Here is a 69877-nt window from a genome sequence, read left to right as displayed (position 1 = left end):
TGTATTCTTGATATAGTAACTTATGTGCTCTCCCTTTTGATTATGTTACACGTTTTTATGTACTCATGTTTGGTGTTTTATGTTTATATTAACAGTGGTTATGCTATGCTGACAAGACCTCTCATGAACCAAGGATGAGATTAAAGTATGCTCTTTGGCTTCATTCCGATTATTTTTACCGCAAATAGAAGTGCCCTTTAAACCTTCTTAATTGTTTCCATTCCATTTATCTTTTACCTTCTTTAGGGCTTTCTTTGGCTCATTATATAAATGCTTAGCCAGAGGTGCAAGAGCAGTTTTACAAATCTATGCTGAAAATATGGACCAGAGTGAGATGATCATGACATATGCAATGCGTGCTGGGTTTTCTGGTGGTGTGGTAGTTGACTGGCCCCACAGGTAAAAATTATTTTTTTCCAATTTATTGGTTTATGTTTTATAAAGTATACCTTAGATCAATAAAGCCATGCTGTTTTATTTTGTTTCCTTTCTGCTTGGTGAGGTGTACTTATTGCATGCAATTGTCTGTTAATGAATAGCTCAAAAGCAAGGAAAGCGTACCTTGTTCTGACATGTGGTCCTGCTTCATTGCAAACATCTCTTCCAAAGGCCAAGGGTGAAGATGGGGAGATGTGCAGTGACGAGGACGGCAGTGGTGATGATGAAAATCAAACTGTAAGCTCTTGTCATCATCTTGCATTATATTTTTACATTAGCTTTGTTTGTTTACTCCTCATCTGCAAATGCCTCAAAGGTTAATATTGTTCCATCTTCAATTGATTATATGATTTTAAAAAAGAAATTTCTCTTTGATCAATAGTTATAATTTCAAATTTGGATAGCACATGGATTCACATTTAAATAAAATTGCATGGATTTTTTTTTTATGACATTTATGCTGCTTTGCTAGTGTTCATAATAGTTCATAATACTCTATTTGACTTTTCTTCCCACTTTGACAAAAAATTGTTGTTTATTTAAGGTTGGTGTCTACGAGCGGAATCGACCGAGGAAGAAGTTGAAAGTGAACAAGAAAGGGAAAAGTAAAGGGAAGCAATGGGTTTTGAAAAAGAAAGAACAAATGCGAAAAAAAGGGAATGAGGTGCCTCCAGATTCTAAATACACGGCCCGGAAACGAAAAGCATATTTCTAACTTACATAGCTGTGAGTGCTGTAATGGGTATTTATATGGGAGATTTCCCTGCCAAAGTTTTGTTTACTAGTCTTTGTATCTTTCTAATGACAACACTGTTTATCTGTGATTTGTAGTTGAGGGGTTATAATACCTTTGTTATAATTTTTTAATCCTCGTTAACTGTGGTTCGCCAAAAGGAAATTGGATGTGCGTTCTTCTTGGTGTTAGATTAGTTGGTGTGTTATATTATATACGAAAATATTAGTTTGTTTTGTAGCAAAATGACTGTTCCATTGAGGTTATCTGATTAAAAATTGTAGCGATATCAGAATTGGAGGGTCAAATAGTCACGTGAACACCATTGCTAGGAAGCAAATTTATGGCTTTGTGAGGAATCGAAAGCAATATATTCACTCCGTATTGCATGCTCTATAATTCCAAGTAGAAATAATCTCGAACTACTAGTCTACAACCAGGGAGCCCAAAGCCTATTTATGCCTGAAATGGTTGGATCCGTTAATAACCCAAATAATACCAGAGCCGAATCAAGCAATTCCGGCTTCATGCAGCCCACGATCATATGCAGCGCAGTTTTAATCATATAGTCCGTGCGCTGTATGAAGCCAAATTGCTCTGTTAAAATTTACTTCCATGGCTTCTCTCTGCACTGCGGCGGCGCTCTCTCTCCGTCCGCTGAGAATCAAAGCAAACGAATTCACCTCCGCTTCTAGTCTTCTCAGCTTTTCTCGTCTCAGAAAGAGGCAAGCGAGAGCGAACACAACCGTGTGCTTCAGCATTAAACCCAAAAACCGGGAAGAGGGAGAAGAAGAAGAAGAAGAAGAAGGTAGCGAATATACTCTCGCCGATGCTCTCCTCTCTTCTGTCAGGGTACTAAATCTACGGATGTTGCTTTTCTCATTGTTTTAGTTACCAATGGCAATAGAGCTTAGTTAAAGGTTCTTTTAAGGTATACTGGTGGACTTTTGTTTAATCAGCTAGTTCTGTAATTTTAGTGCAATTTAATTTTGCAAATTTAAGCCTGGGAAAAAGAATAAATCAAGTTAATTGCCACATTTAGAGAAAATTTTGGACATCAATAAGTATTATAGAAGCATATATTGGAAAGCCAAGTGGATCACTGAGTACAATTGAAATAAAAACTGGAACAAAATATGAATCTTCTTTCTTTTTTTTTTCCTTAAAGCATCAATCACTTATTTCATTTAATACAATCCGATCATTCATCCTTTGTATTTATTGAATAGAATGATTCGGAGTATTTGTGGAAAGTGGCTGCTGGATCTGTCGGTGGTGCATCAGCCATAAAATATGGAAGCATTCTATTGCCTGACATAACAAGGCCAAACTTAATTCAAGGTCTATTAATGGTGTCTCTTCCAGTGGCTGTTGCTGTTCTCATCTTACTCAAAGAGAGTTTACTGGGAAGCCAAGATGAGGACCAAATTTAATATATTGAATTGTAAAGTTCTTAATGTCTACATTTCATTTCTTCAAATTTCATCATACATTTTTCTTCATTTATATACTGTTTCTTTTTTTGGTTTTCTGTTCAACTTGCTTCTGCTGACTTGATAAGATTTTCTAATCTGAGCACTGATTTGTTTGTTAAGCTGCAAATCTGTCAAATAGACATTCTGTCTGGGTATCCATCTCCTGTAGAGATGTCTGGTTGGTTTTTGTACCTCAGTTCAATCCAATGTGGCAGTGGTACCATACCAGTCAGTTCAGATACTGGTTGTAGTCCAGTTGGAATGAAGGTATATATTTATTTTTAATTTTACTGGATACAAATAGTTATCATGATTCATGATTTCCCACTGATTTAGTAAGTTTTATTAAACATTAATGTTAATTTAAAATTACTTTGTTGAAGTGTTCTATGTTGGGTCCAGACTTCACATGCAGTGTTATTAAAACCGAACCAGACCAGACCGACTGGTCTGACCGGAATAAATCGGACCCGGAGGCATTACCGGTTCAGTTTGATGAGAAGACCATATCTGTAAAAGGACCGGTCAAAATCCGGTTTATTGGCCGTTTAATTTGAAAAAACACTGAACCGTCCAACGTAGACCCGAGTTTTAAATACATAACTTTACATTTTCCATCTTTTTTTCCAAATTAATTTCTTTCAGTCTCCTTCCCATCTCTTCTATAGTTAGATTGAAAACTTGTCAAAATTTGAAGATATTTATGGAAATAGAAGAAATTGTGTTGGTTTTCAATTTATGAATCATCTCACGTACAGTAAAATTAAGCTCATTCACAAGTAAGAGAAGCTTATCCAACTCATTTTTGTAGTAATTAGAATTTATTGTCAAAAACAAATACTACAAGTATCTAAAATAATTCATGACATTTGAGTTTGTAAAAGACACTTGGAAGAATAATATTTGATCCCATTAGTGTAATAGCTCAATGCCCTCAATGTGTTCGATAAATTGCTCAAATCAAATTTTGAGTTCAGATTTATGAAATAATGGGTTTTCTTTTGCATTTGATTATAAGTTGAATATGCTCGAGATTTTCTTTTACAGTTACGATGTTACTGTATTGAATTTATAAAGCTTCTTTTACAAAGTCTTGGATAAAAGAACATATCTATTCGTGTTGCCATTTGTCAACACCTATGGTAAAAGAATATATCTTCCCGGTGTTTAATGTCCTTGAAGCTTCTCTTACAAAGTCTTGGATAAAAGAATATATATATTCATGTTGCCACTTGCCAACACCTATGGTAAAAGAATATATCTTCCCGGTGTTTTCTTGGACATTAAACTGGAGATTTTAGTAAAGAGTTATATATTTGTCCTAGTACATAGTACCAGTTTGACTGAATATGATTTGGTTTATGTATCAAGTTTTAATTCAAAACATTTAATGGCCATGCCTACTTGCCTAGTGTGTACAATTACTTTTGAATTTAGGTGCATCTATCTCTGATATCATTGACGTGAATTGGTATATCTAATTGTCATTGTAAGGATTTGTATGTAAATTTTCTGAACTTAGAATACTTATTTTGTAAAATGTGACACTATTCTTACAAAGGACTTAGATGTAAAAAAGTAAATAACACTCAGGTCATAAGTTGTAATTTTTTTTTTTTTTTTAAAAAAAACACAGTAGTTGAACCGGTTGAACCACCGGTCTGACCAGTAAACCATTGACCCGAAGCTTTACCGATTCAATGTCTGGTTCGGTTCTGATAACATTGTTCACATGGCTAACCAACAAGGTCTTCAGCGCATTTTAAACTTTGAAGCATCTCTGTTTAGTGAGATAATAATTTTTCAAGGATGCGAGCTCGAATCACATAGATTAACTATTTAGATCCAAATTGTTCTTCTCTTCGTTCAATCTAATAATTTGAAGAGTTAATTTTCTGTTTACCCTTTAGAATTTCTTCAATTTTCTATTTGACCATGGAGTTAATTATTCACAATAGAATATTATCTAATTTATTTGTTTCCCATCATGCCCTCACCTTTCATTTCCCTCTTCTAATGTATCATGCAAACAAAAACCACCTAGAAGAGAGCAGACCACAACTCTTCAAATTAGACAATTGTTTTGCAAGAATTATATATGTATGGGTTCCATCAATCATCTGCTTAAGAAACCCCAACTCCAAATTGTCGGTTTACTTCTTGTGTATACAGCTCAAATTTCTAAATCTTGACATGACAATAAAGACCTCAAAATACACCTGGCCATCTCAAAATACCTATCTCAGAGCAAGTTTGTACCGAGATAATGCTTCCTCATACTTTCTGGTACCGAATAGCTTGTTCCCTCGTGCTTTTACACCATTAGCTTGGTCTTTTAAAAGGAAAGTCGAAAACGAGATAAGATCAAGTTATTATGGTACCAGTAAACAGTACCAACAAAATTCTGTTATGTCTTCTTATGGGGTTTTAGAAACTATATATTTGAGCTAATCATTAGCTGTCTCCAAATTCACACAAAATTAATCAGATTCAAACAATGAACCAAATAAAATAATCAAACAAAATTAACAAAGGGGTAATCACTAATCAGTAATCAGATATCAAGTAGTTGCTCATCGGTCAAGACACCCCTCAAAACATTCATCAATGCTTCTGGAGCCTCTTCCTCAGCGATTGCTGGGGGTACTATTAAATATGCCAAAGACTCCTTCAGTGGAGGTCACCACAAGAAAAACATGAGCAGAGCGGAAAAAGATAAATAATAGAATAAAATAAGAAAGGGTATTATTGACTTTTATTATTTTAACTAGGGATTTAACTATGGTTAATTTCATAGTTATTGTGTAATGGATAAGATAGAAAGAGTTTTTAGAGTTGAGGGATAAATTAGATAAATTAAAGTGTATAGGAGTAAATAAAAAAATTTAAAAAGTCAAAAAATTAACCCTAATTTGGATGAAGCTGTGTTTCTATTATATATCCTGTCTCTCTGTCTCTGTTTCCGTTACTAAAATCATTGTCAATTAAATGAGTAATTAATTCTCTTGGACATCTACCGATGGACACGTGTCATGTTACCCGGCCGCAAGCACCATTCCCGCTTGTGTTTTAACTTGTTTGGGACTTGGGATGGGGTCATGGGGACAGATCCCCAATCAGTTATTATGTACTAATTAAGTAGTAGGCTTAGTTTAAGCCTCAAGTCAAGGGTCAAACAACATGAGTTTAGACTTTATAGTTTATTTTTTAATATAATAATCCTACAATTTGTAGTTGGTAAAAGTGATTTGTGAGCGTCTAGATACCTACCGATTTAGACGGAGCAACGGATTGGATTAATATCAACCAATATAATATATCACCATCTTACTTTAAATCCAGAAACTAGTGTTTTTCTTTTTCTGATCCGATCCGACCCTTGTGGATTTAACCGAACCTGAGATTATTTATCTAATCCAATCCAATCCAATCCAATCACAACCAACCCGTTATGTTATCTAAGTAACACTTAGAAAAATGTTAATATATTTTCCTAAAAGTAAAACAAGTTATTGACAAAGATTAGGGGTGTCAATGGTACCTTTTTAGCCGTTTATCCGACCCGTATCGTATTCGATAAGGCGGGTATGGGTAAGGTTTTTTTTTCGTTAGCTTATTGGGTATGGGTATGGGTAAGAATTTTTTTTCGTTAGATAAATGGATAAGGGTATGGGTAATGACTATTTTGTACCCGTTACCCTATAGGGTAATTATAAAATTAAAATATATATTCAATTCAATTTCCAACCCACTTAAATGTATATTCGTGTTTTTGAATTTTTATTCTTTATAAAAAATAATTTAGTTGGAATTGATTGCACATTTATTTTATTTTTTATTAGAAATGCACTTATATATGTGTTAAAATGAATGAGTTTTTGATGTTTAATTTGTAAAATATAATAAAACTAATTATTATACTAGTATTATCTGTTATTCACCCGCTACCGTTTCGTTACCCGATAATATTAACGGGTAAGGGTAGGGTAGGGTAAGATCAATTTTTAAAGGGTATGGGTAAGGTCAATTTTAATGGGTATGGGTATGAAAATGTCTTCACCCGACCCGTACCGTACCCATTGACACCCCTAACAAAGATAAGCAATTGAAGAATCCGATTAACTCCTAGTTCTTAATTACCAGATAATCTGGGCGATTGCGGTTTTGGATCAAATAATTCCGGGTCTCTGTACCCGATTTAGCATGTGGGTTTTGGATCTAGCCCGTTATTAAAAACGCGGTTATACAACGCGCTTTGTACCTTTCCAACTTCAGTACTTCCATCATTCGTTTTAAAGGCTAAAATCATTCCATCACAACACTCGCGCTTCTTTTCTCTAAATTGCCCCCATATATATTTTTAAATAATTATTTTTCCTAAACACAACTCTAAAGTAATTTCTCTCGCCACTCTTTCATTCATGGAAGCGTCTCTTTGGTTTGCGATATTTTTCATATGTGGTTTGATCAATACCTACCTCTTCTTCTTCTTCTCAACTAAAAAGTTCTCTTCTTGGTTTTCCTCTCTCACTCCTCTCGCCTTCACACAAAAGAAGGAACAACAACAGGCTGCAGTGGAATCAGAGAGAAACCTTGATCCAGAGACGCTCTTCTCAGTTTTGGATCGAGATGGAGATGGATACATCACTTCAAAAGAACTGGAGACGTCCTTTACGGAACTCGGGCTCTTTGCAAACACCAAAGAAGCACTAAGTGAGATTCGCAAGGTCGACACAAATAATGATGGCCTAATAGACCTCGAGGAATTTCGCAATCTCTACCACTTGTTGGTTGGTGTTGGTTGTGATGAAGCAAGGGATATACCTATTGAAAAGGTTGAAGAAGGACAGGAAGAAGATGAAGAAAGAGAATTAAAGGGGGCTTTTGAGATATTTGACAAGAATGGAGATGGTATGATAAGTGCCGAGGAGTTGTGTGAGATATTGACGTCGCTCGGGTTGAAGAAAGGGGAGAGAATTGAAGATTGCATTGATATGATAAACAAGGTGGACATGAATGGAGATGGCATGGTTAATTTTGAGGAATTCAAGAGAATGATGGCATTCAAAAATGGCAAAAATGGGTTCAGTAAAGAATCTAACGGTGTTGGTTCGATGTTAACAAGTTAATTTTTTCTGTGTTATTAGGGTTCTAGATTGCTGGGTTTTTTTTTGTGTGTGTTCTTGTTTTAATTTGAAGTAGGTAGTTTGACTGATGTAAATATTTCATTTTTAGTTTGTCAATCAAGCATTAAACACATCTAGAAATGCTAAACTTCTTTTGTTCCTTTTTTTTTTTTCTTTTGTTCTTTGTTTTTTGTAGGGGTGATAAAATTATTTTTTTATAAATATATAAGTCAAAATCATGTAACCTAAAGCAAAACAACATAATACAAACAAAATCAGGAAGGAACATGTACTATTAGTATAGGAATTTTTTTTTTCTTCTTCTTTTTCCTGGCCTTTGATTGCGTCTTTAGAAATCTTTGATAGATTCTGATTTCTGAGACAACAGATGGCAATTATTAAATCCGTTGCTTCAACTTTGAGCAGTTATTCTTAAAGTGTCAATCGCCATTTCGCATCAATAGGAATTTGGAAAGATGAAGCAAAGAAAGAATATAATACCCACCTGTGTCTTAAAATATTCTTTTAGAGTGAGAAACTGAGAAAGAATAAAATAGTATAATATACCCTTCTTACAGCTTGGTAGCTTGCATTGTACGGGTCAAGATAAGGAAAATCACCACAACAAAAGCAGGTACAGTAATAATAAAAGACAACTGTTGCTTTAGATGAACATTGTTTAGGTTTAAGATGATTTGTTTAAGCAAAAGGAGGTACTGGTACAATGTCTGGGAGATGTTTCAGTGTTTCATAACAGTAGTAAGTGATTTTTTTATTGTTACATGGCTCCCATTTTCTTTTCCTTTTTTTTAATTTTCAACTGGTCCTTGACGGAAGAGGGGGCTGTCCGATGGCTATCGGACCACTTTTGTGTTCGATGGGTTCTCTCACCGTCAGATCTGCTTTAGGATTCATGTGTACGGATTTTAAAGCAGATGCGAAATTGCGGACGCAAATTCTAAAGCAGATCTGACGGTGAAGAGAACTCATCGAACACAAAAGTGGTCCGATGGGCGTCAGACGTCCCCCTCTCCCGTCCTTGACTATGATCTCTGCTAGAAGCTAAGAATTGATCTAGTCTCCCTCAAACCTCCAGAGGCCAATTGAATGATAGAAATCTGTTGCTTTTCTTTTGAGAAAGCATAAATCTGTTTTCCCCATTCAACAATTCAAGTTTTCTCATGCACGAATTTCGGTAAAGATTAATGGTTGGATGAGAAAATGCAGGTTCTTGCTTTTTTCAAAAGAAAAACAGCAGATTTCATTCCCAATATATGTAGTATTGGTATGAATTTTATTTTTATTATATCTTCCCGTTCTTTTAATAAATCGTGGGAAAAAAATTAATTCAATCCAACTTCGTGTTTTTTGCAGAAATTTTTATAAATAACATACAAAATAAATAAATAAAATAAAATAAAATAATATCACTTTTCTGAAATTTCTAGAAATAACACTTCCGCTGGATAATCCAACGGAATTATCTTAGTTACGAATGAATTGAATAAAATTGCAGAAGTAGAATCCAATTCCGCTGGATTATCTAGCAAAATCGCAATTCCAGCTCCAATTCCATTGGATTATCCAGCGAACGTGTTATTTTATTTATTTATTTTGTATGTTATTTATAAAAAAAATTAGGTGTTTTTTTGTTTCCAAATGTTTGTCTTTCGCTCTTCCCCTCTTTGTCTTATTAATTTGATACTGATAATGAACTATGTATAATTATTAGCTTGAGCAATTTCTAAATATGTCCATAAGTTTGATTGTTACCTAGCTCTCATTTTTTTTTTTTTAATTTTCAACTGTTCCTTGACTACGATGTAGAACCAAGATAATTTTGTTGGGCCTAACTAATTTCAAGGGTAGAAATAGAATTCTCCTACAATTACTCGTCAAGAGCTTTCTTTAATTTATCATCTCTGCTAGAAGCTAAGAATTGATCTAGTCTCTCTCAAACCTCTAGAGGTCAATTGAATGGTACAAGTTTGGTAATCGAAGTCATTAAATAAATTCAAACGGTAACCAGATATTATTTTTTTTACTTCTCTCCTTTATGGTTTTCTTCTAAATAGTAACTCTGTATAATATTTTATTAGAAAATTGGTAACTGTTTTTCTCAATCAACTGTAAGCATGGTGGAAAAAAAAATCATGGTTTGCAAAAGTGGTTTATTTTTTTCTAATATTCCAGACTATACTCCATAAGAACAGTATCCAACAGTGAAGGCATGCATTCGGACTTAAATCTGGACGCATAAATTCAAATCTTCCATTTTTAACGAGATTCTAGATCACCCATGTATCTAGAAACGTTAGAGAGAGAGAAAAAATTAATCATGCTTTTCGCATATGAAGACTATTTATTTATTTATTTATTTTTCTTTGATTCTAGTCAGTTAATAAAAAAAAAAAACTTACCAACTTACCAAAAATTATTATTTGAAAGTACTTAACAATTTACTCAAGAGTCACAATTGGAATTTCCAGTCTTAAAAATGAATTTAAAAAAATTAAATTTATACTTATATTATTTGACATACAGATAGTCTAACAATTAAATTTGATACAATTCAAGTATTATTTGCTGACATTAAGAACCATTGAAATATCAAAGTCACTTTGATATATCATAAAATATGCAACAAATCTAATAATATTTTATAAACATAATATGTGATTAATATAGATTATGTTCATAATATTATATTTAAAATTTAAGCTTTAATTTTTAGAATTGTCAAATAAAATATTGTTAAGTGATCTCCATCTGTAATCAAATTACTATTATGTAAAAGAAAACTCCCTCTCGCTCTCACTTTGAAAGAAAGATGAAGACCTAGTCTTTCAAATTTCAAATTTCAAATTTCAATTCCACAAAGGACTTGCTCTTAGCTCAACTGGGACCTGGCAACGGTTGCCTTCTCTTTCTGACTCTTTCTCAACACGGGAGCTGAAGGGGGATTGGCTATTGGAGGAACCACGTATTTCTCTTTTTAAACTTTTTTGACCCACAAGGCCCACTATTAATGTACCACAGGGACCCTCTTATGGTTAGGGAACAGAAAATTACAATTTTTCTTACAAATTACCAAAAGATGTTGCTATCATTAATGGACAACCGAATGAGAACATTGATGGGGTTTCAAGCTGCATTTTAGCAGATTGAAGCAGCTAGACATTCATGGTGCTTTGCTGATGTTAAACTACACAAAATTTTACAGATATACAGATATCCCTCAAATAACAGCAAGAATAAATCGCAACGTATGAAAGAATATCTTGCTACCTCTCAGTCAGTTCTTTTCTTCATTTAGCTTTTCCGCTTGACTTCTCCCCATACATGTACAACAATAGTTGTAAAAAGCATTAACGCAAAAATTAAAATCTTATGACCAATGAGGTATGAGGATAAATGAATTTAAAGGTTATCTTTTAGCCACTTGAGTGCTCCGTTTGCAACGGACCTGCAATTTTAAGATCTCCAAATAAGAAAAATTACCAGCCAAATAAACCAAGAAAATAATCAGTCATAGATGTTTCGTAGGTACAACAATAGAACTAACTTTGTACAGGGCCTGGTAATATAAGTTAACATGTGTTAGACTATGATCCTGTTGACATGGTGTATAAGAAAAAATAAATATTAAGATGGTATCTAGCAATATTTAAAAGATACCCAGCAAATCCCTTTATTTGCTCCCATATGTCATTTTGCTCAGCAGAACTATCGGTGTCTTCAGGCTTGGCACTTTTTGGGCTATCGTTTTTTTTTGCTGCAGCTAGCAAAAATATAACAACAATAACCACATTCATTATCAATATAGCTGAATCAATACAGAAACATTCTAACCAGTATAAGATGGATCAATTCCAGCAAAGTTCTAACCAGTATAGAGGTGGGTACTTCCAGTACAGGTTGAGCAGTCAATGTTTTATTTTTCCCAATTAATGTGATCCAGGGATATATTATTAAGTTAGAGCGAAAGTTAATACAGACACAACTGCATAGGTGGGGTAAATTGATGCCTTGACTGACAAATAAGACTTAATTGAGGCATAATGCATAGCTTTTGAGGAAACCTTACAATAAACTTTGTACAGAAAGTTCCTCCTCAATTCTCACAGGAAAATGAAAGCAAAGCAATTAAATTCTATATCCTACCTTGCTGCTTTGGACGGGTACGGCTTGTAGTGGTTCTAGTCAATGATGCCAGTTCTTCAAGCAACTCCTTTTCACGGGCACTGCAAAATATATAAAAATTCTTTTAAGTACAATTTTGCATTTGTGATTTTCACAGCCCATCTGATTTTCTCAGAAATTATGGTTACGGTTAACATGAGTAGCGATTAAGCAAAAAGAGAAGAATTGAGGAAATATATACTGCAGCTGATTGGTGCAATTTAACAAGCTTTTAATTTGCTAGTGTACCTGATTCTGTTTGGTATGGTGACGTTAATAGTGAAGAGATGGTCTCCTCGGATGGATGGCTTATTCAACTGAGGCACGCCTTGCTTTGCTAATACCAAAACATCACCAGGTTGAGTACCAGGTGGTATTTTAAGTTCTGTCAGCCCATCAACTGTCTTTACCTGTTCAAAAAGAAAACTCCAACATTAAATCATAGAGGGAGGAGCATTGAGTTCTAGATTTGGAGAAAGCACAAGTTAAATCTTCAATTTACCATTACTGTGGTTCCCAAAATTGCTTCAACATAGTTAATTGAAATAGTTGAATACAGATCAATGCCATCTCTTTTTATATCCGGTAACTCCTCCACATCAAGCATTACATACAAATCTCCAGGAGAGCCCCTATTGCACAGAACAAAAGGTATCATAAACAGTAAACTTAAATGGTGCCACGAATGAGCAGTAATAGTACATATTCAATCTATAATAAACAAAAGCTTGCAAAAGATAGCATTATATCCACGTACCCTTTTGGACCCGCGTCACCTTCACCACGTACACGAAGTGTACTTCCCTTGCTTACTCCAGGAGGTACTTTAAGCTTGATGTCCTTTCTAACACGTACACGGCCTTCCCCAGAACACTTTCGGCAATATTCAGATATTACCTCACCTTCACCTCCGCATGTTGGACAAATCGATACCTTTCATAACATTAAGTAAACTTGACAAATTAAACATGTAGTTAAGAAGCTTGACAAATTAAACAAATTTTGTTTTGTACCTGAGAGAACAAGCCAAAAGGTGTTTGTTCAGTTCTCATCACTTGGCCTCTTCCACCACAAGTCCCACATATTCTCATCTTAGACCCTATCTTTGATCCAGTACCAGTACAAGCATTACATGTTTCCAAATGGGATAGTACAATTTCCTTTTCAGCTCCAAATATAGATTCTGAGAACTTTAGCATCACATCATATCTGACGAACAAGGTTCAGTGTCAGATGATTGGATAGCCAATTATCTATTGCAAGTGTAGGATTCAGTTCTCCATGAACAGAAATACTATCGGAACTAACCTGATGTCTTCTCCTCTCATAGCAGCTCTCCTGCGTGTTCTAAATGAACCCTGATCCATCCCAGAAAAGCCCCCCATGCTTGCACCAAAAAATGTCTCGAATAAATCGAATGGATTAGTCTGAAACATATGTATGCAGAAGCTCAGTTTTGGAAACCATAAAAAATTAGCAGATATATAACTTGGAAGGATTAAATTTTAAAAAAATTTATACTGCACATCGAACATTCAACGTCACGTCTTGAGAGGTGAGACTGATACTGTATGATTCCAGTAGTAGGGTGCATAAGATGTGTACAAGTCTTGCAGATATCTAACTTCGGTTTAATCTCATCTCCTTATTTTAATTACTCCTCGTCCTTACTGGGTATGTATGAACGATTATACATTTTGCAGAGACTTTTCAAAAGTAAAGTTTAGCCAAAGATAATGTCTGATGGGCAGATTAGGTAAAGATAAACAAGACCTGGTAGGAATATGTACAAAATGAGATTTGTATTATGGTTTACAGCGGCGACCATAAAAATTGCTAATTTTAAAGGACGGTTTTAGTATGGAAGTCATGGAAAAACATAATTATAGAAAATGTAATTGAAGAATGGAGAATATATGTTACTGCTGTATAAGCTCCAGCCCCACCACCAACTGCACTTTTGACACCAGCTTCACCATACTGATCGTACAAAGCCCTCTGTTTATCATCTGATAACACCTGGCAACAAAAAGATTTAGTCCTTAGAATTCTTGAATGTTTCTCTAAAGGTCAAGTATCACTACAGAGAGGACCAAAAGTAAATTTCATTGTCAGACACTGAATAGGATAGATCGAACAAAATAGTTACTATTGATATCTATTTAATATATTTTATAGCAATTAGTTGAACGCCAGGATAGATTAATAAAACTATTCAAATAATAGAATTTCCTACAATTAAATAAAATCCTTCAAATTTAAGTCAGAAACTCTATTTGTATTTTTTTTTTTTTTTCATTCGATGTCCTTTATTTTACTTCTCTAAGGAACGAGTAGTTACCTGCTAAATTCTCACAATTTGAAAAAAGTAACTATTCTTTATTAGAATAAGGTTTACAAGACAGATACCTCATATGCAGTGCTTATCTCCTTAAACTTCTCAGTTGCTCCAGGCTCCTTATTTACATCAGGGTGATACTGCACAATATCAAGGGGAAAGAACATAAGAAGACTTAATAGAACTAACAAAATGTTAAACCTGAATATAAATAACAAAAATGCAAGCATGTTGATGAATTTTTGTTGGAAGCTTTATAATCTCATTTGGGGCTACCCTGGTTGTTAAGGGCTAAGTCAATTGGGGGGATTTAAGGGTAGCAACAATCTCCATCTATAATATATATGAACATGGGTTGGAATGCAAGCCGGTGTTACTACAATACCACCCTTTTTAAAAAAAAAATGCATGTTAGTAACTTTGGTTGGCCTTTATTATACTGTCTTCCAGCATCTTAAGGTCGCCATATCAGACAACAGAAACTGATAAAGGATTTTGATGGCACCTAATTTGTGTTAGTGAACCAATGCTGCCTTGCAAATACCTAGGTATGGTGAAATGGAAATAAAGATATTATGGAAGCTTTATTCAATCCAGATCACAAAGAATGGGACCACAAATCAAATATGGTACTTGAATGGGAGAAATGTAGAAATGTCCAGCATTTCAATTCCAAAATGAAGTCTGTTCAAAGTTTAGTTCTTCATCCAATGTATAGTCTAACAGGTCCTTTATATGTTCCCATAAATTTATAACAGTACCAAATGGAAGTCAATTTCATTTTTCAATTCTTCATCCGATATAAGGGTTTCAGCAGATGAACAACAAATACACACATGCTCATCATTCTTCCCTACAATTCTCCAGGGTGTTTATATTAAACATAAAGAGTTGAATGTTTCCCTAGGGAGAATCTAAATTCTTAGAGTGAGATTGTGCTTAATCTGCTTATTTGTACACAGGTAGAACCAATGCAATACCACTGACCTCCTGTCAATCTCGATTTAAGTATTCCTGGCCAAATAATTATCTGAACTCATCAGATATCAAACTTAAACCTGGAGTGGAAAGTGTAAAATACTAATCAACCAACAAGAAAAGAACCTGGCGCGCCAATTTCCTGTAGGCTGCCTTGATCTCTTTAACGCTGGCCGACCGAGGTACACCTAGAGTGGAATAGTAATCTGCTGCCGCGTGGACGGCAAGGCCGCGTCGCCGCCTGCTCTTTCTCTTCTTGGAGTAGCGTAGAGAGAGCGAGCGGTCTGCGAGAAAGGAAGCGGAGGAAAAGTGGAGCGAAGTGGTGGCACAGACGTCGGAGGTGGTGGTGGAGGCGGCGGAGAGGAAACCTCGCCGGGAAATGGGCTGAGAAGGCGCGAACGAGATGGAAGAAAGCGCGAGCGCCATTTTTATTCACAGGTTTTATTTGTTTAATTAATCGTTCAGTCGAGCTGATTCTGGAACAACAGTTACCACGCGGATCAGGGGAGAGACTGGGAAATAAATCTGCTGCGTTTCCAAAGAATCACAGGGTCCTGCAATTTCAGTTCTCATCGTTCAATTTTTGTAATGTACGAATCTCGAGAGAAGTTTTTGTATGAATCTCAAAGCAAATGACAAATGAAGGGGTGGATGTTTCAGGTCCCTGCGATTCTTTTGAATCACAGCAGATTTATTTCCGAGAGACTGAACTTTTGCACGGACGGTCCCCTAAAGTAACTCAAATTTTTGGTTTAGATATGGACCGTCCGATCAGAATTTGGGCCAATATGATGATCCGATCCGAGTTGGAATGCAAGGACCTCCTTTAATATAGTGCCATAGCTGATCGGACGGTATTAGACCCTTTGATAATAGAGGAGGGTTCAAATGCCTCCATGTTTTTGTGCCTCCATCATGCCTCCATCTCCCTCCATCATTTTCAAAGTTCAAACAGTCGATCCGAACCGCTCAAACTAAACTCCATACTAAAATATGTTTGGAGACCAAATTTTATATTTTTAGGAATTTTTTTACTATTTTTTTAGATAGATAGAAAAATACTGTTTTTAGATGGTTCAGATTTACTGATTTTGTACCTATCTAAAAAAATAGTAAAAAAATTCCTAAAAATATAAAATTTGATCTCCAAACATATTTTAGTATGGAGGTTAGGTTGAGCGGTTCGGATCGACTGTTTGAATTTTGAAAATGATGGAGGGAGATGGAGGCATGATGGAGGCACCAAAACATGGAGGCATTTGAACCCTCCTCTTGATAATATATAATTCAGTTGCTTTTCAAAGAGAGAACTTTGCCAAATAACCCGTCTTCGGTTGTAAGTTGTAACCAGTGTAATAAAATGCAGTCTATGCGGCCGCATACGTATATTCAGTTGTAATATGTATAGAAATCTGTATACAATTAACATATGTGTTTCCGCATATGCAACTGTATATTCGGCCGCATATTACCGCATACTTTAAATATGTATGTGTGTAAATTTTCATTTTAAAATTTATATATATAAGTCTGCATATGCGACCGCATACTTTATATGTAGTATGTAATAGCATTCTGCATACTGTATAGAAATCGCACTTCAAGAAACAGGTTGTAACGAGCACCATAATAGAAATTTAAAAATATATATATTTACAGCAAAAGATTTGATAACGTTGAAATTAATAAGATAGTTATCAAAATAAAAAAAAATAGAAATGCAAATGTGGTTATCTCATAGGTCGATATTATGTGTGTATTAAAATTTGATGTTATTTGAAATCAATTGGTCACCGCCAACAAGTGTCAATCAAATTGTATTGTTAACTTTTCAATCGCTCGATAAATGATTAGTGTTGTTCCAAATGATGTCTAAATCAAAGTATTATTCATTTTGGTTTCTAATCTAACACTAAATCCAATCAATCTAAACTATTAATGGTACTCTTAAGTTACAGTAACAAACTTCAAAAACTAAAAGAATAAGATAAAGAGAATGCACACGTCTATTTTTGAATAAAATTTAGATATCAAGTCACTTAATTATTTAATATCCACAAAAAATATTTTTTCTTTTAATTTTAAACCCATGACTTTTCATATTAAAAAAATATTATTTTTATCACTAGATCATAGACTAGTTCTCAAAAACGTATCTACTCTGATAACATTATTAAAAAGGATTAGATATTGCGGATGATCATTTATTTCACCACATTGTTTATTCTTTATAATTGTTTATAATTTCCCGTGTTTGACATATATTTATTTTTTAACTCTTAAATAAATCTAAAACTCAAAAAATAATTAAACATGAATATACATGACTAACATGATTAAATATATTTAATATCATTAAATATAACTAATTACATTTACATTATGTTTGATCACAATGTAACTAACATATTATAATTACATTATATATAATGACAATATAACTAATATAGCGCGACAATTTACGTGTCTTGTGATTTTTATCACGACACGATCGATGTGTAATACAAGTATACAACTGAAGTCACAACATGACACTTGTTTACATCACTGTGACAAGCAATCAAACTTTTAGCGTAAGAATCGATGCGACAGTGACACCAATAAACTTTTTAACGCTTTGGGATTTGGGGATTAGAATTTAGATCTGCCGAATCCGGGACCAATCGATGAGAATGAGATAAGTTTTGAGTGATCTCTCTGTGGGTCCATCGAGACGGGACAACTCACATGAAACACATTATAATGATCCAGCATCAGTAGTTTATTATTATTTTATTTTTTTTTATTTATTTGTTCGGTAGTTGGTTCCGAATTTTTTATTAATAGAAATAAAATAAATAAAATATTTAAAAAGAACACTACCGTTGAGTTTTGTCGAAAACTAAGTAGACCGGGTCCTGTAAACCCGTCCCACCGGACGGGTCCAATTGACCCGTCCCGGTTAATCCGTATTAGCCGTTAACTAACATCACGGAAGAAAAAAAAAAAAAAAAATTTCTCAGACGGGTTTAAGCATCCCGTCCCGAGTCTGTAAAAAAAAAAAAAAAAAAAAAACAAAAAAATTCCGGACGGGTTTCAGCATCCCGTCCCAAGTCTGTAAAAAAAAAAAAAAAAAAAAAAAAATCTGGACGGGATAAGTAAACCCGTCCAGAATTTGAAATATTATATTTATATTATATTATTATATTATATTATATTATATTATATTATATTATATTATTATATTATATTATATTATTATATTATATTATATTATATTATATTATTATATTATATTATATTATATTATATGATATTATATTATATTGTATTGTATTATATTATATTATTATATTATGATTTTATATATATTATATTTTTTTGTTTTTTATATTATATTATTATATTAATATACTTATATATATATATTATATTATGAATAGAACTAGTTTAGTTGTGCTTAAGTTCACCAAAGTGTTTGGTGAGCTTAACTCCAAAACTTATTAAATCGTTTTCAAATGACGAATCCAAACCGTTAGAACCTGCCTATCTTGCGAGTGATGCATCTACATGTGAAAATTTTAAACGTTCAAATTAATTTAGTATAAAGTCAAGCGGTAAGAAAACGTTCAAAAAATAAATGCACTAAAATTAATTTATTAATCTTTTAATCTTGACCGATTGACTTTATACTAAATTAATTCGAATGTTTAAAATCATAATATAATAATATAATAATATAATATAAAAAACAAAAAAATATAATATATATAAAATCATAATATAATATAATAATATAATATAATATAATATAATATAATATAATATAATAATATAATATAATAATATAATATAATATAATATAATATAATAATATAATATAATATAATATAATAATATAATATAATATAATATAATAATATAATATAATATAATATAATATAATATAATATAATATAATATAATATAAATATAATATTTCAAATTCTGGACGGGTTTACTTATCCCGTCCAGATTTTTTTTTTTTTTTTTTTTTTTTTTTACAGACTTGGGACGGGATGCTGAAACCCGTCCGGAATTTTTTTGTTTTTTTTTTTTTTTTTTTTTTACAGACTCGGGACGGGATGCTTAAACCCGTCCGGGAAATTTTTTTTTTTTTTTTTTTCCGTGATGTTAGTTAACGGTTAATACAGATTAACCGGGACGGGTCAATTGGACCCGTCCGGTGGGACGGGTTTACAGGACCCGGTCTACTTAGTTTTCGACAAAACTCAACAGTGGTGTTCTTTTTAAATATTTTATTTATTTTATTTCTATTAATAAAAAATTCGGGTAGTTGGTTTCCAATGCGGTTCAAGATTTCGAATACAATATTAATTAATGTACATTTTGTATGCATGATAGATGTTGACTTTTTTAAAGATGTTAAGTCACTTCTAATATCTGTATCAATTTGACTATTTGAGTATATTCTTTTTTAAATCTCTTTAACTTTAACACTTACTATAAAATGTATATAAAATATATATAAAAACTAGTGATTTAAAAATAGTAATATTCTAAAAAATGTACTTCGAGAACAATTATTACATTCTTCAGATTTTTTTTACTATCTTTTTTTGGATAATTAGAAATTGACCTGATTTAAAAATAGTAATATTCTAAAAAAATATATAAAATTTGATCTCCTAGTACATATTCATATATAATATGTTTGGATGAAAGTTAGAATAGATAGAACAGTGAAATTTAAGAATAGCAAATGAGAATAGAAAATAAATAGTGATTTTCATATTAGTATAAAAATGATGCTATTCAGATTAGTAAAAATGTTGTTCGGATTATACATTTGGAATAATGAATAGTTGCAACTGATAAAGAATAGTGTTAACAATGTGTTAATTAAGCGGTTCGAATTGATTCAATTTTAAAAATAGAAATATTTATTCATAACACAGAACCTATTCGTACTTTTAGATAGTACCGTAGCCTCACTCAAAATTAAATGTACGCAAAATTTTAAATACATCCTATTTTGTGTATTTCTTTACCGCTGTCCCGTTGAGTCAGCTGGAAGACCAAAAGAGAAGCTCATTGGTATTTTGAGTGAGGCTACGTTGCTTTGTAATGCACGGATCATTTTGAACAATAGATTTATATTTTTATTTTCAAAATCTAAATAGTTAATTCAAACCGTTCAATATTATTGTCATATGAAAATATATTTAGAATCAAATTTTATATTTTTTTTAAATTTTTTTTACTTTTTTTTTGAGATAGATAGAAAATCACTACTTTCGGATGGTCCAGAATTTTTATATCAAATGATTTTCTAATTGTCTACAAAAATAGTAAAAAAAAAAATTAAATATAAAATTTTGTCTTCAAGTATATTTTCATATGATAATAATGTTGAGCAGTTCGGATCGACTATTTGAATGTTGAAGACAGAGATATGAGTCCAATGCAAGGTTCTAAATAGTGTTTGTCGCGTCATAGCGGGAAGCCTACAAAAAAAACTATAGCGAAAGCTATGCCACATAGCGTTTTTTTTTATAAAAATTATATCATATATTTGTACTAAATATTAACATTATCTAAGTCTCATAGAACAATAAATAATATCAAATTGATTAAAAAATTATAATATTCATATTGAACCAATACAAAGTCCAAATTGCGACTCAAAATGATCTTTTTCTATTCAAAATATATTTAGCCTCATGACATAATCTATCTTTTTTTCTTTTTAAATTTCAAAATAACCTAGACATCATGGCATAATTAACTATCTTAATCTATTCAAAATATTCAAACTACTATATAGTAAGTATCATTTTGTTACTTCAAGAAATATCTTAATATATTCAATCTAAGCCTTTATTTGAAGCCCATATAAATTGAAAAGAAAAAGAAGAAGAAAAAAGTCATGTTGCATAGCTTGTTGTAGCTTTCTTATTTTGATTTCGTTTGATGAATCTCTCATTAAATATTTAATAGTTTAATATAAAGCTTAGTACGTCAATTGCAAAAAAAAAAATCACGGTTAAAATCCAATATGAGCCTTTATTTAAAGCCCATATAAATTGAAAAAAAAAAACTCATGTTGCAAAGCGGGCGCTATTTGCGCTACACGCTATGCACTATAGCGGACCGCTATTACTGCTATAGCGTCCGTAGCTCAAATATCGTGTTATTATGCCATGGCTTAGCATTTAGGGTCCAAAAACGCTACAGCGCGCTATTTAGAACACTGGTCCAATGTATATAAAAATTCATAGTTTACACATTGCAAAGTAACATAGCCTCGCTCTTGGTATTTTGCTTTGGTCCGACTAAGCAATAGAACTTTATCATTCTCTGAATATTTAAATAAGTTAAGAATTGTGGAAGAATATTTAACTCTACATTAACAGTTGTCATGAATAAAATATAATTAAAGTTAACATTTTTTATCATGATTCATAACGGATATAAAGTAGACAATATTGTCTACTCTCTTTGATGCATATTTTATAGGTAAAATATTGTCTAAAATATCAAATTTAAAAAAAAAAATGTTTCTCTATGACTTTTATCTAATATATTTTATAAGCTCCTTTAATACTATGACAAGATGTCAAAAACAAACATGCTAAAATTTATTTAGTACAGTTGAATTGAAAATTAATTTTTTTTATTCAAAAGCATCCTTCATGAAGAAAAACTGGTTCAATGGCCCCAATTATTAATAAAATATATTAGAAATTTAAATTTAAATTTATTAATAACATATATTATTTAAACTAATCAAATATAGATTGTATATATAAGAGTCAGGTGCTATAAATAGAATAGGGCTTTCCGTGCTACAACCACAAAAATATATCATATAAACTTCAAATTTTGATCTAAGTAGCTCAATAATTGATTATATAATGAATTTGTAGAATATCAATTTTAACTATTTTTAGAATTTTGTTACTATTTTTTATAATATACAAAATATGGCAAAAAATAACTTAAAAATTAAAGAAAATTGCCAATGTCTTAGGCATTTTTTTTTGTCATTTTTCATAAATCACAAAAGATAATAATTATTTTTTAAATAATAAAAATTGTTATAATATAATTTTATTATATAACTAATTTATTGATCTACTTTGAACGAAACTAAAAATTTATACAATAATTTTTTTGAAGAAAACCTTATATGGTTGCGTTTGGATCAACTAAGAATAGAGCTAATCTTGGGTTAGCTCCACTATTCTCAATTCTTGTTGATTCAAACATAAATTAGCAATTTGGGTTAGCTCAAGAATAGCTCTATTCTACTAACCCATAAAAATGTTGGGTTAGCAAGAATAGAGCTTGTGGAGTTAGTGATATTAATAAAATATTTGATTCATCTCAATTAGAATTAGTTTAAATATTAAATTAGTATTAAATATAATATAATATTATATTAGATTAGTATTAAATAAACTATTAGTTTAAATATTAAATTAAATATAATATTATTTTAAAATATAGATTAGTATTAAATAAATATAATATTAAATTAGATTAATATTAAATAAAATGTTAGATTAAATGTAATATAATATTAGTTTAAATGTTAAATGTAATATAATATTAATTTAAATAATAAATGTAATATAGTACTAATTTAAATATTAAATTAGTATTAAATAACTATAATATAAAATTGAACAATTATATTACTCCCCCCCATTCCATCCCCCCACCATCCCCCCACTCTATCTCTCTCCAAATTATTTTTATCTCATTTCAATTTCGTTTACATATTTCACGATCTATGAGAAATTTTGCAAATCTAAAATCACGAACACTTTCTACGTAATTTTCTCTTTCAAATGAGATCCATGATGATATACTTTCGGACAAGTTGTTACAGAAGTATTTATCCCTCATCGTGCAAGTATTTATACCTATACAGACATATGAAAGTATTACTATCAATTATTATAAGTATTTATACTGATATATGAAAGTATTAATATCAAGTATTATAAGTATTTATACTGATATATGAAAGTATTAATATCAAGTATTATAAATATTTATACTGACATATGAAAGTATTAATATCTAGTATTATAAGTATTATATGCAAAAAAATACTTTCAAGTATATGGATAAATACTTACACGATGAGGGATAAATACTTCGGTAACAACTTGCCCGAAAGTATGTCATCATGGATCTCATTTGAAAGAGAAAATTACGTAAAAAATGTTCGTGATTTTAGATTCGCAAAATTTCTCATATATCGTGAGAAATGTGGACGAGATTGAAATGAGATAAAAAAAACCCACCTCTAAAAAGGTGCATGGTCCCCCCATGTGATTTGAGATTCCCCTCACCCTCCATGAAAAAAAGGTGCATGGTCTCCTAAATACTTTCGTGCTTAGGAATAAATACTTTCGTTCTTAGAGATAAATACTTCTGTACATAAATATTAATACCTTATGAAAAAAAATGACAGCTGGAGTTTTTTGGCATTTTGTGCGGGGTTAATTGCGGGGTGGGAGGTGCGGGGTTAATTATCAGCTTCCTATAAAATTAGATTAATATTAAATAAAATATTATATTAATTTAAATATTTAATGTAATATAGTATTAGTTTAAATATTAGGTTAGTATTAAATAAATATAATATCTGATAAGATTAGATTATTATTAAATAAAATATTATAAAATATAATATAATATTAGTTTATTAATGGGACGTGATATGAGTACCAGCACTCTCATCCCCTCATTATCTCCCAATTTTATTTGTTCAATCTCATCCACATTTCTCATGATCTATAAGGAATTTTGTGAATCTAAAACCACGAACGTCTTCTACACAATTTTATCTTTCAAATGAGATCCATGATGACATACTTTCGAGTTCGTCATTACACAAGTATTTATACCTCGTCATTTAAGTATTTATACCTAGTATTTTTCACATATGACATTGCTGACATTTAAAAGTATTAATATCAAGTATTACAAGTATTTATACCTATGCACGGAAGTATTTATACCTATGCGGTCAATAATTTTTGTTAGAGAAAGGTTGACGCAGGGACGATTAGGTAAACGTGATGTGGAGATGCGGGGTCCATGATTAGGGATAAAATACTTACAAGTATAGGTATAAATACTTGCATGATGAGGTATAAATACTTGCACAATGAGGTATAAAAACTTGTGTAACGATGAATCTGAAAGTACGTCATTATGGATCTCATTTGAAAGATAAAATTGCGTAGAATACGTTTATGGTTTTAGATTCACAAAATTCCTCATAGAACGTGAGAAATGCGGAAGATATTGAAAAGAAAAAAAAAACCCACCTCTAAAAACGTGTATGATTATTCTCCCATGTAGTTTGAGTGGTCCCTCTATATAGTTATATCAAGTTAGATATGCAAGTATTAATATCTTAATTTGCAAGTATTAATTTATTATCTTCTAAGTATTTATATCCATGAATTTAATTAAACTTGGAAGATCACAGTGTTGTGAATATATAAATTTAATTAAACTAGTTAGTTATGTTAGTTTATGGGAAGTTAAAATCTGTTTAAGAGATGGGGGTACAATGCGGGTACTGGAGTGTGGGGATTGAAATAATTATTCAAATATTAAATGTAATATAATATTACTTTAAATATTAGATTAGTATTAAATAAAATATAAAATATAATATTACTTTAAATATTAATATAAATAAAATATAAAATATCATAGTACTTTAAATTTTAATTTAATATAATATTAATTTAAATATTAAATGTAACATAATATTACTTTAAATTTTAGTTTATTATTAAATAAAATATTATATTAAATATAATATAATATTAATTTAAATGATAAATGTAATGTAATATTAGTTCAAATATTAGATTAGTATTAAATAAAATATTAAATTAGCAATAAATAAATATAATATAATATTTAAATAGATTAGTATTAAATAAAATATTCGATTAGTATTAAAAAATATTAGTTTAAATGTAATATAATATTAGTCTAAATATTAAATGAAATAAAATATTAGTTTAGATATTAAATGTAATATAATATTAGTTTAAATATTAGATTAGATTAATCACTATTTTATTTATTCTCTCCATCGCTATTTCAAACATACAATCCAAACGACATTTTTACTAACCCGAATAGTCCAAAGTTAGTGCTATTCTCAAACCATTCGAATTAGTACTATTCTCAACCACTAACCCAAAAATCGCTATTCTTACACTAATCGTTGCTCGATCCAAACGTACACCTAAGTTTTAGCTCTATATATAATTTTTTGTTTTTATTACCACCACAATGCAATTTGCAAAGCGCCAAGTGAAGGGCTCCAGTTCTGGCAGAGTGCATATCCTCTGAGATATCTCATATTTTGCGTGACAGACGTGTCCGGTTCCTATTAGGGGATGACGTGGGGGCCAGTATTATTGAGCTTTGAGATTCGCGCAGAACGTATTAAAACGGTTGAGATTTTCCAAAAAGTCACGCAAAATATGAGGTATCTCAGAGGATGATAATTCGTTCTGGCACTTTGACAGTCTCACGCACCCATGATTGTGTGAAACAAGAACTAATGGTGGCTGGTTGGCCACACCCAATTTGCCTCCCAAAAGAGATGAGCCTAAAAAGCAAAAGCAACACAATCAAAAAGCTTCTTTTCGCGCATATACCGCGATGATGGCAGTGACGACCCTCAGCTTCTCTCTCTCTCCATCTCTATCCCTATCTTTCCACTCACACTCTTGCCTTCTCTTCTACTACTCTTCTACCTTTACCTGTTCAAAATATTCTCTTCTTCCTTTGCCTCTCCTTTTCATCTACCAGTGATCGATGCTCCTGCTACTTGCTCTCTAGTAGGCGTAGGCGTAGGCGTAGCGACTAGTTTTACATGGAGAAGGGTTGCGGGTGCTGGTCTGCGGTGGCGCGTGGGGTCAGAGGTGCTTGTAGGTCTACTACTGTTGCTTCTAGAGAATCGGCCAACACACTTCCCAAGGCCAGTCTCGTCTATGATGCAGGTCCCTCAATTTCTTTTACTATTTCTCTATTATTATTCTTCTTCTTCTTCTTCTTCTTTTTTAATTGCCTTTCTTCTGTTTAAGTTTAACTGCTTGACTGGTGAGAGAATCAGCTCTTTGTATGAAATTTGTTCCCTGTTCCAGGTGAAAAGGATTTCCTTTTAACGACAAATGATTGTGTTCCATTTAAAATGATGGTATTTGTTTACTACTAAGAAATACAAACTGTAATGTATTTTGGTGGTAAATTAATAATCAATTTGATAGCATTAAATTGTTAGTCCATTTTGCAGTTATGGATGTTTTCATTTTATTTTATGTATTTCTTTTCTTACCACCTGTCTTTTAATCCAGATAAAAAAATCATGAACTGTTTATTATCTGTTTGTGGCATGGATTCCAACTATCAAATCCATGCGTATTAAGTTCTGACAAAATGGACCCGAGAAACAGGATCCTGCCGTTCAAAATAATGCACTTTTTTATAATACTGCATTACCTGAATTAGTTTGTTTTTTTTTCCTTTCTGGGTACAGCTACAGAAATGAGATACCTAAATGCCAGCAACCGAGAACTTGCTTGTCGTCTTGACACAAATTCTGATTCTGAAAATGCCCCTGATTCAGAAAGTGAAAAAAAATCACATCACAAGCTCCTCAAATTCACTTTTCAGGAGCTGAAGTCAGCCACCGGCAACTTCAGACCTGACAGTATTCTTGGAGAAGGTGGATTTGGATACGTATTTAAAGGATGGATAGAAGAAAACAGCACCTCTCCCGCAAAACCAGGAACTGGTATTACAGTTGCTGTAAAAGGCCTCAAGCCAGATGCCCTTCAGGGTCACAGGGAGTGGGTTGTAAGCACATTTGATTTCGATAATTCAATCTCATGGTTCAGTTGCTCTGTTAAAAAAAAAAAAAAAAAGTTTTCCTATGCATATTTTATTTGTTTAGACCGGTACAAATCCCACTTTTTTAGTTCAATGGTTGAACTGAATTCTCAACTTACCATAAATTTCTATGAAAACCTGAATCTCCCACAGATACACTTAGGACTTTGAAATTTACCTTTCTAAAAGGTTCAGAATCAGAACCATCAAAGTACCTTAAGCTCCAAAACCATTTTTAATTGAAACTTAAATACCAAACTTGTAAGTTTTCTTGAACAAAAGCTAATATTTGCTAGAGAAAAATGTTCCTATGACCAATTTTGAATTTTTTTTATGCAGGCTGAAGTCAATTTTCTTGGACAATTGCACCACCCTAATCTTGTTAAGCTCATAGGATACTGCATTGAAAATGATGAAAGACTTCTAGTTTATGAATTTATGGCACGAGGGAGCCTTGAAAACCATCTTTTCCGAAGTATGTGATTTTCATATGATAAAAATTTAAGAAACTGCTTCCAAGTCCTCAGTGACACTCCTAGAAATCCTTATTTTAGAATTTTTTTTTCTACCTATGCAAATATGCAATATATGCAATACACTACCAATATGTTTGTTGGGTGAGGTTATGTACTATGCATAGCGTATATTGGTCTGTACTATGGATCGATATCTTCATTTTAAAAGTCCAAATAGCAATCTGAACCGTTCAACATGATCTCCATATGAAAATGTACTTGTAGATCAAATTTTACATTCAAAAGTAATGATCTTCTACCTATCTAAAAAAATAGTTAAAAAAATTCTAAAAAATGTAAAAATTTAGTCTTCATGCACATTTTCATATGGAAGTCATGTTGAATGGTTTAGATCAACTGTTTGGACTTCGAAAATGAAGATATTGATCGATAGTACGAACCAATATGTGCTATGCATAGTACCATTACCATAGCCTCACTCATGTTTGTTTATATAAAACAATAATGACTCCACCACTACATTGGTTGCTGTTACAACCATTTAATTCCTAAAGAGCTTCAATCTACCTTATAGCCTCAGAAAACTCCTAAATAAATGTTGTGTTTGATTCGTACCACTCTTGAGGATGACAAGGGATTAATTTAATTATTGATGATGTCCCCTCAGCTTTGGATTTTCCATTGAACTGCACATCTCTTCTATAGTTGATTGATATATTCTGAATGTTATAATCTTACCTAGTTTGGTTGACTTCATGAAGGGGCATTTCCCCTGCCTTGGTCAAGCAGAATGAAGATAGCGCTCGGTGCTGCCAAGGGACTGGCATTCCTTCACAGTGGCTCTGAGCCAGTTATCTATAGAGACTTCAAAACATCAAATGTTCTTCTTGATGTGGTAAGCGGTTCCATTTCTAATATAATGAGCCATGGTATCTGAAATCAGCATGTAGTACCTATGAGATTATTTATTAAGGGTGGAAGCTGTCGAATATGGATCGGATATGGGTAAAACCATATTCATACTTTTTTTAATTTTTCGGATACGGATCATATATTAAACAGATATGAATACGAATTGGATATTAAATGGATACAAATAAGAATACGGATATCATTTGGATCCCTAATTCAGATATTGTAACAAAATTGCCATACTATTCAACAATTTTTTTTTCGCATTAGAAAATAAAACTAACATAAAATACAGATATAGTTTGAATATTTGATCATTATGGCAACAAAATAATTTTTCTCATGTTAAACATATTATGTCATTACAAACTATACATGTCGTTAACAAAAATTATTCACCATTATAACCATATTTTTAGTCAAAAGATAACAACAAAACAACATTCTTCTCTCTAAACATACATGATTCTCAAATAAACGGACATCCAAAAAATTAAAACACATGGATATCTGAAAAATTAACGGATACGGATAAAACTTTATATATATGCATAAATCATATTCATATTTGTATCCGCAAACTATCCGTATATGAATCTACAAAAATTCGAATACAGATCCGGATGGATAATATCCAATCCTGTTTGCATCCCTATTATTTAGTGCAACAATGCATTGAAACCAGCATGTTGGAATTATTCATCCTTATTTATTTTTAAAATGCTGCAATACAATATAGAGATCTCCCTCTTCTCTGGAGCCATAAGCACGCGAGTAATTATAACAACATTAATTCTATCCAGTTTTAAATGACATGGGCCAGGAGCCCTTATTGGATCTAGTTGTGTAACTTTTGATCTTATAGCAACTGTTAGTTCCTTCCATATATGTTTTCAAATGATTTTCTGGTTTCTTGACAATTCTGCCCCCCTTTTGTGTCCAAATGGTTGGATAGAGGCTTTAATCTTTTTGTGAGTGCTTCGTATGTAAATTCACAATGCATATTTTGGCAGGAGTATAATGCAAAGCTTTCTGATTTTGGGCTTGCTAAAGCTGGTCCACAGGGAGATAATACACATGTTTCAACTCGTGTTGTTGGTACCTATGGCTATGCCGCACCTGAGTACGTAATGACAGGTTAGGACCAATATTGTTCTTTCAGCAAAATCTACTAGAAATGAAAAGAAATAACAATCTATTTGGTGAATGCCAATGCTATCTCATAAATTGAAGCAGTAAACCCAACTATTCACAGGTCACTTGACATCCAAAAGTGATGTGTACAGCTTTGGTGTTGTGTTACTGGAAATTCTGACTGGCAGAAGGTCAGTGGACAAAAAACGGCCAAGTGGAGAACAAAACCTTGTCACATGGGCCCGGCCATATCTGGGTGACAGCCGAAGGCTCTTCCAGCTTGTAGATCCCCGACTGGATCTTAACTATTCTATCAGAAGCGTACAAAAAGTTGCTCAAATTGCACATTGCTGCCTTAGCCGAGACCAAAAAGCCCGTCCTTCAATGGATGAGGTCGTTAAATTGCTAACACCATTGCCAGATCTTAAGGACTTGGCAGTTCTGTCATTTCGGCCTCGATCTGCTCAGAAAGGTTAGGTTTATTTCACTCTCAGTAACTTTTAGTTGCTTTAATTGTGTAAACAGATATTCAAGTATATACCAGTCATGACAGTATGCTTACGGGGATCAACTCGTGTGGGTTGCGTTTATTTTTAGTGCAAACTAGTGCAATGAAATTTATTTATTTATATTGTTTCTTATATTTGGGTTTTTGTTCTTCTTGGTTTTGGATTTCATTTGTTAACTTTTCCAATTTCCTGAAAATAGGCTGAGCTCATCGCCTGTTATTATCATCAGTACTTCTCCAGTTATTGAGGATACCTTTCTGATACTTTTTTTTTTCTACAGGAAAAAACAGGCGCTGATGGTTCCCTTTTTTTATTAAACACGTGTCAAAATTTTGACATTATTAAGCTTGTAAAATGATTGTACTTCTCATAGATCTTACAATGAAGATATTTGATTTTAAATATCTACATATGATAAATTACTGAGTGTATAAGCTTCTTTGGCCTCCACTAGTGGTGATCCCGTGTAGTCCAGTGTGATTTCTGGTACCATTTGTAAATTCTCATCTTCATTGTTACTGTTGACAATTTTCTCTGAAGTCAGAATGCAATTTCTTTTCCCCTTTTTTTTTTTTTTGTAAATGACAACATAAGCGATTAGCGGTCTATAGCGAGCGATGATGTTTATAAATTAATTTATTATATTAGATCACAAATCTTAGAATAGTAGTAAAAAATTACACAAAATATTTTTTATGCTAATATTATGTTGTACCAAGGTACTAAAATATAGCTGGTGACCCACCATATATACCTGTCCATGAACCACACAATCAGACTTACAAAACAAAAGCAACTCGGCCCAACATAATATAAAGCACGCCTCGTTTGTTATGCTTCATTGATAATTTAACAAAATACTCTGCAATATCATACATTAACTTTGATACTAATTTATCATACCGATCGATGTACCAATATAAAAACTATTAAAATGGTCATAGTTCATAAACTATAGATAATCATACAAAAGGAAAATCAAATTCTAACACACTGTAGATGCACTAAATTATGCTCTGAAACCCAAACAAAAAATAGCACTAGTTTGCTCTGAAGCCAAGGACTGATTGTTAGTTTTATTTTATTGTGTGGCCTATGGTATTACTGTACACCAATTTCATTTAAAGAAATTAATGAAAATGTATCTGAATTTTTGATGGAAAAATTCGAATTACTATTAATAAATGTACTGGCCCCAAATGTTGCCTCAGATAATATAAAAAGACCTCTTCTCTATTTGGACGGATCCAATTCTAGAAACGTTTTTCTTACCCACTGATTATTTGGAAACATTTTAAGACTACTGTTTTTGAGGGATCTCCTTCTGAAAAAATTTCGTCCAATTTTATTTTGAAAGAGAGAAGTAAAGAAAACGCTGAAGGTCTTCATCATTAGATCTGAGAAAAACCGTTGAAGATCAGTACTAATTCTTCCGCCTAAAGATGTCTTCAATTTAGAACTGTAAAATTTAAATTCCTTTGCTATTTTGTTTTGGATTTACGGATTTTGGATTACGTGTTCTAATTGTAAAAACGCGTTATGTTTTATTATGTCTATCACTGATAGTTAGATATATAACACAAATATATATAAGACTAATTTTTCAGATTTTGGACTGGGATCAAAGGTACAGTGAAATTATTACAATATTGCTATACTCCCAACACTGATTTTTTTTTTTTTTTTTGGGGGGAATTAAACACATAATTAACATGGAATTGATACATTAATTGGAAGTACGCTAAACAGATTTTTTTTTTTTTGAAGTCCCATGCACATTGTAGTATTCCTCACACAACTTATATATATAGACAAACACATGATAACCCTTCCTAAACCTTCCTAAAGCCATTTATTATTCACTGAAGAGTGAAGACACAACCTCAACAAAGAAATATTAGAAAACAATACATTATGATTTATTAACGTTACATTAATACTGAGGAGGACAACGGAAGCCAGGCGGCGGATGCTTGCCGCAACCTATGAGCAACTCCAATGCTATAGGCAGCACAAGGGGTATATTAAGCAACCTAGCTCTTATAGTGGTACAGAGACACAGAGCTGCATCAAGATCAGCTATTCCTTGCAATAGTGGACAACACTTAGCCTTCGCCTCTCGGCTGATTCCAATGTGTATCAACCCTCCGAGAAGGTCGACACATGCATTAATTTTTAAAGCGTCTATTGGACAATATTGTCCTGCTGGAGCAGGAGTTGGTGGCGCTGGTGTAGGTGTAGGTGTAGGTGTAGGTGTAGGTGTAGGTGTAGGTGGTGGATATGGACTTGGCGGCGATGGTGTAGGTGGTGGATATGGACTTGGCGGCGATGGCGGTCTAGGTGTTGGAGTCGGTGTCGGTGTCGGTGGTGTAGGTGGACCGGGTGTATATGGGGGTGGTGGGCATGGGCATTTAGGAGGGTGGTGTTTTGGTGGCTTAGTAGGAGGTCCAACTACAGGAGGTGGTCGTACCGGAGGCTGGACAATAGGAGGAGGTGGTCGTATCGGAGGGTAACCCACAGGTGGTGGTAAAGGGGGCCATGGGGACACAGGAGGGGTCCTTGGAGGGTGATGGAAAGGTGGCTTGACCTTAGGAGGGTGATGCCTTGGCCTTGGGGGATGCTTTGGGCCTTTGGGAGGAGATGGGCACGGCGGGCCACAACGGTGGTTGTAGCATGCTTGAGAGAAATATGAGATGGAGAGGATGAGGAGAAAACAGAGTGAAGGAAGAGAGAAGGGAAGAGCTGCCATGACTAACCTGCAGGACCATGCAAGGTCGAAAGCTAGATAGGCTTGAAAAATTGTGGTATATGATAGGGTCTTTTATAGTGGCTCTTAATTAATTAATTAAGCTGAGTATATATGTTTTTATTCTGTGCAATTAATTAATGTACTTAATTTTACCAGCTTACAGAAGCGTACGTAGTGACATAACATTAATTCAGGATGGAGTTGGGACAGCTAAAGTAGAAAACAAATTAATAACATGCGCATATATTTGTCAGTGACTGGAGAATTAGAGCCACGTAGGTGGTGCGACAGTGCCTGGGTTTCTGTATATTATCACAGACTCACAGTATCTAACGGACACGAATTCTATGGTAGTCAGTAGTCACGAGCCTGGGCAATGTTTTGGCTGGAGGTGGAAATATCAAACATGCAATGCATGGAAGGTTAAAGGAGGGAACGACACCGGGGCCTTTGCCTTTCTACACTAGACTCACTAGGAGCGAACCATGCATAATCGTATAAAAGATAACATACTATATCTATACGAGATTATGGATTTGAAATTCACATAATTTTTTCTATGAACAGTAAATTATGAAAGATGAAAGGCAAAATCTCTATCATTCTCTCTCAAAAAAAAGAAAAGAAAAGAAAAGAAAAAAATAATCATGACAAACGACCATGAAAGTGTTTGGTGGCATGCAAATTGGCAACAACGTTTGAGCAACTTGATGCAAAATTAACAAATTTTTAACTTGTTTAGTCTTTACAAATGAACCTGAATTTAATTTGTCATTCCTCCTTTACAGGATGTGTGTCTTTTAGTTCCTATACAAGCTACAAAAATTCAAACATGTATAAAATATGCATGAAACGCTAGAAGGGAGGAGAAAATAAATAAATAAAAGCCAGTGGGGAAGTTAGAGAGAAGGTCCAAACATCTCCATCTTTAATTTTTGCTTCTACTTTATAATAAAATGTTTAAAACTCAAATTACGAACAAAATTTTATAATAAAATTTTTGCATGTAAAGAATATCAGCATTTTCACTTTTCTATGTGGCATCAAGAGATTTGCAAAACTCCACTCATGAGGTCAACTTTTGTACATAAATTTTTCATGCTCCTGATGCACATTAAAAGAAAGGCAAACTATCACATCTTTTACATGGATGTTTGAGAAACGGATACATCCATATCTATAGTTTCGCTTTGTTATGTATAAAAACAATTGAGGCAGTGTGGAAGCACTCAAAATGAAGACATTTGAACCCTTCTTTACTAAATAACAACTACAAACAACACACATAAACAATGAAAACATGGGAAAGAGGGGGCAACAAAATCAGGCTTTCATCACTCGGCCTAGTCTTATCCACTGCCACCACAAGTACATAATGGACAAGAAAATCACTGAACTAGCTATACCGAGTGACATGATGCCCACAACTAAACCTGCTTTTTGCCGGGCTGTCTTCCCTGGGCGAGGGGGGGAAGGTTGATCTAAAAGAAGAAGAAAAAATCAGCCAGGGTTGGTCAAGATCAAATTAATAGTGAGTAACCTTCTCAGTCTAATAATTAGCTGGTAGCGGATCCAAATATCCAACAATAATACGAACTACAAAGTGATCCGGTACCAGGCTACCAAGACCAGTTGCTAAACAGTTTACTTTACTTTTCTATTATAATTATTCCCATCGGATTTAGGTTGTGTAGTAGCTAAATAAAATGGGTAGAGAGATCAGCAGAAAACCCAATCAACCATGGAAACACTAATAAAAAAAACTAATTAAGACAGGGAAATACTGTACCTCTAAATACACGTATTGTCGACACTAATGGCCCATACGTGTATTCATGTGGAATGCAGCAGGTCCCTCTGCCTGCCCACTGAAAATGTATATCTACTGTTCTGTTTCTGACGGATATATTTTCATATGACTTAGTTATAACTATATAGGAGCCATTTGCTGCATCAACAATATTGAAGTCTTTCTCTACCTCATTACCCTGCATTAGCATGCATGAAAATTAAAATAATCGAAGGAACCAACCAGTCCACTGATTAGAGTTTCTACATAAATATGGGCCTACAGCATCAACATGGTACGCAAAGTTAAAAAAGCCTGACCTGATCAGGTACACTGGTATAGTTCCAATTCAGTGAAGACTGGTTCCATTTGGTTTTACTTTATGTAGCCACTTAAACAAGGTCAATGAAATTTTGATTTAAGTTCTAAATAATCTTTTTAGGTATGAGGACTTTACACTTGCCTGAATAAAGATGTTAAAATAGCGCCTCCCTAGGCCTCTCCAAGAGTTTTGGTCTTCAATTACTATCTCAGCAAAGTCAAACTCAACTTTATAACCATCTCCATCAGGTAAACCAACAATATAATACCTTAAAGAGCTTGCTGATACCCTTGCTGTTTGATAGAGTGCTTGGTTCTCTGTTCCTCCTGATATGCTATGGTCAGTGTTCACAGAAGAATCAATGGTATTGTTGTTTGGTAGAAATGAACCGACATTACTCACAACCCACTGATACTCAGGGTCAAAGTTAATATCTGCCGCTCCAAGGTGATCGGAGTCATTGTGATAATAATAAGAAAGATGCGGTATATTTTGCACATTTGCACCACATTTGATTGCAAATGGAGAACCAATAACTGCCAAGAAAACAATGACCAAAATCAAAAAGTGGAGGAGGATACATGTCGGTGGTGTCATGCAAATTACCGAAATAAGTAACTCTTCATTAGTTTAACTATCATAACTAATTAGGTAAGGTAGTTTAGGCACTCCAAAGCTTTGCAAATTAATGTTCCATTATATCATTTTCTTTTATCTTATTAGAACCAAGCATTATAGTGCTATATGCAAATGCTATGCTGGTCAGAAGTAGCACAAGTATTGTACTAGTACATATTGATGTTAGTGGAACCATACAGAATAGGTAACATTTAAGTCTTTTTTTTTTCCGGGTATTATTAATATTTTTGTTGATCTTCAGAGATCAATTGTTTAAGTGAGGCATATTTCAGGCTTAAATCAAGTCTTACACATCAAATTCAAGCAGTAAAAATAAAAATAAAAGAGAAAGAAAAAACAAAATACTTAATAAAAACATTTTGTGAAAAGGGAACAAAATCCACAAGTCTCTAAAAGCACGCTTACTGTTTAAGTTTGTGATATTACTCTGCAGCGATTTATTTCCAATGAAGTTTAAAATATCTGAACCTCTACTGCATTATCATCAAAAAAATACTATCAGTAAAAAATAATATTTTTTTTTATGATGAACATTTGTAATAACATAGCAGTGCCATTCCAGGTTCTTGAAACAATTAGAATAGAAAAGAAGATGTCCCAACAGGTCCTTTAGCCTTTCAAGAAAAAGTCTAGACAACTCATCAGTACTGCAATACTGTGTATACTTAAAATCTCAGACCTTACTAAAAAGCATTTTTAATTGGAAATATAAAACCAGTAGTTAATTTGCTTCTTTTCTCTTATCTTTCCTTGTCTTGTCTTGGCTTGTTCTTTTTCCAGAGTTGCATCCCTCATTCTTCAATTTGAAAAACGAAAAGAAAAGACTAAAAGGAAAATTATGAAATAATCCCAATATTAGCTGCTTACCTGTTGCCGAACAGAGTCTGTGCATTGATGTTAGTTCCCAAGAAGTTACTGTACAACACCAAAACCATGTCAGAACATGACAAACAAGAGGCAATTTGAAGCAGCCTATTGAATAACTGCAAGTCACAATATCAGTAATAGCTACTGGGCACATACATGTTTAGATTTGGATATGAAGACAAATTTCCTGAGATAGGATTGAATGAGATATCTCTGCAAAAATTAAATGAAGAAAATCAGTGACCATAATTAGCTAAAAACAAAAGGAAATTATAAATATGCTCTTGCATGTAATTCTGTTTGTAAGCTAAATTCGTGTGATGCCAAGAGAAAGATCCATATTCAAGATAATTTAGAGAGAAGTATGCACAAGTAAAGACAGACCAAGAGAATTCAAATAGGATTGCCAAAAACATTTCAGGTAGCATACTGTGCAGAGTTAAATGTCATTTCAATATGTGAAACAATCCAGTTAATAGATCTGAGAGGTAAACTCATATCAATGAAAAAATATGAAATTATAGAAAATACTCTGAGCTGTAAAAGTCGACCAACTTACAGATCTGTTCAGTCCATTAATCTAAAGGGAAGTTCTAAACTATCATGAAAATTTGAAATATTCTTATATGTACTTACAATTCACCATTCGAAAGGCTTTTAGAAATGATGTCCTCAAGACTGCCATAAAATTTATTTCCACCAATAAATCTGCAACAAGTTGGAAGTTTTTATTCGATTGATGAATGAAAAATATAATGCTGTCTTATGGAGTTGCAAATTTGCAATGATACAATAGTTCATCTCCTTATAACAACGTTATAATTTATAAAAGACAAGTTAAATGTCTTTTATAAAAGTTAAAGAGGTTAGCTAATATCAAAACGTTTGTTCCTAGGCTGTGGAACAAACGCTTCGGTTTTTACATTTTTAAAGTCTATATAGTCAATCCAAACCGTTCAACATTCAATCTATAATAAAATGTGTTTGGAGACCAAATCTTTCATTTTTTGAAATATTTTTACTATTTATTAAGTCAGTTTTAAAATGGCTATTTTCAATGATCCAGAAAATTTTCATTGTTTATTAAAATCAGCAATTTTAAAACTGGCTTAATAAATAGTAAAAAAATTCCAAAAAATGTAAAATTTGGTCTCCAGGGACATTTTAATATAGAGATCACATCTAATGGTTTGGATCGACCGTTTGGACTTTAGATTGAGTAGGTGTTAAATTATTACTTACAATTGTGTCAATTCAGGTAGAGAAGTTTCTATATAGGCACTACGAATTTTGCCATGAAGCTTGTTGAAGCTCAAATCTCTGTCAAATGCAAGCAACAGATTAAGAAATTATGAAATCAAGTAACATTAGTTTCCAAAATAAGCGAAATCATATCTTTCATGAGCTTAAATGTGCCAAAGACTTACTCAACTAAAAGACAATCAATAGATAGATACAATTACTCAAGTATAATGCCACTTATCGATAACCCCATATCTTAACTAGTAAGTTATATTCTTCCTCAAACACTTTTTATTCAAGATAAAATATTTGACAGAAAATTACAAATTCAAGTAGCATCGAATAGCAAAGCAAAGAAATCATATTATTGGGAAAAAAAATATACAGGTAAGTTAAGTTCTTGAGCTCTGGAATAGGAAAAGTGCGGCTCGTAAGTGAACAATTTCTCAGGGACCTATTTCACATCATAAAAGAGATGTTAGCTCCTATTACATTTCTGCTTAACTTTGGAAATAACAAATTATATTTGAACATACAGAATTCTCAAGCTACTCATATTCTTCAAGAATGAAAAATCAGAATCTGTTTCTGGAGGCGAACTGACAGAGGGAGGAAGAAGATCACCAATTTGCCTGTTTAAGCAAAAAGAAATTAGAGAAGCTGAAAAATATCAGGTTTGAAAGTGACTTCATTTTATCGTTTAAAGTAAAAGGCAGGTAATAATATAGCTTGTTTTATCAGGTTTTCAAATGATAATATAGCAAATAAATATATGATTCATATGCTAAGCATAGCCTTGAGTCTCCCCAACCCACTCACAATGTTTGAATTAACACCGGGTTAGAGAAATGTGGAATACGCCCTCCAACAAGAGTCCCATAGATACGTCTGGAAGAAGAAACACTAAATTTAGATTATGCAAAGGGTATACTAACTGTATAATAATAATAAGATGTCACAGAGACTTCCATACAGTTCTTCAAGTTTTGTGAAGTTACTAATAGCTGTGAGTTCCCCGCTAATGTCATTGTCAAATGCCCATCTATAGCAAAGGCATTCATTAATACAGTAAATCTATATTTTGTTCCTTCAAATTAGACTCAATGCATCATAATAGATTGATAACAAAATATATAAATTAAGCCAACAAAATCAAAATACAGAATTCGGAGTTTCCTCAATGGTTTTAACACAACAAGCGATCCGCTCACTCCACTACTGTCGAAATACCTATAATGCAAACATATATGCAGAGTAAATAAGGAATATGATAGCTTAACAGTAAGCCACAAGTGCACGGTAGTTACAGAAATGTGCAGTATACAGAGTGACAGTTAATACTTCTACTTACAACTCCTCAAGAGACGTCAAGCTTCCCAGTTCTTGAGGAAGGGGACCACTGAAGTTGTTAGTACTAAATTTACTGCACCAAAATAAAAAAAGGCCCAGTGAATATCAGTAATTTACTAGAAAGTTAAAACATAGGAATTTCTCATGAACACTAGTGGGACTGGTTCCTGCTTTAGAACAATCACTGTATAATGTTGTCTTAAGCATGTTAAATTATTCACATTACCAATGTTTATTGTGTCATCACAGATATATTCAAGCAGCTATATGCTTTCTGAAGCAGTATATCAGCTTTTATTTAAGTGTCATTTTGCAAGTTTGCTGAGGAAATGCGAGTGGGATGCCAAATCCTGGTGTATTGACAAATTTCTGTAAGCCTGTAATTGTAAAATTAATTCACTTTTCCTGTTTCCTTTAAAGGAAAGTTTTAACTAACTGTGTTCAATTCACTTAGTACAGTCCAATTCACATGTAAATGAAAGTGCAAAACTAAAAGTAACATAATTTCATTCAGTAAAAATCAAGTGCAATTCAATTAGTTGAGTATGTTCAAACGAATTGATTAGTAGATATTAAGTGACTGAATTTGTTCAGAACTTGTCATCATGTAGAATTGATTCAAATAAGATAGTTTTATTTTCTTTTCCCGAGTAAATGAAAGAACAATATAGGAAAAAATCATGCTCACAGGACTTGAAGGTTAGTAAGATTCCCGAGCTCACTTGGCACACTAGCAGATAACATGTTAACACTCAAATCCCTATATTGAGAAATTAACAGAGAAATCAGGTCATATCAAGCATAATAGCAAAAATTTGTCAATCAAACTGAAGGGAGCAGAGATACATCATTGATAAAAAAACAAAAGAAGAAAAAAGAAAATAGCAGTAAAAAATAGGAACCCACAAGTTCTTCAAGGTGCTGATATCACCAAGCTTTGAAGGGACTGAACCTGACAACATGTTTTTGCTAAGATTCCTGTATAAAAAGTGCAAAGCTAAAATTTAGAAAAGAATGTTGTGTGTTTTAGTTCCTCCCTATAAAGCCTCAAAAGTCGCAAAAACTGCATCTTTTGTGCTGCAATACAGAATGCTTGAACAGTTAAACAGCAGTTACTCATTTTTTTTCTTATATTTGGAGAAATAAAAATAAATCTATTGGGGTTTATACATACTCGACGTAATTTATTATACATAACAGATAAAGATAACAAATTCTGCTTACAGATAGGTCAGTCGGGTAAGGCTGCTAATCTCTGAAATGTTGCCACTAAAGTTGTTCATGCTCAAATCTCTAAGATTAATGAAACGAGAAAATCCAACTTATAAGGGGAAATATAAGAATTCACCAAATGTATGTTTAGAAAAAGATAATAAGGTGGAGAATTACAAGTATGTTAAGTTTCTTAATTTGCCGATCTTTGGAAGTATATGATCCGAGATACTGTTGTTATATAGACTCCTAGTAATTAAGAGCGAATGCAAGTCAGGAAATCTCCAAAATAAATTCAAACATCACAATCAGTTGTATCTAACCAAAAGGACACAAATAGCATTTTCTAGTATCTTACACAAGCTCTAGCTACATCTATCGTGAGTAAATTGTTTCCGCAAATGGTATAACCAATTCAAGTTTTCCAGAAATCAAGAGGAATTACAAGAATAATAGTCAACTCACAAGTTTGCCAGCCATTGTAAGTCGGAAAATTCTGGTGGAAGTCCGCCATTGATATTTTGGCTACTCAAATTCCTGAAGTGATCACAGAAGAGAAAGAAAACAAATCACACATGCAATTCCCAGGAACGGACCTACATGGTCCCCATGGGGTGCACCCCCCATGGATTTTGAGTTTTAGTGGTGATTTATCGGTCCCAGTCGACTTTGCCCCTCCTAAAAATTTGTTTGCCCCCCTCTGGATGTTTAATTTGCAATTCGGGTTAAATTTAGTGTTAAAATCAAAATAAATTTTTTGAATTATGATTGGTAATTAGAATTATAAATTAGAGCATCAGAAATTACAAGTCAGAGTGTTGGAAAGTGTACGTCAAAGCATTTTTTTTTATCGAGTACCCAATTAGTAAATGGATTTAAATCTGATTCGATATTTTTTTTGCACCAACCCCCCCCCCCCCCCCGATGAAAATCCTGAATCCACCTTGGCAATTCCAATATTTATTGAATCAGACGAGATATCATAATAAAAGGGACCCGATGAAAATAAATGACAAATGTCGTGAAAAAACAGCCATTAGTTTTGAAATATACAAGGAGATTATGTGGCAGGAATTAGAGGACGCTCCAGATGTACAGTTTGTACATTCAATATGAGGCCAAGCAGTTCCATTTGGATTGCATATGTCCTGCTTGCCATCCATAAAAGGCTTCCAATCAGAAATATTCCATGCGCTGTAGATTGATTTTATTGCATTATCTGGAAAAGAAAATTGAACATAGAATTATGTTATCTCATTTCCAAAATAGGTTTATAAGATGCTGGAACTGAGAAAAAGAGAAAAGGATCTTAACCTTCTATTACATCAGTGGGTCCAGCAATTTCCATGTCAGCACCAGTAACTAGAGGGAGAAGAAGACAGAGGGATGAAGCGAGTAAGAAGAGGATCAAGGAATCCATTTTGAGGTTGTTTTAGGAGGGTTATCGGTAGAACTAGAGATAATACCAGGAGTTGACTTTGTTTCGAGAGAGGGATTGTTTGACCGAGTTTTCGAGCAGATGAGGGGAGAGAGAGAGAGAGAGAGCATCGCTGACAAACTGAAGCGGGAAATTGCGTTTGGAAAAGACAAGAGAGAGAAACCGATGGGAGGACATGGTCGTCGGAGCTGATAATTAAAAAAAAAAAAAAAAAACGAAAAAATTTAGGATTTCAGCTCGCACGATTTTTAAAGTAGAAGTAAAAAGGGCACAGGATAAAACTGATAAAACAGCCGAGGTTCAACGGATTCTCGACCAAAATGTGAGAAGGAAGAAAGCTCCGGCTAGTCGAACTTTTTTATTGAGCCCTCGGAAATTCAGAATTACACATGTTTTTGAGGAAACCTTCGGGGGATTTCATGTATACCCCTCAAAACCCCTGAAATTACGTATCTTCCCCTCTTAAAATTCACAATATTATATTGGGCATTCTAAATTTCAAAAAGTCACTCATTTATCCAACTTATTGACTTTTATATTGAAACTCATTTTAATCTTAAACTTATATAGTACTCATTTTATCCCTTATTAAAAGATATAAAAAAAATATGTAATATGTTTAAGGAAAATATTTAGTCTTTTAATTGATCAGTTTTGAGAGCAAATGTTTCAGTTTCTTACTTATAATGCACACACAGAGTACATACCTAAATGTCACTGTCTAAGTGTCACAATTAAAGAAATAAATTATTTGTCCTAAAAAACTGATCAATTAGAAGACAAAATATTATTCTAAGCACACTACATATTTTTATTTTTATAGTAAATGATAAAATTGATATTTTATAAATTTTAAATGAGTTTTAATAAAAACTCAATAAATTAGGTAAATATGTGAGTTTTTGAAATTTAGAAAGATAAATGTGATATTATAAATTTTAAAGTGAGAAGTATGTACTTTCGAAGTTTCTAAGAAATTTACATGAAATTTCCACAACACACTTTTAAAATCTAAGCTGGACAGTGATTTCCATCGCAAATTTTAGAACGCTGCAGATTATTGACGTTATTGATTAAAAAAGGAAATTCTTAATTCTTGGTGTAAACAAAAAATAATATGGAGTCTAGCATGTGATCTGAATCATTTTAAAAATTACAATTGTTTAGTAAATTTATGATAGTGTACTTATATCCTACAACATATCAAAATTCAGAACGAGTATTTTTATATAGAAGAGGGTTCAAATACCTCATATTTTCATATCTCATCAATACTTATATTTTTATATCTTCGTTTTAAAAATCCAAACTGTTGATCCGAACTGCTCAACATGATATTTATACTAAAATATGTCTGGAGATGAAATTTTATAATTTTTGAATTTTTTTTACTATTTTTAAGTATATGTACAAAATCACTGCTTTTGGAACGTTAAAAAAACAGTGATTTTGTACCCGTCTTAAAAAATAGTAAAAAAATTCAAAAATTATAAAATTTCATTCCCATACATATTTTAATATGGATATCATATTGAACGGTTCGGATCGATAATTTAGACTTTGAAAACGAAGATATAAAATATGAGGTATTGGAACCCTCATCTTTTATATATGAAAAGTTGATCTAAATTGTTTAATAAAGTTTTTATATAAAAGTCTGTAAAACATCAAATTTAAATTTTATACAAATACTAACATTTTTATCATTTCAAAATTCTGAAAAATCAACAGATTAGACGCATTGGCTTTATAAATGAAAATTTCCAATCCTTTTGTATGGTGATTAACCCCGAACACAATTCTTTGTTAATCTCTCTCTTTATGGAACCGATACCATTGTGATTAGGGTTTAACTGTTAATTATTCGTTTATATGATATACGTTAATTATATTATCATGTATATATTCACAGTAAATATTACAAGAGCAGGATGATTTGATAAACCAAAGAGGTAAATTTATCTTGTTCGATGAATTGAATAATGCTGTTCTTTTATCAAGGTTCTAAATAGCGCGCTATAGCGTTTTCAGATCATAAAAGCCATGGCACTATCAGCGTTGTAGCGCACTATTCCACGCTATAGCAACACTATTTGAACATAGCACTGTTTTTTTAATCAGTCTGCTGTGTCGCGATAAATGCTATTTAAACAAAAAAAAAGGAACAATTTATGTCGACTTTTATTTTACAGTCTTGTTCTAGTTCTATAAGGCAACACTTAATTACACTTACTTTAAAATAGTGCACAGTGATCAATTTTATTTCATCTTAAGAATTAGTTTTTGGTCTACTGGTAATTGGTAGAGATGATTTTCTCTGTGTAGGGGTGAAGGTATTAAAGATAAATGAGGGTTAATTTGCTCTATTTTTTCATTTTTTTTATTGTTTATATGTGATTTCCTGTATAGTTTAGAATAAAGTGTTGTAGATACTATAAAATGGATATAGCTAGCATGCTACGTGTAGTATAGTGATATGTCGTATAACCTCTTCAAAAATTTATTGGATATGTTTCAGTGGCGAATCCAAACCTTTAAAACTGATCTACTTCACGAGTGATGTATTTACACATAAAATTTATAATATTTTTTTTAATTCATTTGATATAAAATCAAGTGGACAAAAATTGAAGAGTTATAAGTTAATTTTAATACATCCATTTGTTTTTTTTACGCTTGACTTTTTATATCAAATGGATGCAAAAAAATTATAAATTTTATATGTAAATACATCACTCGTGAAATAAATCGGCTTCAACAGTTTAGATTAATCGTTTGAACTTTGAAATCTATTCTATGATGGAGGTAGCACAACGTATCACTATGTTACAAGTAACACGTCAGTCTTTCTCCTATAAAATGATTCTCATTCACATCATAAAAAATTTATACAATTGACCTCGTTCGTGTTTGATCCCTATAGTTTGAAGGTCTGATTCGATGCCTGTCTGTGTGGAAGGTTACAAGTTCAAAATCCGAATAGAGATGTTATGTGAATATTAAACTAGTTTAGTCTTTACTAAAAAAAAAATGTCCAAACCGTTAGATGTTTAATCTATATTATAATCTACTTGGAGACCAAATTTTACATTTTTTGGAATTTTTTTACTATTTATTAAGATGGTTTGAAATTTTTCTTTTTTTTAATGCCTACCGTCGGACGAAAACTTAAATTGAATTTTTGAGGCTCCCAATGACATTTTTTTGAAATTCTAATGCTTCCGCTACGATGATGCCCAGTGTACCACCTGGGCAAAACGGATCCGTCTCGTCCTTCCCTTTCCGAAAAGTGCTCATACGCGTAAATCCGAGTTTCCTAGCCAAAGTTATGGCTGTTTAAAATTTTTTCAAAAATTAAACTTTGAAAATTCACAACTGGCTGTAGAAAAATCCAAATAAGTTGAAATTTATATCAATTCTGTGTATTTTTGAATGCTCTACATGCTGGTGCAATCACTTTTGTAGTTTGGTCCTTGTATCAGTCCAGACTTGCTGATTTACCAACAAAGGTCAAATTTGATATTTTTAGTGTTATATTTAGACTTGTGACATCCAATTAACAAATAAAATCAAAGTTCACAAAAAAAATCAAAGTTATAAAGAATTACGACATCACTTCATAAATATGTCAAATGTTTTATTTTTTGGCATACACTCTAAACAATTTTTTCTTAACAAAATTATTTAAATCAAAATACTAAAATTTCTAAAAAAAAAAAAAAAAAACAGACCGCCCAACAGTGGGGCGTTTTACAAAAAAAAAAAAACAAAAAAAAGCAAACCGCCCAAGGAGGGGGCGGTTTGGTAATGGCATGAAGCGCCCTATGCCGGGGCGGTTTGCTAAAATTTCAACCCGCCCACTTTCCAGGTGGTTAGGGCATATATAAAAAAAATTTTAAAAAGAGGTTATTTTTATAATTTTTTTTTTTTTGGGTATTAAAAAAAATGGCCGCTGGAACGAGAACGTGATTAACGAGGTTAGCTGCTAACTCAGTGAAACAATAAATTTAGCGGCTATTCTAAACTGCTCCCATTGAAACATGAAATATGGCTAGAAAAAAACTCACCAATCAAGATAGCATTATTCCTATCGAGACAATCAAGGCAGATCCGTAAAGGAAGAACTGGTAGAGCTTTCAATTGTTAAGGAACAAGGATGGATTAGCTTTTGTCAACGGGTGGTATTAATTTTTCATTATTTTTTGAGAATAACGTAACACTAGTAATCATGCCCATGCACAGCAACGGGATATTATAAAAAAACAAAAAACATATTTTGTATTAAAAAAACATTTTAATAAAAAAAGTGTTATAATTGATTTAGATGGATGTAGAATTTCTTACAACACAAATGAAAATTATATACTAAATTCGAAGTTGAATAGGAACTTATAATTGTTTAATTTCTTCATTCATGATGGAAAAAAAATATTCTTATTTATTTAATTGATGATGTCTTGGGAATATAATTTCCCTTATCATTTACAACAAGAAAACAAATACAAAATCGTTTGAGATCTACAACAACATATCAAATATAACATGAAAAAAAAAATTGAAGTATTTTCAGCACAGATTGACGATCAGGGCCTTTTGACGATCGAAGACAAGGCGCCATATGTGTTCGAGAAGAAAGAGCATGGCTTGGAGCACATGTATTCACACAAACCTCTTTCACGTGTATGCATACATGTGTTGCTCCACCTGCATGAAAAACAAATAAGAAATTTAATTAAGATCAGAAATGTGCCAGTATTTGGTTGGAATTGTTCCAGTGTCTTCAAACCATAACAGAATCTAAACCATAAGGGTTCTTGAATTATTCTTAAAAATCAAGTGCATGAGCACTCGGTACCACTGTACCAGAAATAAATTGATTAAAATAAAACGAAAAATACATGACACATGGTTCTTTCCAAAATTTGAAAAAGAAGCAAAGTATAAAATGAAGCTGTAGTTTGCCTTTGCTGCATAGGAGGGATGTCTTCCTTCTCCTCAACACGCTCCGTCTCTTCACCCTGCTCCGTCTCTTCACCAAACCGCCGTTGCCGTCTATTAGTTTTTTTCAAAAACGCGCGCCCTCCTCTTGCCTCCTCTCACTTCCACACCAGATGCAATGGAGAGGCCTCACCATGGAAAGGAAAATCAACCACCACTTAACAATGGCCAAAAAAATTCAGATGCAACAGAATCGACAACATCAGGTATTTCGATAGCAATAACTCAATCTACACGATTTCATGTTTTGAACTGCACACATGCTTTTAATTTGTTTTGAGAAAAGCTCGATATCATATTTCAGTTGCAGGGTTGTTATTTGTTTTTGAAAAGCTAGATATCGTTTGTTTAATTTTGTTCTCTGTCTCTGAAATTGTAGAGCTCGTATCATGGGAGAGATTTCTATCTATGTTGGGATTGAGCAAAACCTGGATTAAGCCTCTTAATTTTATTTTAATTGGGACTTCACTGCTGTTCCCAAATTTTTAGGTCCGGTTTTTAATTTAATCCGTCAAACTGCACATTTTAGCAATTTGATTCTTAATTCATGTACCAGCATTGAAATATTAAGTACAATACTGGTTTGACCCAGAATAACCACGATTTTACAACTCTACTTTCAAGTTTGACTGGGATTTGAAATAAACAGTTTAGAAGAGTATATAAATTGGTTGTTATTTGTTAATCAGTATATTATACAATGACACATGGTTCTTTCCAAAATTTGAAAAAGAAACAAAGTATAAAATGAAGCTGTAGTTTACCTTTGCTGCATAGGAGGGATGTCTTCCTTCTCCTCAACACGCACCTTGATGAGGTCAATGGTGTCAATGGGTTCAATGTCGATCTAAATTTTTTTAACAAATGAGAGTTTTGACCTTGATCATGGTACCTCCCCTGAGACAGAGCACCAACGATCCTTCTTCCCCTTCTCTCTCCATCTCTCTCTCTCTATATCTAGAGTCACAGTGCAGACGGTGACGGAAGGCAGAGTCGCAGTCCTTCTTTCCTTTCTCTCTCTATTTCTAGGGTTTTTTTTTCTTTTTTGGAAGAAGCGATCGGGAAGGGAGGGGTGGGATCGGGGAGGGAGGCACACCCAGCGAAAGTTTTTTACATATCTTAGAATCGAAATGGTGCGAAGTAAGTATGACATTACGTGTAGCGGATAAATATTTAACTAAATATAGACTTCTACACATAAGAAGAAAAAAAATTAATAAAAAAAGATAAGTTATCTGATTGAAGGGCTGATATTCAATCCGAAAATTCAACTTTTAATCACAATCCTTGCAGGATCTAGACATTAAGCTCCTTAATAAGGTAGGGAGATGTATGCTTGGTCGAACGAACTGTGACTGTGAGCCCAAATTATTGGCCCAGTTGCAGGATACCGACTCGATCCGACCTCTGTAATAGTGTAATCTGTATCCACCGCCATAGCCCATATATCGGATTCTTATACACTAAACACCACACAAGTCGCAGACACTGAGACACTCATTTCACCTTCCCTCTCAGTTAGGGCTAGGCGATAATTCTCTTCTTCAGTCTATTCAAAACCCGATCCCTCTCGAACAGCCGAACCTCGTTCTAAACCCTAGATAGAAGAAAACAGGAGCTACCATGTGGAACGGCGCGGCGACGCCGGCGCCACCGCCGCCTGGAACGACTGGAGGACCTGCCCCTCCACCGGGGCAGCCTTCCTATGGCCCCTCTGCGGCGGATCAGGAGGCGCAGCTGGTGGAGAAGGCACGCAAGTGGCACCAGCTCAATTCAAAGCGGTATGGGGATAAGAGAAAGTTTGGTTTTGTGGAGGCGCAGAAGGAGGATATGCCGCCTGAGCATGTTCGTAAGATTATCAGGTATACTTTTCTGTTTTTACTGTGCTTTAGATCCGTTTTGTTGCTTCACTTTTGTTTTTTCCTCTAGGATTTTGGGTTTCATCTACCTTCTGAATCTCTCGAACTAAGAGACTCGTGGATTTATTTAAATTCAGAGGTTGCTAGTGAGTTGCTTTTAGGGTTTAAGGGTTTAGTTCTGCTCTATTTATCAGATAATGAACTCCAATGTCAAGTGGTTATGAACTAGAAAATCGAGCTAGAGCTAAAATTCTCTTGAAAGTACGTGCTTCGTGTTTACCAGATTTGTCTGGACCATTTGTTTTATATAAAGGTGCTTGTATATATTTTAGTCTCCTATTTCTATCAGTTTTTTTGGATTGAATCGAAACAAATGCTATTGTTTCTGTCTGTTGATATTCCTTTCATGTCGGCTTTCTTTGACTAGGAGTCTTATTGCGGGTTTGAAATGATGAATTCCTAATATAGATGGGTAGATAAATCGATCCGCTAACTGGCTAACATAACTCTCTATAGGCAAGTTAATTGTTTTTGTCCACTTAATTTTGTTTTAATGATTTGTTTCTTTCCTAATCGATGCTTTTCGGACTCTATCCTATAGGGATCATGGGGACATGTCCTCAAAGAAATATCGTCATGATAAGCGTGTGTACCTCGGTGCACTGAAGTTTGTTCCTCATGCAGTATACAAACTTCTTGAAAACATGCCTATGCCATGGGAGCAGGTATTTTATGTTCTTATTACCTTCCATCATTTTATTGACCATTTTTTTTTGGATGGTTAGTGGAAATTTTATTGACCATTTTAGGCATGTGTTTTAAATATACTCTCTTGTCTCATGTATTTTTCTTTCTTTTTATCTTTGGTTGCAGGTTCGCAATGTAAAAATACTTTATCACATCACAGGTGCAATTACATTTGTGAATGAAATTCCTTGGGTAGTTGAGCCCATATATTTGGCACAGGTAAAGGAAAGAGTATTTTATTTCTCTCAAGTCATGTTCTGTTCTGTTCTTTAGTTGTTCCTTTTGTTTTGACAAAGTTGTTCATTGTGGGCTGCAGTGGGGTACGATGTGGATTATGATGCGAAGAGAGAAGAGAGATAGACGCCACTTCAAAAGAATGCGCTTCCCTCCATTTGATGATGAGGAACCTCCATTGGACTATGCGGATAACTTACTGGATGTGGAGCCACTGGAGGCCATCCAACTAGAACTAGATGAGGAAGAAGATTCTGCTGTTTATACATGGTTTTATGACCACAAGCCTCTTGTAAAGACAAAGCTGATAAATGGGCCCAGCTATAGAAGGTGGCATATGTCACTTCCTATAATGGCCACTCTCTATCGTCTTGCTGGTCAACTCCTCTCTGATTTGGTTGACCGCAACTACTTCTACCTATTCGACATGGAATCATTTTTCACTGCCAAAGCCCTCAATATGTGCATACCAGGTAATTTTCCTTGCGAAGTATACACTCCTGCATTATCGTGTGTGGCGTATTTAATGTTAATCGTTGAACATTGATGATTTGAAATGTTTACAGGAGGCCCAAAGTTTGAGCCCTTGTACCGGGACATGGAGAGAGGAGATGAGGATTGGAATGAATTTAATGACATTAACAAGCTCATTATTCGTCAGCCCCTTAGGACGGAGTATAAAATTGCATTCCCGCATCTCTACAACAACAGACCAAGAAAAGTGAGGCTTGGGATTTATCATACCCCAATGATAATGTACATAAAGACTGAGGATCCTGATTTGCCAGCATTCTACTATGATCCCCTGATAAACCCTATCACGTCTGGAAAGAAGGAGAGAAGAGTGGTCGAAGAGGAGGGTGAAGATGATTTTTACCTGCCCGAAGGTGTGGAACCATTGCTCGCGGAAACTCAGCTCTACACTGACACCACTGCTGCTGGAATTGCCTTGCTATTTGCTCCACGGCCTTTTAATATGAGATCAGGTAGGATGCGGCGTGCTGAAGATATACCTCTCGTAAAAGAGTGGTACAAGGAGCATTGGTAAGTTTCCTTTTATGTCTAGGAACCACATGACATCTTTTCCCATTACTCATAGCTTGTTTATTTATATAAGTATCAACCTTTTCATGTGTATTGGATTGAATCTTTGGTTAGTCAGTGCTTCTATACTACACCAAATTAAATAGCAAGTGCTGCACTATTATGAGGGTGTTAGTGATCTTTGGTTTTTAAATTTCTTTTGCAGTCCACCCTCATATCCTGTCAAAGTTCGTGTCAGCTATCAGAAGCTACTGAAGTGCTATGTGCTGAATGAGTTACATCACAGACCCCCAAAGGCTCAGAAAAAGAAGCATCTTTTCCGCTCGCTCCAGGCCACCAAGTTCTTCCAAACAACAGAACTTGATTGGGCTGAGGCTGGACTCCAAGTCTGCAAGCAGGGTTACAACATGCTTAATCTTTTGATCCACAGGAAGAACTTGAACTACCTTCATTTGGATTATAACTTCAATCTGAAACCCGTGAAGACCCTTACAACAAAGGAAAGAAAGAAGTCCCGTTTTGGAAATGCCTTTCATCTATGCCGTGAGATATTGCGTCTGACAAAACTGGTGGTTGATGCAAACATCCAGTTTCGGCTTGGCAATGTTGACGCGTTTCAGTTGGCTGACGGTTTGCAGTATATTTTCTCCCATGTTGGCCAGTTGACTGGTATGTACAGGTACAAGTACCGACTGATGAGACAAATCAGAATGTGCAAGGATCTGAAGCACTTGATCTATTACCGTTTCAACACTGGTCCAGTTGGGAAAGGGCCTGGTTGTGGTTTTTGGGCTCCCATGTGGAGGGTCTGGCTGTTTTTCCTTCGGGGCATTGTTCCCTTGTTGGAAAGATGGTTGGGCAATCTTCTAGCAAGGCAGTTTGAAGGAAGGCACTCAAAAGGTGTTGCTAAAACTGTTACCAAGCAGCGTGTGGAGAGTCACTTCGATTTGGAGCTTCGAGCTGCTGTCATGCATGATGTGCTCGATGCCATGCCAGGTTAATATTATAGCCTCTGATGATAACATTTATGTTGAATTTCAGCCAGTGTTTTTTATACTGTTAGTGACATCTCTCTCTCTCTCTCTCTCTCTCTCTGCCCTTTTTTATTGGGTGGGGAGGCGGAGGGGGTGCTTTCATACTTGGCAATAATAGAAAAGCAATCAGAAAATAAGCTCTATACTGTTGAAATAATAATGGAACCAGAGAGTGCTTTTCATACTTTCACTAATAGAGAAATAACCACAAAAGAAGCTCCATGTTATTGAAATAATAGTAGAACTACTCAACAACCATCTCCTTGAGTTGTTAACAATGCTTGTTCTACTTCAACTAAAAAACTCATGCCTTCATAACAAATGAAATAAAAACTGTTATGAGCACAAAACCCGTGCTGTACAAAGTCCCACTTGACCTTTTTTAAAACCTATGCCTTCACAGCTGACAACTATAACTTTTAATGCAAAATAGCAATTCTATACAAAACACCACTTTAACCTATTTTAATTTTGGTCAAGCTTTTTATTCCTTTTACCTTTTACTCTCTTCAGAGGGCATTAAGCAAAACAAGGCAAGAACAATTTTGCAGCATTTAAGTGAAGCATGGCGTTGTTGGAAAGCTAACATCCCATGGAAGGTAAGATATTTTCTATTGACTAGCAACTAGTAATTAACACTTGTTCTTTCATTCTATGTTTAATTACATTACCATTATTATGCAGGTCCCTGGTTTACCTGTACCTATTGAAAATATGATTCTTCGTTACGTGAAGTCCAAGGCTGATTGGTGGACCAATGTTGCTCACTACAACCGTGAACGTATCAGACGTGGTGCGACAGTTGACAAGACTGTTTGCCGAAAGAATTTGGGAAGGCTGACTCGTCTATGGCTAAAGGCTGAACAGGTATGATTTCATCAGTATTTTTCATTGTTCTTTAAATTCTTTTCAGTCCTTGTAAGAAGATTTTCCTTTTTCCTCATCTGAACTTATCACGTTATTATTGTTTACAGGAGAGGCAACACAATTATTTGAAGGATGGTCCATATGTCACTCCAGAGGAAGCAGTTGCAATTTACACGACAACTGTCCACTGGCTGGAGTCGAGAAAGTTCTCGCCCATTCCCTTCCCTCCATTGTCTTACAAGCATGACACCAAGCTTCTCATACTGGCTCTGGAGAGGCTCAAAGAGTCATATAGTGTCGCAGTTAGATTAAATCAACTGCAGAGGGAAGAACTTGGCCTCATTGAACAAGCATATGATAATCCACATGAGGCTTTGTCTAGAATCAAGCGTCATCTTCTTACTCAACGTGCTTTTAAAGAAGTAATTTTCTGTCTTATTCCAAATGCAATTCTAGATACTTCAATTTTGGCTTTTTCATTTTGCTTCAGTATGTTGAAACGTAACTTGACTTCCCTCTCTCTCTAGGTTGGCATAGAATTTATGGATTTGTACAGCTACTTGATTCCTGTTTATGAAATTGAGCCTTTGGAGAAGATCACTGATGCATATCTTGATCAGTACTTGTGGTATGAAGGTGATAAGAGACACTTATTTCCAAATTGGGTTAAACCTGCTGATTCTGAGCCACCGCCTCTTCTCGTGTACAAGTGGTGCCAAGGCATAAATAATTTGCAAGGTATTTGGGATACTGGTGATGGCCAATGTGTTGTGATGCTCCAGACTAGGTTTGAGAAATTTTTTGACAAGATAGATCTGACATTGTTGAACAGGTATGCACAATATTTATTTATTTATTTATTTTCATTTTGGCTGGTTGTCTTTCCAGAGGTCTATAGTTGGGGTTACTGATTTTTTTTTAAAATTAAATTTTAGGCTTCTTCGTTTGGTGCTGGATCATAACATTGCTGATTATGTGACTGCAAAGAACAATGTTGTCTTGTCTTACAAGGATATGAGCCACACAAACTCTTATGGTCTCATTAGGGGCCTTCAGTTTGCTTCCTTTGTGGTGCAGTACTATGGCCTTGTGCTGGATCTGTTGCTGCTTGGTCTGACCAGGGCAAGTGAGATTGCTGGGCCACCACAGATGCCAAATGATTTCATCACTTATGCTGATACCAGGATCGAGACAAGACATCCAATCAGGTTATACTCACGGTATATTGATAAGGTGCATATTCTGTTCAAGTTCACTCATGAGGAAGCCCGAGATCTCATCCAGCGTTACTTGACGGAACACCCTGATCCAAACAATGAGAATATGGTGGGCTATAATAACAAGAAGTGTTGGCCGAGGGATGCAAGAATGAGGCTTATGAAGCATGATGGTAATTTTTTGCTTTCATATAATCCTTTCATGTTGCCCATAATTTCATAATGGTGCAATTTCTCTAACTAATATGCAATATTTTGTTCAGTTAACCTTGGCAGAAGTGTCTTCTGGGATATGAAGAACCGCCTTCCTAGGAGTATCACTACACTTGAGTGGGAAAATGGTTTTGTTTCTGTGTACAGCAAGGATAATCCTAATCTGCTGTTTAGCATGTAAGTTTAACTCCTGCTGCTTGTTCTTTTCACATTGCATTCTATGCCCATCTCATACTGTGTATATCTTCATATTCCTTACCAATGATATTTCCTGTTTAAAGATTTTGTTTCAACTTACTTTTCAGTAATTTTAATAAAATTACTTTGTTTGCAGGTGTGGGTTTGAAGTTCGGATTCTCCCGAAGATTAGAATGACTCAGGAGGCATTCAGCAACACAAGAGATGGGGTCTGGAACTTGCAAAACGAGCAAACCAAAGAAAGAACCGCAATAGCCTTCTTGCGAGTTGATGATGAGCATATGAAGGTCTTTGAGAACCGTGTCAGGCAAATCCTCATGTCCTCGGGATCCACAACCTTCACCAAGATTGTCAACAAGTGGAACACAGCTCTCATTGGCCTCATGACATACTTCCGTGAAGCAACTGTTCATACACAGGAGTTGCTTGATCTTCTTGTGAAGTGTGAAAACAAGATTCAGACCCGTATTAAAATTGGGCTGAACTCAAAGATGCCTAGCAGGTTCCCTCCTGTTATTTTCTACACACCAAAAGAAATTGGAGGCCTTGGTATGTTATCCATGGGTCACATTTTAATCCCTCAGAGTGACCTGAGGTACAGCAAGCAGACAGATGTTGGTGTGACCCACTTCCGAAGTGGTATGAGCCATGAGGAGGATCAACTTATTCCGAATCTTTACCGATACATCCAGCCGTGGGAAAGTGAATTTATTGATTCACAACGTGTTTGGGCTGAATATGCTTTGAAGAGGCAGGAAGCTCAGTCCCAGAACAGGCGGTTAACACTAGAAGATCTGGAGGATTCGTGGGACAGAGGTATTCCTCGTATCAACACCCTCTTCCAGAAAGATCGTCACACGTTGGCATATGACAAGGGATGGAGAGTAAGAACTGACTTCAAGCAGTACCAAGTGCTGAAACAGAATCCTTTCTGGTGGACCCATCAACGGCACGATGGCAAGCTATGGAACTTGAATAATTATCGTACTGATGTTATCCAAGCGCTTGGAGGAGTTGAGGGTATACTGGAGCATACCCTTTTTAAGGGCACATATTTCCCGACTTGGGAGGGTCTCTTCTGGGAGAAGGCATCTGGTTTTGAAGAGTCCATGAAGTACAAGAAGCTGACGAATGCTCAGCGGTCGGGTTTGAACCAAATCCCTAATCGTAGGTTCACACTTTGGTGGTCTCCGACCATCAATCGTGCAAATGTCTATGTGGGTTTCCAAGTCCAGCTGGATCTCACAGGAATCTTCATGCATGGGAAGATTCCAACACTAAAAATATCTCTGATCCAGATTTTCCGTGCCCATTTGTGGCAAAAGATCCATGAGAGTGTTGTTATGGATCTTTGCCAAGTGCTGGATCAGGAATTGGATGCACTGGAAATTGAGACTGTACAAAAAGAGACAATTCATCCCAGGAAAAGTTACAAGATGAACAGCTCTTGTGCAGATATCCTTCTCTTTGCTGCACATAAATGGCCTATGTCCAAGCCCAGTCTGGTTGCTGAGTCCAAGGATGTCTTTGACCAGAAGACGAGTAACAAGTACTGGATAGATGTGCAACTCCGCTGGGGTGACTACGATTCACATGATATTGAGCGATACACAAGGGCAAAATTTATGGACTACACAACTGATAACATGTCCATCTATCCATCACCTACGGGTAAGCATCATGGATTTCTGTACCTGTACTTTTAGTTATCAAATAGTGTGCCACAAGTTACTAATTCAACCTTTGCTTGTTGCAGGTGTAATGATCGGTCTTGATCTGGCATACAACTTGCATTCTGCTTTTGGCAACTGGTTTCCTGGATCAAAACCACTTATTGCCCAGGCAATGAACAAGATCATGAAGGTGCATTATTCTGTGAATCTATCAATATTTTCTTCACTGGAGGAATAGTAAATTATTTTTTCATAATCTTAACATAACTAGTTACTTGATAATCTTTTATTTGCCACAGTCAAATCCAGCATTGTATGTATTGAGGGAGAGAATCAGGAAAGGTCTGCAGCTCTATTCTTCCGAACCCACTGAACCATATCTTTCATCTCAAAACTATGGTGAGATCTTCAGCAACCAGATCATTTGGTTTGTGGATGACACCAATGTCTACCGTGTTACGATCCATAAGACTTTTGAGGGAAATCTCACCACAAAGCCCATTAATGGTGCAATTTTTATTTTCAATCCAAGAACAGGACAGCTTTTTTTGAAGGTAGATCTTTTGCTCCCTTTTTGTTCAAGTTCTTCAACTTTTGGAAGGTATATATTTGCTAATATTAAAGCATTTATTCTGCAGGTTATCCATACCAGTGTCTGGGCTGGGCAGAAGCGTCTCGGTCAGTTGGCGAAGTGGAAAACTGCAGAGGAGGTTGCTGCTCTTGTCCGGTCCCTGCCTGTTGAGGAACAGCCAAAACAAATTATTGTGACCCGCAAGGGTATGTTGGATCCTCTAGAAGTGCACTTGCTTGATTTCCCTAACATTGTCATCAAAGGCAGTGAGCTTCAGTTGCCATTCCAGGCTTGCCTGAAAATCGAGAAGTTTGGTGATCTCATCCTAAAGGCAACTGAACCTCAGATGGTTCTTTTCAATATCTATGATGATTGGTTGAAGAGCATTTCATCGTACACTGCTTTCTCTCGTCTCATTTTGATTCTACGCGCTCTGCATGTAAACAACGAAAAAGCCAAGATGCTCCTCAAACCAGACAAGACTATCGTCACTGAGCCTCACCACATCTGGCCATCTCTTAGCGATGAACAGTGGATGAAGGTTGAAGTTGCTTTGAGGGATCTCATCCTCTCTGATTATGCTAAGAAGAATAATGTGAACACATCTGCTCTCACCCAGTCTGAGATTCGTGACATCATCCTTGGTGCTGAAATTGCTCCACCCTCTATGCAGAGGCAGCAAATTGCTGAAATTGAGAAGCAGGTAAGTCTTTTGGTTACATTTTCTTATTCTTCTGAATTTTTCAGTAGTTCATGTTGAGAGAGATGATCTTAAATGTTTTACAGGCCAAGGAAGCAAGCCAGTTGACTGCAGTGACGACAAAGACAACAAATGTGCACGGTGATGAGCTTATTGTGACAACCACCAGTCCATACGAGCAAGCAGCATTTGGGTCCAAGACCGATTGGCGTGTCAGGGCAATTTCTGCCACCAATTTGCATCTCCGTGTGTCTCATATCTATGTCAACTCTGATGATATTAAGGTGAGTGCAGTGAACTTTGGAAGTTCATCAAAAACTCGGATTCATGGTTGAATTTAATTTCTCACTTCTGTTGTTTCATTGTGTTACATAAACAGGAAACTGGCTACACATACATTATGCCGAAAAATATACTGAAAAAGTTCATTTGCATAGCGGATCTCAGGACCCAGATTGCTGGGTACTTGTATGGCCTAAGTCCCCAGGATAACCCACAAGTCAAGGAGATTCGGTGCATTGTATTGGTTCCTCAATGGGGCACACATCAACAAGTCCATCTCCCATCAACTCTCCCAGAACATGAGTTCCTTAATGACTTGGAGCCTCTTGGCTGGATGCATACACAACCAAATGAACTTCCTCAACTGTCTCCACAGGTACTTCGATTGTTTCTAACTATCACAAGGCTATTTATTAGTTTTTATTTGGAAGTTTCTGAGCTTAAAAAATTGTGTTGCAGGATTTGACGTCCCATGCCAAAGTACTTGAGAACAACAAACAGTGGGATGGTGAGAAGTGTATCATACTGACCTGCAGTTTCACTCCTGGGTCTTGCTCCTTGACAGCATACAAGCTGACCCCAAGTGGTTACGAGTGGGGCCGGCTCAACAAGGACACTGGAAGCAATCCACATGGATATCTTCCCACTCATTATGAGAAGGTTCAGATGCTTCTCAGTGACCGTTTCTTGGGATTCTACATGGTAATACTGCATTAAGTTCTTTTGGTTATTTTGTTTCAAAAGACTTTTTTTTTTAGTTTTGAATCTGTCAGAAATGAGCCATCACCGATGGGATCTAAGATACTTCAATATCAGTGTTTTTGACCAAAATGTATTTTTCTCCTGTATGACAGGTTCCTGACAATGGCCCCTGGAACTACAACTTCATGGGGGTGAAGCATACGGCAAGCATGAGGTATGGCGTGAAGCTTGGAATGCCTCGTGAGTACTACCACGAAGACCACAGGCCAACCCACTTCCTTGAGTTCAGTAACCTGGAAGAAGGCGATGCAGGTGAAGGTGACAGAGAGGACACCTTCACTTAAAGAGCATATTTCGAAATAGGGAATCCTGCTGAGTTTGCAGGGGATGTCAGATATGTTTATGTCCCTGTTGTGTCACGGGTATAAGCTGTTGTATATAATACTTGATGTGCTGTTTCATTTCTGTATGACAGTTATTTTGGAAAATTCTAGTAGCCTGCAGAAGGCATCACTAGTGAGTTAATTTTAGAATTTTGCCAGTAGGTTTTTAGAAGGTGACTTGATAGCATATTTGAGACTTTTGTAATATTTTTGTATTAGTACCTGCTGGCCAACTATTTTCGTGCAGCAAAAGCTTAGATATCGTAATTGAAGGTTGCCATTTATTGGTATTCTCAGTGAGGATATTGTCTGAAGTTTTTCAAACAACTCGACGCTTGTTCATTTGATAGGGAGCAAGTCATTGGTTGCAGTCTCTTCCCCGCTGATTTAGTCACTGGAGAACCGCGTTGCCCGTGTCTAAAATTCCTCCAGAACGTTAATTATAAAAAGCTTACTCAGTTTTGAATAATTTTGTAACTAACCCTTGCCATTTGAATGTAGTCATTGACTCATTGTCATTTCAAGTTCCAACTATAAAATTCCTTGTAAAATCTCAAGCAAACAAAACCAGCGCCTCAAGCTCATTTGGAGCTTTCTGTTTATCTACATCAATCAATTAAATTACCAAAGAATGCTCGCCAATTAACATCCAATAAAATAATTCACAAGAAAAAAATCACTTGAAGTAATTAAAAAATAAAACAAAGTACTTTTTCCTCAAATTTAAGGACTTTCACCGAGCCTATCTAGAACTGAACTCTCCTGAGAAATTATCTTTTCCTCTGGTCTGTACATCTGATCTAGTTCAAGCTTAGACAACATTTCCTTCGATTCTCCCCTGAGCACTGCGACCACCTCAACCATTGTCGGCCGCTTCTCTGCCTCTTGCTGCGTGCAAGCAAGTGCAATAAGCACTACTCTCTTGAGCTCTGATTCAGAGTACTTACCACCTAAATTCTTGTCGGCGATCTCATCAAATCTCTTTTCCCTTGCCAAAAAAAAAGCCCACTCTTGAACTGCTGAAACCTTTGTCTCACTCGGGGCTTCCACAGGTCTTCTCCCACTAGTGAGTTCTAGGAGAAGTACACCAAAGCTGTACACATCACAAGCTTTTGTGGCCTGTCCCAGTCTGATGTATTCTGGTGCAAGATATCCCGGTGCACTTTTCATGGCTCTTGTTAAGTGAGTAGCACTATCTGGAATCAGCCGTGAGAACCCAAAATCTCCAACACGTGCCTCGAAATTGGTGTCCAGAAGAATGTTATTCGCCTTTATATCAGTGTGGATTATATGTGGTGTTGCATGATGGTGGAGATATCTGTATGACAGTATGAGAATATTTATGTAACTATGTTAAAAGCCAAGCATTAAATGTTTTTTTTTGCTAGCCTTAGGTCCAGTCGTTTTCCTCCATATTGCATGCAAACAAATAAACAAAAATAATAGCCACAATTTTCAGTTGGAACTGGGCCAGAACTACCATCAACCAAACACGATCGGAATAGTACAAAATAGAAGCCTATTCCAAATTCCACTTTTCCTCTATTCTTTTACTATTCCAAATTGATTCACCGCATTAATTTAGAAATCAACACTAATATTCCGCTAATTATGTTGTAAAAAATGATATACTTACGTTATGCCCTGAGCAGATCCAATGGCAATAGCCATCCTTCTTCGCCAGTCTAGAAGGCGCTCTGGTGCGTGGGTCCCATGGAGGTGGCATAAGAGGCTCAAGTTCTGCATGTAATCATACACCACTAGTCGCTCCTGCCCCTCTGAGCAGTATCCACGAAAACTGAGAAGGTTCTTGTGCTTTACGCCTCCCAAAACCTCGACATCAGCTGCAAAATCTACCTCAGATCGGTTGCTAAGAACTTTTAGTCTCTTGACCACAATCTGAAAGCGAAGAAGATTGTTTTGTAAGTATTTTGTCATAGAAATCTTCTTGAAACAATTATAAAATATAAGATCAGGATCAAATTGATTGACTTACGGAGCACCTCCATTAAGAATTTGACACTAATAGGATCTAAATTAGGTACAAGGTTAATTGATGATCAAATTTTGATCCATTAAAATCAATTCATCAAATAGTCCAAAGTCCATAGTTTTGGGTTATTAAACAAAATCCAAAGATCAATTAACTGCAAATAAATAATAATCAACCAGAAAGGAAAACTGAGGAGAAAAAAAATCATAAATTATGACCTGAGTACCATCCCAAAGCTGGCCCCAATATACACTGCCGAAAGGACCTTCACCTATTTTGTTGTCGTAATTAAAACTATTCGTTGCTGAATGCAATTCCTTCAAGGAAAATATCCATCTAGTTGAATTGCTACCTTCTTCCTTCACACTTATAAAATCATTTCAAAGAAGAATCCAATTAACTTACATCGCTTTCAATCAAATCGATCAAGAGATCAGAAGAAGAACACAATCTCTTACCTATCACCAGCCTTCCCGCACCGGACTAACCATAGAAGAAACCGCGCCAACTTAGAACGGAGACGCATGGATTATTTCTGGTGGGTTTTCGCCTTTTGATTTGTTATTGATTGTTTGTTATTCAATTTCAACTTTCAAGAGAGAAGAAAGACAGCTTGAAAAGCTCGAGCTCGGGAAATAGCTTTCGGTGGGTTTTTGACTTTGCTTTCGCTTTTGCAGTTTGAACTTTGAATAGTGCTTTCTGAAATTTTGAGTTAAGGACCTTCAAACTTACTGGTCTTTTAAATATACCCTTGCTAACACAGTTTGTTGTTACCGATTTTTTTGAGTAAAGGTTGGAGATTAAGCCATCAAACTATTTAATATCCTTGTTATTACAACAAAGGATTTTTTCCATCGGGTTTCGAACCTATGACCTCTCATATAGAGACCATGTGTCTTTGCCACTAGACCAAAAGCTGGTTCTTATTTTTGTCGATTTTAGTTGTTACTAGTACTAATTCTTGATAATTTTTCGTTTCTGCATTATCCAATTTCTAGTAGTAATTAGTTACCACTTATCCATAATTGTACAAACTCACACTGTTTTTTTGGTGACACCGAATTATACTATATATTTTCAAAGTCTAAATAGTTGATTCAAACCGTTCAACATGGTAGATGTATTAAAATGTGCTTGAAGATCAAATTTTATATTTTTTTAATTTTTTTTTACTATTAATAAAGATGGTTACAAAAATTCAATAGTCTGAAAACAACTATTTTGTAAAACACTTGATAAATAGTAAAAAAAAATCAAAAGAATGTAAAATTTGATCTGCAAGCATATTTTAATATATCCATCTTGTTGAACAATTTGGATCGATTGTTTGGACTTTGAAAACTTTGAAAATGTAAGGTGTAATCAGGTGTCACAAAAAAAAAAAGTGTTAAATGGATCTCTCCTCTTTTAGTATAAGTATAACATCCTAAAAATATGCAAACTTATTGAAATAACACATTTTGTACAAAGAAAAATTGCAAAATATATATTCTTTATAAGTACTTGCATTAGGTAAAAATGTGACACATTTTTCTTATTGAATTTGCTTTTTTATTAAAAAAAAAATTCCCTCTGGCATGTGTTAATCCAAAGAAGCATTTACATACTTATTTTTTTAAAATGAATAATTCTACTTCAATTTTTTTTTTTTTTTTTTTTGAAGAGGATACCCTTGCTGAGTTGTTAGGTCCCATCATCATGCCACCAATCATCAAACACTTTATCGTTGTTAATCCAAATTTAATTTTTAAATAAAAATTTTAAGCTCTTAATTTTGTCTACATTATCAATTATGCATACAAGTCAAAAATATTTGGAATTTAGTTCTTAAACGATTAAGACAAAAAGTAAAAAAAAAAGAAAAGGTTATTGTGATTAATATAGTGTGTTGTTTTTTCACCTTCTACATATTTTATGCATGCATCCGTCGTAACGTAAAATAAAATATATTTTATGCATGCATCGGTTTCAAAATCTGTATGAATTAAATTCACACTAATATTAAAAGATCCTATATTATAGATGAAAGACAAATTAGCTCCATTTAAAATTAAACGGTCAAGTGTATTAACTCAAAATATACTATTTTGAGTTAATAAAGACGATGTGGACTCCGGTTATAAGAGGTCACATGGGTAAGGCGCCTCTTGGATTAAAAGTGGTTGCATTTTTTTTTTATATTTAAATGAAAATAATTACAAATCACGAAATCAAATAAAACTAATAAAGTTTGTACTAAAAATGGAATAATTATATATGTTAGAAAACTTTATTTTAAAATACGCTATAAATTTTATTATTATAAATAAAATCTTTTATCAAAAATCTATAATTTTTATTTATTATGTAAGTATTGTTAGTGTAAAAATAAGAATAATAATGACTCAATTTTTTGAGATTTTACATTAACTAATAACTCGATAAAAAATAATCTTTAACTTATACTTTCTATTATCCTGATTTATAATTTATGATGTTCTAACTTGTGATTTTAATTACCAATAATAATTCAAAAAATATATTTTAATTTTAACTCGAAATACAAATCAGCAATCTAGAGGGGGCAAAATGAATTTCAAGGAGGGTGATTGGGTCAAAAGTCGATCGGGACAAGTTCTCCATTAAAACTTAAAATCCAAGAGAGGCAATTGCCCCCATGGTCTTATGGAGGGTCCGGCCCTATACCGTTACCAGTGTTGTAAAAAAAAGGGCCGTTTAGCCTGACTAATCGGCCAATTAGTTGTTGGTGGTGACCAAATCGTTATGAATCATCCTTTTTTTGTTTTTATTGTCAATTAGTTGATCATTTTTTTTATATTTATCTATTATATGTACTATATTTTGCCTTGTTGTCTGAGTTTTGTAAATGAAAATTTCATAAAATTTTATTAATAATTATGATAATATAAATTAATTATTTTTAATAATTACATATATATACATATTACTTTAATAAAAGTAAAGAATTAACATTTAGTTTATGCTCTCTGTGTAGAAGGTTGCATGTTTGAAATTAGAAAGAAACAATTCTTCGTGAACATTAAATAGTTGGATGACTTAACTTCCAACCTTTACTCAAAACTTTAATGAAAATACAAAATTATTTGCAAAATTCTGATTAATCAACTGTATATCGATTATCCCTTTACAGTACGTATCAGATACAATAAGGTCTTGTTTGTCCCACTGATGGGAATGGGTGTAGGCATAGGATTAGTGAAAATTTGAACTGTTTTTTAATGTTTCCGTGGGAATTTTTTTTTTCTTCCCACGCGAACAGTAATGCGAGCAAACATGCCCTAAGACTATATATAAAGTATCGGGGTATAACATATAGTGTTCCAGCTTTGCTAATATTAATAGCCTCTCCTGAAAAATGTAAGATATCATTTTACATATACTTATGAGCACGTGGATTAAATCACAAAAAATACACATCCATTGTTCACAAAAAAACACAATCCATTTTTTTTTTTTTAAAAAGAGAGGCAAAAGCCCATTTCATTACTGGAATAGAGTTAAATACAAAAATGAATTGTTTTTAGGATGCCATCAACAAAGGCACTCCAAAAGACCACCAAAAAAGCATAGTTTAACCAAAGTTATACAGTACCAAAATCATCACAGGTGCTAATCGCCAAAAGTATTTAAAAACAGCTAAAACTAAGCCACACATAATAGCGCTAAGGTTAGGATAACTATTGAAACAAAACAAGTCAACTAACTTCATCTTCTAATCAGGGGAGCACTGTTGGTCCTGCATCATCCCCTTGAGGTTGGTATACCATGAGTGGAAGAGGCATGAACTACTGAATAGGAATGACATCCTCTATTACTGGGAGCCAAGCATCTACTGCATCCTTTACTTTTTTCTTCAAATTTTCTGTCCAATAGCAACAAAGAGATTTAATCATAGGAATTAGATTTCGAGCAGTTTTAATAGAGCTATTATTAAAACAAAGGTCATTTCTATGCTTCCATAATGTCCAAACCACAACACTTAAGACAATTAAGAAGCCTGCACAATCAGAAGCTCCAAGAGTATCTGCAAATTTGATCAAGTCTTCCCAAGTATGTCATTGGTATATTACATTTTGGCTTTTTTCTAGTCAAAACCAAACTTGTTGTGCTAGATTACAAAGGATGAATAGGTGGTCAACATATTCTAAATGGTAACAGAATTGACATTGGGTACTGCCAGTCCACCCTTTCTTAACCAAATTATCTTTAGTAAGGATGGTATTATGAGATACCAACCACATAAAGATTCTTATCTTAGGTGGTACTGGCAGCTGCCACTCGATCATAGAGTGGATAGGTTTAATTCCTCCAAAGTTAAGAATAGTATAAATGGAGTGAGTGAAGAACTTCCCTTAATGTTCTCATTTCCATTCTATTTGATCTGAGCTCAGAGTGAAAGAAGTGGAGCTGATAATATGCAAGATGTCTACCCATTATTGGTAATCTACCTCTACTAGTGCAATCCTAAATTTTACTACCTGGCCTTGTGTATTGACAACATCAGCTAATAAGATATTTGGATTAGTACACTTAGTGAACAATGAATAGTATCTAACAGCTAAGGTGTAGTTTTCAAACCATTGGTCCAGCCAGAATCTAATCTGCATGAAAAACACAATCCATTTTACATACTAGTTTTTTTTTCTTTTTTTTTGAGAAAAAGCCTTTAGGCATAATTAGCTGCGTGAAGTATTAATTACCCGCATGAAGTAAGAATAAGATAGTAATTATTGAGTATAAAACTGTTATTAAGAAAAACGGTAGTAATGGCTTAGAGGCACAATCCGAGTTTTAAGAAATCCGAGGTTATATTTGGAATTTTGATTTTCTTTTTGTTATGAATAAAAAATTCGGTTTTCTTATGCCACGCCACTAGAGTATTAACAATACCCTTAACGGGTATACCCTACCCTATCCGCCCGTGCCCGAGCCCGGGTATGGGTCGGGTACTCAGGTACGCGGGTAAGGGCAAAACCGGACCGGACCCGGTTTTTTTGATCAATACCCGACCATACCCTACCCGACTAAACCCGTACCTGACTACCCGAGTATCCGTACCCGTATACCCAACCACTGTTCATGCCATTTCAAAATTCAAAATTTGTATTTTTTTCCCCCAAAAAAAATCAGAAAAAAACCAGAAAAAACCAGAAAAAAACCAACAAAAAACAAAAAACCAGAAAAAAAACAGCAAAAAAATAAAATAAATAAATACCCATACCCGTACCCGCCTTACCCGTCAAGGGTACACGGGTAAGGGTATAGGACGGGTAGGGTATGATTTTTGAAAATTATACCCGCCATACCCGTACCCGTATACCCTTGTACCCGAGACGTACCTGTACCCGTACCCGTCCCGGGTATACCCGGGGTGTCCGTACCCGAGACGTACCCGTACCCGTCCCGGATATACCCGGGGTACCCGTACCCGCCCGAGTATAAATACACTACACGCCACTACGCCAGTAATTGATGACAACTCTAACACGGGTGGCATCTCAGCAAATTATTAAATTCAACTACCATCGGCTTAATCAAGCAAAACATCATTGAGCTGGCTTACAAGCAATACCTCTTTTTGCTTTTTTCTCGACGAAGGCCCATGCACCTACCTCTTCCCTAAAAGGTCTATAATAATTGCTGTCTGGGCCAGAGAGGAGGCCCAAAATAGTTGGAATATTTCTTTCAATAGCTGATGTTGAAAAAAAAATAGAGCAAAATTAGTAAAAGTGTAATTGATTGATGGGTCTGCATGTTTTGCAAAGGAAGGAAAAAGAGAAGAAGGGTTTCAGATTTCATGCGTCAATTTATCTTTTTTTTGTAGAACCAACTCAACGCACGAGTCAATTCAAAGGGCCATTTTCCAGTATAATCAGCTAACATTTATCAAGAATTGAGTGGGGACGGTCTGATGTTCCGTCAGAGCCACTTACTCTGCATCAAGATTTGTGCACACTTGATCTTCACAAATTTTAAAGTTGTTTGCGCTATTGGTAATACAAATTGAACGGCTTTGATCGATTGGATCGGACCAATGTAGAACCAAATCAGCACACGAGTCGTGCCATTTTCTCGTATAATATTTATTAGGCTTAGGTGGTCCAATGAACATAAAACAGTCTGTGCGAATCTTAATAATGTGAATTAATCAAACGGTTTTGATTGAACATCGGACCGTCCTGATTCCATCAGCATAATCAGCTTCTTTTGAAGATGCGAAACGGTGCTGTATGGATTAGAAATTATTCTTTCTTCCAATTAAGTAGCTTCCCCACTTCTTCTCATATCGCCTTATATTGATTTTTCTTTTTCTTTCTGTTTTGATGAAAATAGCAAAAAGTGACACCTGTTTCATTCAACATGAAATCTTATTATCGATTTTGGTTCTAGAAAGCTCAATTTGTCTTTTAAAGTGATAAAGAAGATCCACTAGTGAGAATATTGTTTAATTTAGTTGAACTTATTGAATAATTGTATGAATCTCCACATTCATGTCTCTATATATCTCTACAGTAACATTGGAGGAAAGTTGTATTATGGTCCTCTTTTTCAGTTCCCACGCTCGTCCTATGTCAACCTTCATAGATATAAATACTTGGAGGATAAGAAATTAATACTTTTAAAATAAGATATTAATACTTGCATACGTAACTTGAAATTATCATCTCTTTTTTCAATTCCTCCCCTCGTCAACTTACATCAAATGAAATGGTGGGGACCCCGCATCAACCTTCCCCAATCATCCTCGTATTAACATTTATCTAAAAAAATAATTAACCACATATGTATAAATACTCTAGTGCATCAGTATAAATACTTGATATTAATACTTTTCAGCACGGCGATATATAAATATTTGTGTGACGACGAGCCCGAAAGTATGTCATCATATATTTCATTTGAAAGAGAAAATTATGTAGATTATGTTCATGATTTTAGATTCGCAAAATTTCTCATAAATCATCGGAAATGTAGACGAGATTGAACGAAGAAAAAACCCTCTAAAACCGTGTATGGTCTCCCATATAGTTTGAGATTTGGTTGGAGAGAATTATTTATGTAAAAATTGTTCATCTTGTACGTATAAATACTTTCGTGCATTGGTATTAATAGTTATGTGACGACGGGCCCGGAATTAAAATACGTCATCATAGATCTCATTTGAAAGAGAAAATTGCGTAGAAAACGTTCGTGGTTTTGGATTCGCAAAATTTCTCATAGATCGTCAGAAATGTGAATGAGATTGAACGAAAAAAAACTCACATCTAAAAACGTGTATGGTCTCTCCATGTAGTTTGAGATTTGGTTAGAAATACAATTATTTATGTAAAAATTATTCACCTTGTAGGTATAAATACTTCCGTTTTTAGATATAAATACTTCTGTGCATATGTATTAATATTTTAGAAAAGAAATCAGCGCTTAGAATTTTTGTGATCCCCAGACAGTTATGATAGTTATGGTGCGGAGATAAAAGTGCGGGGACAATTATCAGGATCCGAACTTAATAGTCCTGGACTAATGATTTTTTTTTTGTAAGTCATTATTAATTGATCGCTTTCTAATTTAGAAAGTCATTATAAATTTATCTGCCCATTGATTTGATTCTGACAGATTATTATGACATTCATTCAGAATCCTTCACGCGTCATATATATTCGATTATAAATTATAATATAAAGATGTGTTGGATGCCAACGATCTCCGAGAATATTAGCAAACAACAGAAAACAACAAAAAAAATGATGGAATTGCATGGTTACTCCTCATAGCTAGGCAACTCAATCAGTAACACCTGCCAATTCAAGACCGTATTTAATTTTTACAGCTAAAAATAGGTCACCACTAACAAATGACAGAACCAACAGGAAGGTAAAACCTACTATATATAGACTGCCCCAACTTAAATAGCCTTTACTATATAATTTATATAAAAAATTAAGGAGAACTAAGCATAAGAATAAGATATATATAACACCTAGATTTATTTGCTAATTAGTAATTACGAGCTGTCTCTTCTTGCTTGCTTGATCCGACTATCTTGATGCGTTTCACCGACTTCACAAAAACCCTAGAAACAAAGGCAACAATATATTAATTAACAAAGAAATACATGTAACATAATATACCTGTTGCTTATCTTTTCTATTGGAAGATTTTTGGAAGGTTGGTTTTTGCTTATATAGTCTATATTTATTATAAGGAGGGGTTCCAATACGTTATGTCTTTCATACCTCATTATACATCATGTTTTATATTTTTGCTTTTAAAATTCAAATTGTCAATTCGAATCGCTCAATATGATATATCCATACTAAAATATGCTTGAGATGAAATTTTATAATTTTTGAAGTTTTTTTATTTTTTAAGATAGGTACAAAATCACTCTTTTTGGACTGTACAAAATTAGTGATTTTTACCTATTTGAAAAAATAGTAAATTTTTTTCAAAAATTATAAAATTTAGTCTCCAATCATGTTTTAGTATGAATATCATATTGTACGATTCGAATTGACAATTGAACTTTAAAAACAAAGATATAAAATATGAGTTTTGATGAGGTACGAAAGACATGAAGAAGTATTAGAACCTTGGTAATTTATTATTTGATTGGGGCACTTACTCCCATGGCAAATCTCCAATCAACATCCAATCTCCATCTCCATCCTTGTACGTCACCATATTGTGATGATGATTGCTAGAACTAGAAGCCTTGCCATCTGCATTCATCATTAGCGACAGCGAATAAGAATATTATTGTACTTAGTAATCTTTTCGCCAACCACATTGGAAAATGGAAACGCTAATTGCAAATTTTGTCAATTACATGCTTGATATATTTAACTGGACGTGTTATATATTTAAAGGCACAAATGAATTTCGGTAAATAATGTGTAATTAACATGTACTACATATATATAATTGCAATTTAATTATATATATATATGTTGATTTATTTTGTTAAGAAGAAGTATATATTAATACACATACCAGGATGTGATATGCAAGGGAACATTTGGTGAAGGGTGTTAAAGAGATCTTCATAGGAATTGTGAAGAGCTAGATCAACCTTCCTTCCAATTAGCACTCCTTCCATTGTAACCTTCACATAGCTGATTGCTTGCTCGCCATCATCACAACTTCCGCCTTTTGTCCACGAGCATTTGAACGGTGGCCACCCCACCAGTTCCTTGCAATCGTCCTTACGTGAATCCGCAACTTCTCCGTCGCTGCTACCTTCGCATGATCCATCAATAAATAAAGGTAAGGTTGTCTTCTTCTCAAATGCTTCCTCAAATCTTCTCTTCTT

General features: G+C 34.3%; 9 protein-coding genes and 1 pseudogene across 16 annotated transcripts in view; 5 read left to right on the top strand and 5 right to left on the bottom strand.

The window, feature by feature from the left end:
- The window catches only part of RID2 (S-adenosyl-L-methionine-dependent methyltransferases superfamily protein), a 3062-nt gene extending 1753 nt beyond the window's left edge, over window positions 1-1309 (top strand). Inside the window, exons 6-9 of the mRNA XM_078301748.1 lie at window positions 96-145; window positions 247-399; window positions 540-675; window positions 983-1309. Of these exons, the coding sequence (XP_078157874.1) occupies window positions 96-145; window positions 247-399; window positions 540-675; window positions 983-1153 (510 nt within the window). The 3' untranslated portion in view covers window positions 1154-1309. The remainder of the gene's footprint in view (window positions 1-95; window positions 146-246; window positions 400-539; window positions 676-982) is intronic.
- A 410-nt stretch (window positions 1310-1719) lies between these two features.
- LOC144552734 (homoserine O-acetyltransferase) lies at window positions 1720-2746 on the top strand. The gene is made up of 2 exons (XM_078300727.1): window positions 1720-2023; window positions 2401-2746. The coding sequence occupies exons 1-2, from the start codon at window positions 1787-1789 to the stop codon at window positions 2602-2604; spliced, it is 441 nt and encodes a 146-aa protein (XP_078156853.1). The 5' UTR covers window positions 1720-1786; the 3' UTR covers window positions 2605-2746.
- Window positions 2747-6962: 4216 nt separating this feature from the next.
- Window positions 6963-7913, top strand: LOC144553547 (calmodulin-like protein 3 pseudogene; annotated as a pseudogene). The gene has a single exon (XR_013511390.1). The product of XR_013511390.1 is annotated as a calmodulin-like protein 3 pseudogene (transcript).
- A 3044-nt stretch (window positions 7914-10957) lies between these two features.
- On the bottom strand, window positions 10958-15780 carry LOC144553543 (Molecular chaperone Hsp40/DnaJ family protein). 2 transcript variants are annotated; one of them, XM_078301756.1, is made up of 11 exons: window positions 15397-15780; window positions 14364-14432; window positions 13878-13973; window positions 13263-13381; window positions 12968-13163; window positions 12712-12887; window positions 12457-12586; window positions 12204-12364; window positions 11937-12016; window positions 11451-11553; window positions 10958-11238 (listed from the first exon to the last, which is right to left on the bottom strand). In XM_078301756.1, the coding sequence occupies exons 1-11, from the start codon at window positions 15694-15696 to the stop codon at window positions 11193-11195; spliced, it is 1476 nt and encodes a 491-aa protein (XP_078157882.1). In that variant the 5' UTR covers window positions 15697-15780; the 3' UTR covers window positions 10958-11192. The 2 variants fall into 2 exon arrangements, with proteins under 2 accessions (XP_078157882.1, XP_078157883.1); XM_078301757.1 differs by having other exon boundaries at window positions 11451-11547; window positions 15397-15765.
- Window positions 15781-25833: 10053 nt separating this feature from the next.
- Window positions 25834-30789, top strand: LOC144553536 (serine/threonine-protein kinase PBL34-like). The gene is made up of 7 exons (XM_078301746.1): window positions 25834-26303; window positions 26840-27159; window positions 27532-27667; window positions 28430-28563; window positions 29594-29717; window positions 29836-30186; window positions 30504-30789. The coding sequence occupies exons 1-7, from the start codon at window positions 26177-26179 to the stop codon at window positions 30518-30520; spliced, it is 1209 nt and encodes a 402-aa protein (XP_078157872.1). The 5' UTR covers window positions 25834-26176; the 3' UTR covers window positions 30521-30789.
- A 1154-nt stretch (window positions 30790-31943) lies between these two features.
- Window positions 31944-32976, bottom strand: LOC144553537 (uncharacterized). The gene has a single exon (XM_078301747.1). It carries the CDS (start codon window positions 32970-32972, stop codon window positions 32157-32159), a length of 816 nt encoding a protein of 271 aa, XP_078157873.1. The 5' UTR covers window positions 32973-32976; the 3' UTR covers window positions 31944-32156.
- Window positions 32977-34181: 1205 nt separating this feature from the next.
- On the bottom strand, window positions 34182-42043 carry LOC144553535 (uncharacterized). Of its 6 annotated transcripts, none has more exons than XR_013511389.1 (22): window positions 41860-42043; window positions 41708-41755; window positions 41447-41612; window positions 40859-40930; window positions 40571-40642; window positions 40406-40474; window positions 40088-40159; window positions 39870-39941; window positions 39183-39254; window positions 38993-39061; window positions 38805-38873; window positions 38651-38719; window positions 38368-38463; window positions 38217-38285; window positions 37832-37909; window positions 37226-37297; window positions 36746-36802; window positions 36590-36637; window positions 36128-36195; window positions 35352-35619; window positions 34762-34960; window positions 34182-34453 (listed from the first exon to the last, which is right to left on the bottom strand). XR_013511389.1 is itself a non-coding variant. In XM_078301740.1 (22 exons), the coding sequence occupies exons 1-22, from the start codon at window positions 41939-41941 to the stop codon at window positions 34296-34298; spliced, it is 2172 nt and encodes a 723-aa protein (XP_078157866.1). In that variant the 5' UTR covers window positions 41942-42042; the 3' UTR covers window positions 34182-34295. The 6 variants fall into 6 exon arrangements, 5 of the variants coding, with proteins under 5 accessions (XP_078157866.1, XP_078157868.1, XP_078157869.1 ...); XM_078301740.1 differs by having other exon boundaries at window positions 35225-35619; window positions 41860-42042; XM_078301742.1 differs by having other exon boundaries at window positions 35225-35619; window positions 36128-36192; window positions 41860-42042.
- A 6255-nt stretch (window positions 42044-48298) lies between these two features.
- Window positions 48299-58843, top strand: LOC144553542 (pre-mRNA-processing-splicing factor 8A). The gene is made up of 20 exons (XM_078301755.1): window positions 48299-48691; window positions 49290-49413; window positions 49562-49654; window positions 49752-50142; window positions 50236-50713; window positions 50919-51709; window positions 52261-52346; window positions 52432-52614; window positions 52722-53036; window positions 53142-53446; window positions 53550-54004; window positions 54095-54221; window positions 54379-55913; window positions 55999-56105; window positions 56215-56469; window positions 56554-57189; window positions 57273-57470; window positions 57566-57844; window positions 57928-58170; window positions 58323-58843. Exons 1-20 carry the CDS (start codon window positions 48453-48455, stop codon window positions 58512-58514), a joined length of 7032 nt encoding a protein of 2343 aa, XP_078157881.1. The 5' UTR covers window positions 48299-48452; the 3' UTR covers window positions 58515-58843.
- Window positions 58844-59101: 258 nt separating this feature from the next.
- Window positions 59102-61188, bottom strand: LOC144553534 (PTI1-like tyrosine-protein kinase At3g15890). Its single transcript, XM_078301739.1, has 4 exons — window positions 61005-61188; window positions 60765-60912; window positions 60190-60452; window positions 59102-59871 (listed from the first exon to the last, which is right to left on the bottom strand). Exons 1-4 carry the CDS (start codon window positions 61070-61072, stop codon window positions 59277-59279), a joined length of 1074 nt encoding a protein of 357 aa, XP_078157865.1. The 5' UTR covers window positions 61073-61188; the 3' UTR covers window positions 59102-59276.
- Window positions 61189-68318: 7130 nt separating this feature from the next.
- The window catches only part of LOC144552795 (auxin-responsive protein IAA20-like), a 1695-nt gene continuing 136 nt past the window's right edge, over window positions 68319-69877 (bottom strand). Inside the window, exons 1-3 of the mRNA XM_078300786.1 lie at window positions 69559-69877; window positions 69191-69287; window positions 68319-68638 (exon numbers count right to left, since the gene is read on the bottom strand). The exon at window positions 69559-69877 is cut by the window's right edge and continues 136 nt beyond it. Coding sequence (XP_078156912.1) covers window positions 68563-68638; window positions 69191-69287; window positions 69559-69877 — 492 coding nt within the window. The 3' untranslated portion in view covers window positions 68319-68562. The remainder of the gene's footprint in view (window positions 68639-69190; window positions 69288-69558) is intronic.

The sequence above is a fragment of the Carex rostrata genome, chromosome 4, assembly GCF_964058835.1.
Source record: "Carex rostrata chromosome 4, lpCarRost1.2, whole genome shotgun sequence".
Taxonomy (NCBI): Eukaryota; Viridiplantae; Streptophyta; class Magnoliopsida; order Poales; family Cyperaceae; genus Carex; species Carex rostrata.
The sequence above is the reverse complement of the archived record's forward strand: the minus strand, read 5'-3'. Positions and strand labels throughout refer to the sequence as shown.

Coding starts and splice junctions, on each gene's coding strand:
- LOC144553542 (XM_078301755.1), top strand. CDS start 48,453: ATGTGGAACGGCGCGGCGACGCCGGCGCCACCGCCGCCTGGAACGACT. Junction 48,692..49,289: donor CATGTTCGTAAGATTATCAG/GTATACTTTTCT, acceptor TCTATCCTATAG/GGATCATGGGGACATGTCCT. Junction 54,005..54,094: donor GAGGCTTATGAAGCATGATG/GTAATTTTTTGC, acceptor TATTTTGTTCAG/TTAACCTTGGCAGAAGTGTC.
- LOC144553537 (XM_078301747.1), bottom strand. CDS start 32,972: ATGGCAGCTCTTCCCTTCTCTCTTCCTTCACTCTGTTTTCTCCTCATC.
- LOC144553535 (XM_078301740.1), bottom strand. CDS start 41,941: ATGCTCTCTCTCTCTCTCTCTCCCCTCATCTGCTCGAAAACTCGGTCA. Junction 38,874..38,992: donor TTGAGGAAACTCCGAATTCT/GTATTTTGATTT, acceptor CCTTTGCTATAG/ATGGGCATTTGACAATGACA. Junction 36,638..36,745: donor TCATATCCAAATCTAAACAT/GTATGTGCCCAG, acceptor GGTGTTGTACAG/TAACTTCTTGGGAACTAACA.
- LOC144553536 (XM_078301746.1), top strand. CDS start 26,177: ATGGAGAAGGGTTGCGGGTGCTGGTCTGCGGTGGCGCGTGGGGTCAGA. Junction 27,160..27,531: donor AGGGTCACAGGGAGTGGGTT/GTAAGCACATTT, acceptor TTTTTTATGCAG/GCTGAAGTCAATTTTCTTGG. Junction 29,718..29,835: donor ACCTGAGTACGTAATGACAG/GTTAGGACCAAT, acceptor AACTATTCACAG/GTCACTTGACATCCAAAAGT.
- LOC144553534 (XM_078301739.1), bottom strand. CDS start 61,072: ATGCGTCTCCGTTCTAAGTTGGCGCGGTTTCTTCTATGGTTAGTCCGG. Junction 60,913..61,004: donor TGCGGGAAGGCTGGTGATAG/GTAAGAGATTGT, acceptor TGATTTTATAAG/TGTGAAGGAAGAAGGTAGCA. Junction 59,872..60,189: donor GGATCTGCTCAGGGCATAAC/GTAAGTATATCA, acceptor ACTGTCATACAG/ATATCTCCACCATCATGCAA.
- LOC144553543 (XM_078301756.1), bottom strand. CDS start 15,696: ATGGCGCTCGCGCTTTCTTCCATCTCGTTCGCGCCTTCTCAGCCCATT. Junction 14,433..15,396: donor ACAGGAAATTGGCGCGCCAG/GTTCTTTTCTTG, acceptor GATATTGTGCAG/TATCACCCTGATGTAAATAA. Junction 13,382..13,877: donor GGGCTGGAGCTTATACAGCA/GTAACATATATT, acceptor CATATGTTTCAG/ACTAATCCATTCGATTTATT.
- LOC144552734 (XM_078300727.1), top strand. CDS start 1,787: ATGGCTTCTCTCTGCACTGCGGCGGCGCTCTCTCTCCGTCCGCTGAGA. Junction 2,024..2,400: donor CTCTCCTCTCTTCTGTCAGG/GTACTAAATCTA, acceptor TTTATTGAATAG/AATGATTCGGAGTATTTGTG.